This window comes from Mauremys mutica, chromosome 2 (genome assembly GCF_020497125.1).
Source record: "Mauremys mutica isolate MM-2020 ecotype Southern chromosome 2, ASM2049712v1, whole genome shotgun sequence".
Lineage (NCBI taxonomy): Eukaryota > Metazoa > Chordata > Testudines > Geoemydidae > Mauremys > Mauremys mutica.
In genome coordinates, this window is record NC_059073.1 from 8,289,128 (window position 1) to 8,350,075 (window position 60,948).

The 60,948-nt window shown below is 49.4% G+C and overlaps 3 protein-coding genes across 3 annotated transcripts; all 3 read left to right on the forward strand.

The window, feature by feature from the left end:
* The first annotated feature begins 1,008 nt into the window (after positions 1-1,008).
* LOC123362669 (lymphocyte antigen 6E-like) lies at positions 1,009-9,557 on the forward strand. Its single transcript, XM_045003089.1, has 3 exons — positions 1,009-1,188; positions 7,599-7,718; positions 8,748-9,557. The coding sequence occupies exons 1-3, from the start codon at positions 1,137-1,139 to the stop codon at positions 8,951-8,953; spliced, it is 378 nt and encodes a 125-aa protein (XP_044859024.1). The 5' UTR covers positions 1,009-1,136; the 3' UTR covers positions 8,954-9,557.
* Positions 9,558-22,687: 13,130 nt separating this feature from the next.
* On the forward strand, positions 22,688-34,456 carry LOC123365019 (lymphocyte antigen 6E-like). The gene is made up of 5 exons (XM_045007613.1): positions 22,688-22,725; positions 27,160-27,173; positions 32,667-32,786; positions 33,671-33,724; positions 34,160-34,456. Exons 1-5 carry the CDS (start codon positions 22,688-22,690, stop codon positions 34,321-34,323), a joined length of 390 nt encoding a protein of 129 aa, XP_044863548.1. The 3' UTR covers positions 34,324-34,456.
* A 6,234-nt stretch (positions 34,457-40,690) lies between these two features.
* Positions 40,691-52,107, forward strand: LOC123365018 (lymphocyte antigen 6E-like). Its single transcript, XM_045007612.1, has 3 exons — positions 40,691-40,912; positions 49,593-49,712; positions 51,219-52,107. Exons 1-3 carry the CDS (start codon positions 40,861-40,863, stop codon positions 51,422-51,424), a joined length of 378 nt encoding a protein of 125 aa, XP_044863547.1. The 5' UTR covers positions 40,691-40,860; the 3' UTR covers positions 51,425-52,107.
* Positions 52,108-60,948: the final 8,841 nt, after the last annotated feature.

The window sequence follows — 60,948 nt, forward strand, 5'->3', positions numbered from 1 at the left end:
CTAATGAAGGCATTTATATTCAGTCCTTAAGTGAAGAGGACAAGAAGTGTTTGTTAAGACAACTGAAAAAGTACAGACTTGATTCTTAAAAATCTACAACAGCAACTTCTAGATTCTTCTCAACCTCTACGTAGGTTTTACAGATCCCTGTCCTACAAAACACCGACAGCTGAGTGGAGTGAGGCACTAGCAGTACTTGTCTCAGTATGTGTGACTCGGGCAGACTGTCAAGCAAAACACCTGTCCCCACACTCTCTCTTGATGCCCTCAATCAGCACAGGTTAAGTACAGTTCTACTGCCTTTTACTCATACAACAAGAATAACAACACCCCCCCCCCCGCATTCAAGTGATTTGTAACCCAACCCCAGCCAAAATCTATCACTTGGGCAACACAGCTCTGTTTGCTGGATACCTAGGTAGATTAGGTGTGAATGTAAATTCAATCTGGTCCTGAAGCCTTTCTCCCCAGCTCATCACTAGCTGTCAGGGAGAGCTCATTTAGACTTTGCTTACAAATCATCATTTGAAATTATTAGGTTGGCCAACATCACCGAAATGAAAGCACTGACATTGTCATAAAAAACAACAGTTGTATAAGGAAGCTAGTCTATGTTCAGACTTTTCAAATCTATTATACTTTCAGATACACATATTTTATCAGTTACTTTATATGTTTTTAAAGTGTGTATTAATGTTTCAATTTCAATTCAAATGTCCAAACAATCACTAAATTGGCAACTCGTAACTAGTTCACAAAACTGGTGGGGAGGGAGAGGTGATGGGGAAATTCAGGGGGGTGTACACCGGGTGTAGGGAAATCCCTGGGTTCTTCTCCCTCCAGACTGCAGCGGGGAAACGAAACCAAACAAAATTACATTTCCTGCAGTACTGGATTCTGTTAGGACTCTGAGCCTTGTTGCCTCTGGCTACTCTTGAACTAAAATAAAAACCTACATGAGCAAACTCCCCTGCCCATTCCACACCCAGCCCAGCCATCAATCTCCTATCTCCGCCCCTTTAACTCACAGTCTTTGCGTGAGCTGCCTTCACAGACAACCACCAAGATCCTCATTTATAACCAGCCCACCAAGAAGCAGCTGCCTGATCTGCCCAGGCTGTGACAGCAGGCCGAAGATGAAGGCTTTTCTTCTCACCCTGCTGGTGGCGGTTCTGTGTGTGGAGCAAGGTGAGATGGTGCTAATGATTCCTCTGTGCCTGAGAGAGAGCCAGGGAAGCAGCTAGAAATGGCAGGGGCAGAGGGGGATTTTTGCAGCACCGTTGGCAAAGATTCTACCTTTCAGTGGGAGCTGGCACTTCTGCAAAGCTCCCTTTGCAGCCAGCCACTTGGGAGTGCGAAGCAATGGCTGGTGCATTGGTTGTCTTTCCAGCACTAGCTTGTGTGGCTGTAATAAAAATAGCTCAGTGCAGGCACAGGCACAGCAAGTTATCTCCATTTCATGATGCTTAGAGGGATGCAGTGCTCTGGATGCAAGAGGGAGCACAGCTCTGTGGATCTGAGCTCTTTCCAACAGCAGCTGTCTTGAGAGGCCTAGAGGGGGCTAAGGGGGGCTGACTAGCTCTAGAGACCTGTCTAATCATCTCTTAAAGAAACCTTTTATACGGTTATCCTCGGAGCCAGGCTCTTTCACTCAGGGCGATCGGTGCTTCTCAGCATTGCTTTCTTGCAACCATAACTTTTGCAAGTTCTTCTACTGTAATCAGCTAAAAACATAAGGGTCTGATCATGATCCCAGATACAGTGGAGTAAATCAGGAGTAACTGCACTGAATTCAGATAAGCCGGCGCAGTGGAACATTGGCACAAATGAGATCAGACTCAGGCCCGGCGTTCTTACAATGCTGCAGTGGAATCCCAGTAATATTGGAGAGGGAGGGGGGCTCAGAGCAGTAGGTTCTGGTTGGAGGAGCCATGGGTTGATTCTTAATGGAGGATAATTTTACTTCTCCAGCTCTTCCTGAGCTCATCTGCTTTTAAAAAAATATAAGGAGGTCTGAGGCAGTTTGATACTTGGTTTGGAACAGGCATTTGTGGAACAGGCTTTTATTTGATTATTTATTTGCCACTAAGCCTAGGAAGAACAGGCTCGGTTATTAACCAATGAATGTTCACTTGTTCGAAGATTTCCCCACTTATCGTCTCCCAGATGCTGTTGTTTTTTTGATTGTCTATACAAATCCATTAACCCCCTCTCTTACTGTTTACTCACATTAACGTACATAAATAAATCACCCCAAGACCTGCACCAGGTGCCAGGATAAACTGCAGCCTGAGCCCAAGGAAACTGACCAGCTCCAGCCACCTGGATTTCTTATTCTGTGGGGTCCATAGTGAGAAAGAAGGAGTTGGTTTCTTGCTGCACTTAAGAGGATCTTAGCTGCTCCCTCTACATACTCACTCTGGATCCCACACCGCAGAAATCTGCTGGCCCCTGTGCCTGGACAGTAGACGCCCTTCGCCAGGCAAATGGGGTTATTGCAGGTAGCTTTGTCCCTAGAGCAACAGGAATATTCCTTTTACCATGCAAGGAGCCTCTCCTGAGGAATTCCCTTTGCTTTAGCTGCCTACTCACTAACCTGCCTTGAAGACATAACGTGGAGTTTAAGTGCCAAGAACTGGGCGGTTGAAGGAGAGCAGTGGCTGCGCGGAGAACACAGACAGAGCTGGCGTGGGCAGTAACGGTTTGATGCAAAGCCCAGTGATGTCAGCGGGAGTCTTTCCACTGAGTGAGAGCAGCAAAGAATCCTGTGGCACCTTATAGACTAACAGACGTTTTGCAGCATGAGCTTTCGTGGGTGAATACCCACTTCTTCAGATGCAAGGAAAAGGATAAATGGACACAAATCAGATATTAGGAATGGCAATATACAAAAACCTGTAGGAGAACACTTCAACCTCCCTGGCCACACAATAGCAGATCTTAAGGTGGCCGTCCTGCAGCAAAAAAACTTCAGAACCAGACTTCAAAGAGAAACTGCTGAGCTCCAGTTCATCTGCAAATTTGACACCATCAGCTCAGGATTAAACAAAGACTGTGAATGGCTTGCCAACTACAGAACCAGTTTCTCCTCTCTTGGTTTTCACTCAACTGCTAGAAGAGGACCTCATCCTCCCTGATTGAACTAACCTCGTTATCTCTAGCTTACTTCTTGCTTGCATATATATACCTGCCCCTGGAAATTTCCACCACTTGCATCTGAAGAAGTGGGTATTCACCCACGAAAGCTCATGCTGCAAAACGTCTGTTAGTCTATAAGGTGCCACAGGATTATTTGCTGCTTTTACAGATCCAGACTAACACGGCTATCCCTCTGATACTTTCCACTGAGTGCGGTGGGCATTGGGTGGGGTGTGAGAGCCTTGGCCGAGCTGTGCTCTTTGCAAGGTCAGATTCCACAGGTCTTATCTAAGGCATTTCCTAAGGGCTGTGTTGTTTCTCATGAGTTCTTCAGTATCTCTAGTAGCTGAGCACCAAAAGCTTCTTCCCCTGGCAAATTGTCTCATTATCTGCTTGATGGCAATTGGTTTTTGCTCTTGCATTGCTTAGGTTCCTTGTTCTGTAGTTTCAGTCACAGATTCCTTAAATAATTCCTCCCTCTTCATTGCATTTTCTATTTTTAGACATTTTTCATGAGCCCGCGGTTTCTGTTTTTCCTCTGTAATGTACTCGTTAGTACTGGCATTTGACTTCGTGCCGTGTGACATTTTGATGAAAAAACTAGAATGACAGAACATTAGCCTGGCACACATTGACTACGGCCACGTCTACCCTAGCGCGCTTACAGCGGCAGAACTGTACCAATGAAGCTACACCTCTGTAAGATCTCTCGTGTGGCTGCTGTATGCCGACCGGATAGAGCTCTGCCCTTGACAGAATTAAACCACCCCCAGTGAGTGGTTGTAGCTGTGTTGGTGGGTGAGCGACATAGCTCTGTCCACACTAGCAGTTAGGTCAGTGTAACTTATGTCACTCAGGCATGCTCACTCTCTTATCTAGTGTCATAGAATCATAGAAATGTTGGGCTGGATGAAACCTCAAGTGGTCATCAAATCCAGCCCCCTATGCTGAGGCAGGACTTAGTAAACCTAGACCATCCCTGACAGGTGTTTGTCCAACTTGTTCTTAAAAACCTCCAATGACTGGGATTCCACAACTTCCCTTGGAAGCCTCACAGTTCAGGTTTTCTAAACCTTTTATCATTTTTGTTGGACTCTCTCCAATTTGTCCACCTCTTTGGGTGCCCAGAATTGGACACAGTACTCCAGCTGAGGCCTCACCAGCAGGGGCGGTGAGTTATATGGGCCTGTGGTGCCCGGGCTCCAGCAATATTCAGGGGTCGGGGGCCCAGCTCCACCAGTGTTTGGAGCCGGGTCTCTCCCCTGGCTCCTCGCGCCACACCCAAGTGTCCCCCAGCCCCCACTTGCTGCTCCCGCCTGCCTTCCCTGGGTCCCAGAGCCTCCCTGCCTCTCCCCTGCTGCTCGGCATCAACTGCCACTGCAGGGTCCTAGCACCCCCAATCCCCACTGGTGCCAGGGCAGGCTGGCCCTGCCCTTCCTCCTCGGACCCTTCCCTTCTCCAGCGGGACCCTCCACCAGCACAAGGGGACCCTCCTGCCTGCAGTCACCGCTCCTACCCCACGCTGGGCAAGGGGCAGCCCCACCCACCACCCCCAGTGAGGCTACAGTGAGGGGCAGCAGCAGGGGAATGTGCTGTCGGGTGAGGGGAAGGGAGGCCCTTCCCCCAGGGCTCGCTCCTGCCGGCAGGGAAAGGGTTGGGGGGAGTCCTCCTCTCTGGCCCCAGCCCTGGGGCAGCCTGCCGGCACCCCAAACTCCTCATCCCTGGCTCCACCCCACCCCAGAAGCCCGCACCCCCGGCCAGAACCCTCACCCCTCACCCCAATCCTCTTCCTGAGCCCCTCCCACACCCCTAACCCCTCATCCCCAGCCCCACCCCACAGCCCTCACCCCTCACCCCAACCTGCTGCCTGAGCCCCTCTCACACCCCAAACCCCTCATCCCTGGCCCCACCCCCGAGCCCGCACCCCCAGCCAGAGCCCTCACCCCTCACCCCAATCCTCTTCCTGAGCCCCTCCCACACCCCAAACCCCTCATCCCCAGCCCCACCCCACAGCCCTCACCCCTCACCCCAACCCGCTGCCTGAGCCCCTCCCACACCCCAAACCCCTCATCCCCAGCCCCACCCCACAGCCCTCACCCCTCACCCCAACCTGCTGCCTGAGCCCCTCTCACACCCCAAACCCCTCATCCCTGGCCCCACCCCCGAGCCTGCACCCCCAGCCAGAGCCCTCACCCCTCACCCCAATCCTCTTCCTGAGCCCCTCCCACACGCCAAACCCCTCATCCCCAGCCCCACCCCACAGCCCTCACCCCTCACCCCAACCCGCTGCCTGAGCCCCTCCCACACCCCAAACCCCTCATCCCCAGCCCCACCCCACAGCCCTCACCCCTCACCCCAAACCGCTGCCTGAGCCCCTCCCACACCCCAAACCCCTCATCCCCAGCCCCACCCCACAGCCCTCACCCCTCACCCCAACCTGCTGCCTGAGCCCCTCTTACACCCCAAACCCCTCATCCCTGGCCCCACACCACAGCCCTCACCCCCAGCCAGAGCCGTCACCCCTCACCCCAACCTGCTGCCTGAGCCCCTCTCACACCCCAAACCCCTCATCCCTGGCCCACACCACAGCCCTCACCCCTCACCCCAACCTGCTGCCTGAGCCCCTCCCAAACCCCTCATACCAGCCCCACCTGAGAGCCCTCACATTTTAAAATTATTTTTAAAAATATATATCGGCTTACAAGGCAGGTGTGTGTGGTGGTGGGGTTGGGGGGTGGGATTGGACCCGTTCTGGGCACCACCAAAAATTATACAAACCTGCCACCCCTGCTCACCAGTGCCAAATAGAACAGGACAATTTCCTCCTCTGTCTGACATTCAAGACTCCTGTTACTACACTTGAGAATGATATTAGCCTTTTTTTTAAACTGCATCACATTGTTGACTCATATTCAATGTGTGATCCACTATAACCCTCAGCTCCTTTCCAGCAGTGCCACCACCTAGCCAGTTGGTCCCTGTTTTGTAGCTGTGCATTTGATTTTTCCTTCCAAACTGTAGTACTTTGCACTTAACTTCCTTGAATTTCACTTTGTGGATTTCAGACCAATTGTCGAATTTGTCAAGGTCATTTTGAATTCTAACCCTGCCCTCCAAAGTGCTTGCAACCCCTCCCAGCTTGGCATCATCTGCAAATGTAATAAGCATACTCAGTACTGGCCTCTGCAGGACCCCACAGGATTCGCCTTCCCAGTTTGACACCGAACAGTGTTTCAATCAGTTGTGCACCCGCCTTATAGGAATTTAATTTAGAACACCTGGCTTTGCTTTGCTTATGGGAATGTCATATAGGACTGTGTCAAAATCGAGCTATATCACACCTACTGCTTTCCCCCTATCCACTAGGCTAGTTGTCAAAGAAGGAAATGAGGTGGGTATGGCATGATGGTTTCTTGAGAAGCCCATGCTTATTTTTTCTTATAACCCTATTACCCTGTCTGTAACATTATGGCTTTGGAAAGGAACGTGCTGAGAACTTATTTACAAATGGGTATCACAGAGGGCGTTGGGGGAACTTTTCAGAGGCATAAATAGCAGTTGGGTGCCCAGCTGCTATTTCTGCCTTTGAAAAATTCCTCCTCTGTGTTTTGGGTCCAATCCTGAAGTCCTTACTCAGTCGATGCACAGGGAAACCTATCACTGACTTCAATGAGAATTTAGCCTGAAATAGCGGCTGAGAACATCAGGATACGGTGCACTTTGATGCTCATTAGCAGCAGGTGACAGGGATGGGGATTAGAATAATAGAATCATAGAAGATTAGGGTTGGGAGAGACCTCAGGAGGTATCTAGTCCAACCCCCTGCTCAAGGAGGATCAATCGCCAACTAAATCATCCCAGCCAGGGCTTTGTCAAGCCGGGCCTTAAAAACCTCTAAGGAAGGAGATTCTACCACCTCCCTAGGGAACCCATTCCAGTGCTTCACCACCCTCCTAGTGAAATAGTGTTTCCTAATATCCAACCTAAACCTCCCCCACTGCAACTTGAGACCATTGCTCCTTGTTCTGTCATCTGCCACCACTGAGAACAGCCGAGCTCCATCCTCTTTGGAACCCCCCTTCAGGTAGTTGAATGCTGCTCTCGAATCCCCCCTCACCCTTCTCTTCTGCAGACTAAATAACCCCAGTTCCCTCAGCCTCTCCTCGTAAGTCATGTGCTCCAGCCCCCTAACCATTTTTGTTGCCCTCTGCTGGACTCTCTCCAATTTGTCCACATCCCTTCTGTAGTGCAGGGACCAAAACTGGATGCAATACTCCAGGTGTGGCCTCACTAGTGCTGAATAGTGGGGAATAATCACTTCCCTCGATCTGCCGGCAATGATCCTACTAATGCAGCCCAATATGTCATTGGCCTTCTTGGCAACAAAGGCACATTGTAAACCAGGAACAAATAACATGTCTCTGCAAGCCTCTAACATGGGGTGTGTTTTCCTTTTGCAGCTCACTCGCTGGTGTGCTTCACCTGTAAGGATGCGTCCTCCAACTGGGATTGTCTGGCATCAACTACATGTGCAAGTGATGAAAACTACTGTGTGACCACGTATCTTGGTGCAGGAATTGGTAAATTTGGGCATGATCTGCTTATTGTCTTTCCCTAGCGCTTTCCCAGATGACATCCTGCCCCAGCTCCAGATCCCTGGGTTTTCCTTCCTCCTTCTACTGGAAGGGTGGGACATCGCTGATGTGGAACTGGGAAATCACTCCTTGAAACCGAATGGCAGGAGAACTTTTCTGGGATGCGCTAAGTGCGGGAGCCCCTGTGCTCATTAGTGAGGTTTGCACATGAGTGAATGACTGATCTAAGGGCAGTGCAGGCAATGTCAGGCTTCCTGTATGCCAATGGAGGGGATCCATATCTACCCCTCCAGTGTTGGCTGAAGTCCTGAAATGAGGCTCTTTATAGCCCAGTCCTGCAGCCGCTCCCCAGCCATACAATGGTTTAAGCACCAAACATCGCACGTGCCGGTGCAAGGTTCCACTATCGGCATGTGCAAGTGAGAGAATTTGCACATTCCAATCCCAGTGCCTGGCTAGTTGTGCATGCACAGGAGGAGGCCGGGTTGAAGCCTTTTTGGATATATTGGTGTCTGCTGCTTAATAAGCTGTGCTGTGACCTAACTACTACGAGCTCTTTAAAGTTCTGAGGCTCAAGAGCAGGAGACAGGACTAGTCACTTCCGCGCTGCATCCCCGCAGCCCTCACTGAACTCCCAAAGCCCTGTCCCAGCATGCAGTGGGCAGAGTGTGACAATCTGGAATGGATTCTCAGAGTTCTTTGGCTGTTCCCACGTCCTGACCAGGAATCTGAAGGGGATGTTCCCAGATGGTTACAAATGGATCTGTAACTGCTAGGAAGAGACTAGTGCTGTTTTCAGGGTATATAATAGCAGTAGTGACTTAAATCGCTGGGCATTGAGTGGCAGAGCTAAGGCTCTGAGGCCATTAACTGCTGAGAAATGGCCTCCTCACCTCAGGATTGCTTAGCTACATCAGTACAATTATCTCCTTTGCAGAGCTAAGGAGCTCCTCTCCGAACTCTGGGAAACTTTTAATCTTGAGTCTCTTTCTCTTGTTTGTTTTTCCGGTTCAGGCGGACATTCCGGGCAGAGCATCTCCAAGGGATGTTCTTCAGTTTGCCCCAGCGGTGGGATAAACATAGGGATAGCAGCCACCTCTGTTTCCTGCTGCAGTTCTTTCTTGTGCAACACCAGTGGGACCAGCAGCGTCAAAGTCAGCTACTCCGTGCTGGCCATGGCAATCTTGGCCAGCTTCGTCTATATCAGAGCTGGACTGTGATCGGGCCAGGACAAAGAACTTGATGCCCTGAAGAACCTGCTCAGGCTTCTCCAACAAGACACCAACCTCCCCTCTGTGCAAAGCTATACTGGGGTTACCGATGGTGCCCTTTCTTCCAAACTCTCTCTAAGATCCCATTAGACAATACCTGCTCTCTTGCCATTCACAAGGAAATCTTGCTGCTTTCACTGGGTGCCCCTCTGTGCCTCTCAGCAGATCTGGATTGCTGCTCCCATGGTTTTGGGCACAGGAGGCCTGGGAAGCTCAATTGAACAGTGCAGCCCCACTGGGTAGATGCCTGCTTGCGCTCTTAACCCATCAGGAAATGGTGGATAATGTTGTCAGGGCGTCTGCTTTTATACCCGTAGTCCCAGTTGATGGGGCTGATTTAAAAAAACGGTCAGGGCTCACCAGGAAATGTTTTTCCCAAACCCCCTCCAAAGCAGAATACTTAAACACCCCTGCCTCTTGCTACCGCAGAGACATTTCCCATCCACGTCACGCTAGGGATCAGCGCCAGACTGACTGCTGGGAAGGCATGATCCAAAACCAAACCCCAGATACATTCACCCCCGATTGTCTGTTTTCTTTACATTGTTTTCTTTATTCTGCCGCTTGGCTGACTTTTCTTATGTAAAATGAATGCAGTGCTCACATTGTGAGCATCACACCTGAATAAACACCTTCCTGTTCTTGCCTGAGCCCAGATGTATTGTGTGTCTGCTTGCTTGCTGGAAAAACAGGGTGTGTGAGGTACCCTTAACTGAAAGCTCAACTCATGGGTGCAGCACAACGGCTCCTTGGGACAGCTGCTCTGTGGTTCTCATAGGCGCCATCTCTCTTCTCACTTTTCATCCTAACACAGACCTTTACCGCCCATGCCTGCCCCCATCCCCCCTCCACTACGGGGCCCTAAGGAACGAACACTTGAGTTGATTATTCCCCTGCTCTTCCCAGCTGTGGTTGCTGAGACTCGTCCCACAGACCAGATGCCGCCTTGCATCGCTTTACTCCCTAAAAGCTCTTTCAGATTCAGTCCGTATGACTGAGGCTGGACACGATGAATCGTGAGTCTGGTCTACCATAGATGTGTTGATGGGACTGGAGCAAACACTATGGGAGCAAAACCGCTGCGGGATCAGTCTGTATGTTAGATATTAGCATCTCTCCAATTCCTGCCCGGCATCGTCAGTGAGTGCTGACGGAAAACCCTGCGGCTATATTTAAAAACAGCCTTAATGAGCAAACTCCTTCAATCCCTTGTCGTCATTGCAGAGCGCCCCCATGCGGGCAGGTGTGGTGTTGCAGGCCAGCCCTTACTTTGTTTTCCCCTCACCCAGGGTAGTGGCAAGTCCAAACAGCCTGTTAAATGCTAAAGAGCACCCCCTGGTGGAGGGTGTCATTTATTAACAGAAAAGCCCAGGCAGAAAATCAACAAAATATTCACCCCAACATCCCGGCAGGTGACAAGTTCATCTTAGCCCATGTGCCCCACCTGAGTCCCATGTTCCCCTCTACCCAGGCTCTTCCCCCGGGGTTCCCTTGGTGCCACTCTCTGCCCTGGGTTGTGCCTCTTGCCCCTGCTGGAGTAACGTCCTCCTGTGGAGCCAGGGGGTTGGGGAAGTCCATCCGCTGTGACCCTTCTCCAAGGAAAACAGGTGATCCAGGTGAGACTGGGCTTCTAGCCTGTGGTGTGACTCTGTCCCTGCTGCTGTGACCTCACATGCACAGGGCATGCAAGATCATGCTGCATGGAGGACACCATTTTGCAGGGTGCGCCATTCCTCCTCCATTGACGTGACTTCACACACACGGTGCATGCAAGGTCATGTCGCAAGGATGATGACATTTTACAGAGTGATACTGGTGTGGTCTGAGGTCATGCTGGTGGGGACAGAACAGCACACTCTGTGAAGAGCCTCTTCTGTGCATCATAGGATCATAGAATATCAGGGTTGGAAGGGACCTCAGGAGGTATCTAGTCCCTGCTCAAAGCAGGACCAGCACCAACTAAATCATCCCAGCCAGGGCTTTGTCAAGCCTGACCTTAAAAACTTCTAAGGAAGGAGATTCCACCACCTCTCTAGGTAACCCATTCCAGTGCTTCATGATGACATTGGACAAAAAGGACATGGGCTTTTATATCAGTTCTACAGAGGGACAAACTTTACAGAAACAAGACTGTCTAGCTTCAAAGTGGCTGCATGGCTTGCCTTGGTTTCTGTTAAATTTAACATAAATTAATTTCCTGAGTTTCTAATATTTGGGGTTTTTTTTTTATAACTACAAAATTGTAGCAATAGTTTTTAACCCTTAAGATACTGAGATGCACTTTCAACCTTAACTCCAGATTAATGAAGACAGCTGCATGGAAATTCTAACTCACCCTGGCTTTCCTGACTACTCAGAAACAATGGCACAAGGCAGAGGGTCTTCCAGGCAGAGGCTCAGATAGGAGGAGTAAGGATATTTTTGTGGTTAAATCACTGGCGTGGGACTCAGAAAATCTGGTTTTAGTTTCTGGCTCTGCCCCAGTCTCCTTGTGTGACCTTGGGCAAGTCATTTAACCTCTCCATGCCTCGGTTTCCCCATTCAGATGATGATAGTGGTTGAGCAGAGGCCTGTTCTCTAAATTGTTCAAAGTAACACAAGTCCAGCTCACCTGGTTATGTAAAATTGTTTAGACAGGCAGTGAAAACTGGTACAAATTGGATCGTTTTGAGTTACAAGTTCAGGGGACGGGGGAGTCACTACATGAGAGGAGTGGGATGGGTGGACTGGAAAGAGTGAACATCACCTTCAAGGAGGCCATCCCCACCATCTCGTGATCCTCCAGGACCCACCAAGCCTCCTGATCAGACTGAGCCAGAGAGCCATCACCATCTCCACCAGCTTCAGCTAATTCCTGAACAACACCAGGGGTGTGAGACTCAAGCTCCTGCTGTCACCTTCCCCCTCCAGGGTTATTTTCCTGACCCTTCTTCTCTCTTCTGTTTTTTATTCCATGCTTTCTGCCTGCTGGCTGAGCTGGCCAAATCTACTCCACCTTTCGCAACACTACTGCGAGCCTGTGACCATTAAGACAAGCTAAAAGCAATGCACCCCGCCCCCAAACCTAAATCAGGCCTGGTCTACACTAGGATCTTAAATCGAATTTAGCAGCGTTAATTCGAACTAATCGCTCAACCGTCCACACCAGGAAGCCATTTAATTCGAACTAGGGGGCTCCTTAGTTCGAATTTGGTACTCCACCCCGACAGGTGGAGTAACGCTAAATTCGCACTTGCTAGCTCGAATTAGGCTAGGTGTGGATGCAAATCAAACTTAGTAGCTCCGGGAGCTATCCCACACTGCACCACTCTGTTGACGCTCTGGACAGCAGTCCGAGCTTGGATGTTCTGAGCAGCCACACAGGAAATGACCCGGGAAAATTTGAAATCCTTTTCCTGTCTGGACAGTTAGAATCTCATTTCTTGCTTTGACATCGGGGCGAGCTCCGCGGCACCTGCAACGATGCAGAGCTCTCCAGCAGAGGAGTCAGCCCAATGCAAGAATAGAAAGAGGTCCCCAGCATGGACAGACCGGGAAGTCCAGGATCTGATCGCTGTGTGGGGCGAGGAGTCTGTGCTGTCGGAGCTGCGCTCCAACAAGCGTAATGCAAAGACCTTCGAGAAGGTCTCCCAAGCCATGACACAGAAAGGATACAGCCGGGATGCGATGCAGTGCCGCGTGAAAGTCAAGGACCTGAGGCAAGGCTATCAAAAAGTCAGAGCGGCAAACGGACGCTCCGGAGCACAGCCCCAGACATGCCGCTTCTACGAGGCACTGCATGCCATTCTCGGTGGGTCTGCCACCACTGTCCCACCACTGACCGTGGACTCAGTGGATGGCATAGTGAGCCAGGACAGTTCCTACTCGATGTTCGCCGATGGGCAAGACGACGAAGGGTCCGTGGAGGAAGGCGCAGGCGACAGCGAACACAATGCCGCTTTCCCTGACAGCCAGGATCTCTTCATCACCCTCACAGAGATCCCCTACCAACCCTCACCGGCCGTGAACCCGGACTCAGAGTCAGGGGAAGGATCAGGCGGTAAGTCGTATAAACAAGAAAATATTTATTTGCTCGAAAACATGTATACCAAAAATATAAATTCTATCTATAAATACTATATCTAAAAGTTTTTAAAGGGAAACTAAACGAACAGTAGGTCTACACAGATTGGGATGGAACAATAGTCCTCCATGGACAATTCCACAAATGCTTCAAACAGTTCCTCAAATACCCTCCGCAGGAGGTTTCGAGGAAGAGGTGCCTTATTTGGTCCTCCGGTGAAGCTCACTCTTCCACGCCACGACATCCTCAGATACAGGGGAACCATCGCCTCTACCAGCATGGCCGCGTAGGGTCCCGGTCGGTGAAGTGCTTCCCTTAACATCCTTTCTTTCTGCACTCGAGAGACACGCCTCAGGGTAATCTCGTTACTGAAGTGCTGCATCTAATTAGGGCAATTAGCGAATAGTTACTGTTCTTAATGGTTTACTTATACTTTGCATAACAAAGCCCCGCGCTTAGCAGCCACGTGCTGTAGGCCACACAGGAAAAGCATACATTGATCTTTCCCCTGCAGTGTCGGGAGTGGCTGCAAAAGGGTCATAGTATCTGATTTCCAGATTGCCTTTAGCACGACGGCACAGCTATCCGTTAACTGATAAGCATAATGTACTGTAAGGCTTACCAGGACTCTCTGCTAGAGGGATTCTGCTATCTCTCCCGACTTCTCCGCTCTCCTGTTCAATGGCGCAGCCAATCAGAGCGTAGGCCAAAATGTTGTGCTTCTCTGGAGACCACGTGACACTTGTTGTCCGGTACGGTCTTCTTCATAGAAATTGACTAGACGGTGTTCACTGTTCGCCAAAATGTATCTGTACAAGGAAATCACTAACTTTCCCCATCACACAGCTTCGGCTCCTTCCCGGACTGCCCCGGCATCCCCCTCGCAGAGACTGGCAATGATTAGACGGCGAAAGAAGAAGACTAGGGACGACATGTTCGCTGAACTGATGGCCTGCTCCCGAGCAGAGGCTGCAGAGCAGAAACACTGGAGGGAGACCCTATGTGAGCAGCCTCGCACACTCATGGAACGTGAGGATAGGTGGCGGCAGGAAGACCAGCAGACCACCCAAACGCTGCTTGGTCTCATGAAGGAACAAACGGACACGCTTCGTCGCCTTGTTGATGTCCTGCAGGACCGCAGGCTGGAGGACAGGGCCCCCCTGCAGTGTCTCTGCAATCGCCCTCCCCAGCCAAGAAGTCCTGGCCCCCCCTCACCCAAAAGTACAAGACGGAGGGGTGGTAGAGGCCGTGAGAACTGTCACTGAACCAGAGCAGAGCGGCCGTGTACCCCGCACTTCTCACGTTAGAAATTTGTAGAAGTGCTTCCCGTATAGGCTCAGCCAGTCCCAAATCCAAGGTTCATCCCCCCCACTGTTTATTAGATTAATAAAAGATGTTTGCTGTTAATCACTGTTTCCGTCATGTCTTTCCTGTCAGAGGATTTTTCGGTGTATGGGGTGGACAGGGGTTTCATACTTGCACGGTATAGCCTACAGTACCAGGGTACAGACTTGGGGAAAGGATCAACTGCGGGGCACACACACACTGCAGTCAGTAGGCACCAGGGTCATTCTGTGTTGTGTATGCTGCCCCTGATCATTTCGTAATGTGTATGCTTGTCCAGGGTCCTAGCGCCTGCCACGCCATTACTGTGAAGGCAGGCTGCCCTTACGATGCACTTGCAACGGATCCACGAGCCTATCCGCTGCCCTGAGCCCCAACAAGAGCCCTCATCCACGGACAGATAGTCACCCTTCTCCCACACCCATCACCCCTTCCCACGCAGAAACCCGCAGCCCACTGCCGTCATCCAAACCCCTATGCAAAGAAGGCACCACTCGCCCCTTCCTGCAAACCCTCCCCTTCATGCAGAACCACTGTCATCCGTCCCCCACCCCAGGGACCTATGTAGGAGCAGGAGGATGTCAGTCCTCTATGGAGGAAGCGGTCTGTACGTCAGTGCACACCGTGCCCAGCACAGTATGCGTCCATGTCTCAACACCAGAACAGAAATGCAAAGTAAAAGAAAGATTTATTAATAATGAGTGTAACAATTAATTTGCTTAAAAACGTGCTTTGGAAGTGGGGGAAACTTGGAGAACGCGGCATGTAGCCGCAGATCCAAATCGACACAAACTGACACAGGCCCAGGGTCAGTTTCTCTTGAAAGCAAGTGGAGAGTCATAGGTTACCCTGATCTCCGAGGAAACTTGCTTTCAAAGCCTCCCGGATACAGAGCGCTTCCCGCTGGGATATTCTCTCGGCACGGGTGTCTGGCTGAGCATAAACTGCAGCCAGGCGATTTGCCTCAACCTCCCATCCGGACAAAAAGGCCTCGCCCTTGCTCTCACACAGATTGTGCAGCACACAGCATGCAGCAATAACTACGGGGATATTCTTTTCGCTGATGTCCGAGCGAGTGAGTAAGCTCCGCCATCTCCCCTTGAGACGTCCGATAGCACACTCCACCACCATTCTGCACTTGCTCAGCCGGTAGTTGAAGAGTTCCTTCTCTCTGTCCAGGGCGCCTGTATAGGGCTTCATTAGCCAGGGCATTAGCGGGTAGGCTGGGTCCCCGAGGATCACTGTAGGCATCTGCACATCCCCAACCGTTATTTTGTGGTCCGGGAAGAAAGTACCTGCCTGGAGGAGTCTAAAGAGACCAGAGCTCCTGAACACACGTGCGTCATGAACCTTGCCCGCCCACCCGACGTTGATGTTGGTAAAACGTCCCCTATGGTCCACCAGTCCTTGCAGCACCATGGAAAAGTAGCCCTTTCGGTTAATGTAATCGCTGGCCTGGTGGGCCGGTGCCAGGATAGGGATGTGAGTCCCATCTATAGCCCCACCGCAGTTTGGGAATCCCATCGCGGCGAAGCCGTCTATGACAACCTGGACGTTTCCCAGGGTCACCACCTTTGAGAGCAGTTGCTCAACGATTGCGTGGGCTACTTGCATCACAGCAACCCCCACGGTAGATTTGCCCACGCCAAAGTGGTTCGCTACTGACCGGTAGCTGTCTGGCGTGGCAAGTTTCCAGAGGGCTATGGCCACTCGCTTCTGCACACTCAGGGCTGCTCGCATCCGGGTGTCCTGGCGCTTCAGGGCAGGGGCCAGCAAGTCACAGAGTTCAAGGAAAGTGCCCTTACGCATCCTGAAGTTTCGCAGCCACTCTGTGTCATCCCAGACCTGCAGCACTATGCGGTCCCACCAGTCCGTGCTTGTTTCCCGGGCCCAGAATCTCCGTTCCACACCATGAACGTGACCCATTGCCACCATGATCTCCACTGCCCGGCGTACCCTGCTTTCTGAGAGGTCTGCGCCACTCTCCTCACCGCGCTGCCGGAGCCTCCTCGCCCGATTTCTCAGCAGCTGACTGTTGCAGAGGTGGACGATAAGGTGCGAGGAGTTGACAACGGCCATAAGTGCAGCGATGATCGCAGCGGGCTCCATGCTCGCAGTGCTGTGGCGTCCGCGCTGTCACTGACCAGAAAAGTGCGCGAACAGATTTCCCGCCGGCGCTTTCAGGGAGGGAGGGCGTTTGTGAGTGACGGTTGAATGATGACAGTTACCCAAAACCACCCTCGACACATTTTTCCCCCAGCAGGCATTGTGAGCTCTACCCAGCATTCCAATGGGCAGCGGGGACTGCGGGAACTGTGGGATAGCTTCCCACAGTGCACCGCTTCCAAAGTCGACGCTGGCCCCGTGAATGTGGACTCAGAAATTCGAATTAGTGTATTTAGTATGGATACACAAATTCGACTTCATAAGGTCGAATCCACAAATTCGAACTAAGTTGATTCGAAATAGTCTTGTAGTGTAGACAAGGCCTCAGACTCTGATTGCATCAGTAGCTCCAGACTATCTACACTAACCTTTACTCTTTTCCCCAAGAAGAACAGATACCACACCCCACACACACAAACGACTTCCAAGCAGAGGCCTCTCTCTGTATAAAAGGCTCCATATAGCTAAAGGAAAAGGGAATAAGGGATATTGGTTGTTCCCAGTATTGCCAACCCCAAATGCTCAAAAATCATAATTGAGGCTCACCAAAAATCATGAGACTGGCTTTAAAAGCATGAGATGATGTAAATATAACAGATCTGGGGTTCTTTTTATTTGTTTTACACTTTTGGAGACTTTAGGGTGCACTGGGGTCACGTTTTGAAGCTTTCTCCACAGCCACCAGGGCTAGAAACTTGCTTTTTCTTTAAGGATGTAGGCTGAAATTATCACATACCCACCTCACTCCAGGAGCTGGGACTTTAAGGAAAACAATAATTATCATGAAACTCATGAGAGTTGGCAACGCTGAGTTTCATAGAGTCCCAGGCCAAAAAGGGACAGTATGAACCCCTCTCTAAAACACACCCCAGAGAACTCCCTGGAAAAAAATCCTAAGGATTATTTTTTAGAAAAACATTGAACCTTGATTTAAAAATGGCCAGTGATGGAGAATTCACTACAGCCCTTGGTCCGTTGTCCCAATGGTTAACTCCCTTCACTGTTAAGTATTTACATCTTATCTCCAGTACAATGAAAGCCTTTACATGTAACACTTTATATCTCAAATGCTTTAACTGTCTCCTCCCTCCCCTCCCATTTTTTCTGTCTTTAGTAAAAGGTTGAATAGATGTGAATGACGGTGGTTACAATCGCAGCCAGCGGTGGTAGCTTGATGTGGACATTCCAACGGTGCCTTGTGGAGGCACCTTTAAAAACTGGCTGTAAGTAACTTGCCAAGAGTCACCCAGGAAATCGGTGGTGGAGAAGACAATCAAACGATGGTCTCCCAAGTTCCAGACCAGCATTCTAGCCACTGGCTCACACCAAAGCGTGTATGTGCCTAGCTACAGAGGAAGGACTGAGGAGGTAGCATCTACAAATAATGCATAATCCAAAGGGATAGCCCTAGGACTAGACATGAAGATCAGTTATCTCTATACTCCCTTGCCCTCCAGAGGACTTTGCTAGTAATCACATTGCTTATGACCCTTCTTATATACAGGAAAGGGAGGCTAGTTGCAACCTTTCCGTTCTAACTGCTCTAGTAAATGCCTGCTTGTCTGCTAATAGATTTCTTTGCAACGAACGGGGCTAGAAACATGCTAAATGGTAGAGTCCTAGCTATAAACTCTCACCAGACATCAAGCAAACAGGGTCTCCCATCCAAGCACTAAGCACCCCCAACTCCACGTAGCTTCTGAACGCAGGCACCTTCAGGGTGGCATGGCCACAGATAGAAAATGGGTGAAAAATAAGAAATCTTAATGTAGTTACAAGAATCATAGAATCATAGAATTCAAGATCAGAAGGGACCATTATGATCATCTAGTCTGACCTCCTGCAAGATGCAGGCCACAGAAGCCGATCCACCCACTCCTTAAGCAAGCGACCCCTGCCCCATGCTTCGGAGGAAGGCGAAAAACCTCCAGGGCCACTGCCAATCTACCCTGGAGGAAAATTCCTTCCCGACCCCAAATATGGCGGTCAGCTGAACCCCGAGCATGCGGGCAAGACTCTCCAGCCAGACCCTCTGGAAAAAGGCTAACAATATCCTATCATTGACCCATTGTACTAATTACCAGTGTGGCACTTAATTGACCTATTGACTAAGCCCGTTATCCTATCATACCATCTCCTCCATAAACTTATCTAGCTTAATCTTAAAGTCATGGAGGTCCTTTGCCCCCACTGTTTCCTTTGGTAGGCTGTTCCAGAATTGCACTCCTCTGATGGTTAGAAACCTTCGTCTAATTTCAAGCCTAAATTTCCTGACTGACAATTTATATCCGTTTGTCCTCGTGTCCACATTAGCACTGAGAGGGCGTCAGAAAGGGCTTTATTAACCATTGCCCTGCACAGGGTGTAATCCTTCCTCTCTGTGCAAAATGGGTGTTAAATGGTACCAAATAACAATGGTAGCATTTTACACTCATTTTGCACTTTAGCAAATGATTTCATAAGATGCAAAGTCCGGAGCACAGGATCTGGTCCAAGAGGTGACTATAGTTGGACCACCATGGTAATAGTGACCATAATATAATTAAATTTAACATCCCTGTGGTGGGGAAAAAACCAGAGCAGCCCAACATTGTAGCATTTAAACCCCCATGACTTTTTAACTTTTCATCCGGATTTGGGACCAAAAGATTTATCGCCACCTGGAACTTTTTCACAGGATGGAGCTTCTCTGTCCTGGCCAGCTCCACTGGTGACCCCCGTCTCTCTCTCTGCACCTAGAAGGCAGGGAGCAGGGTCCCCACCCTCTTTGCTGTTGGAACCCGGTATGTAAAAGGTTAAGAATCACCAGATTCGACAATAAAGTAGGGATTTTCCACCGTGGTGTCTGGCTTATGCAGTGTATTAACCATCTCCTTGTGCAAAAGCTTTTGGCACAAGAATGCTGTAGTCCTTCTTAGGCATAAATAAGTAAAGAATGTTGTTACTGTTTAATGTGTTCAATTAGCTGTTTTAATAAGGTATTTATGAGGTTATATTATGTGAATCACTGGCTTTAATGACAGGTTTCAGAGTAGCAGCCGTGTTAGTCTGTATCCGCAAAAAGAACAGGAGTACTTGTGGCACCTTCGAGACTAACAAATTTATTTCAGCATGAGCTTTCGTGAGCTACAGCTCACTTCTTCGGATGCATAGAATGGAACACACAGACAGGAGATATTTATATATACAGAGAACATGAAAAGGTGGAAGTATGCATACCAACAGGAAGAGTCTAATCAATTGAGATGAGCTCAAACCGTACAGAACCAGTTTTTCCTGCCAGAGCCAGCCCCCAACACTCTGTTCCCTCAGAACTTTTCCCGCCATAAAGACGATACAATATCTTGTTCAGCACCAGCGCAGGGCTGCGGGGCTGTCCGTTCCAGTGGCAGCGCCTGTACGGTTGGGTCTTCCCACTGCTCCAGAGCCAGTGAGAAGAACCCCACCTCTGGAGGAAGGAGAGGCCTACCATCGCCACCCCCTCCTGCCCCCACAGCAAATCCACCTTCCCTCTGAAGGGCCCTGCTGCTTCCCTGGTGCTCAGCATCCCAGAGGGTCTCCCCGCCCGCGACGGAGCCCATCCGTCGTCGGGACTCCCCAGTGGTCCTCCTCGAAGGCTCCCAGTCAGCTGGAGAGTCCAAGGTCCTGGGCCTCGCATCCATACTTCGTGTCCACTGCACCTACAAATAACAGGGAAAGGTTTCTGTGCTGGGGCATCGTTTGTTGCTTTCTCGAACACCAAGGGAGGTTTTGTGGGTCTGAGCTTCAAGCTCCTGAACCAGTCACTGGTTCACTGTTTGTTTATGCTTGTGTTTCGCCCCCGTTTTACCCAGTTTCTGTACCTTCACCCTTAGTACTCTTACCTTTGTTTGTACCATAGTACCTCATTGATAGATAGGATGCTTTAGAGCAGGCCCGAAGGCCCACAAGATAGGCTGAGCAGGTGATCACACGCTTGATGCATGAACAAGGGGGGCTCAGAAGGTGGGTGAATGAAGTCAGCAAGCAGGAGCTGGGTGGATAAACCCCCGCTTGCACTTAAGCTTGGGAAGTGCCGATAAAAAAGTTCTCAGTACTGATAAGGAAGATGCTTGTGCGCCAGGAACTGCTCAAGGCCATGAATTTTGTAATCAAATGCTTCACCAGGTGCAGTTAATTAACCGCAGGCAATTAAATGCTTTAACTGTGATGTAAACTTGCTTATATATGTAACCCCTCTGCCAGGCTGAAACGATAGCAGCAAGGGCCAGGTTCAATACCTAGGGGTCCCTTCCCCACAACGTAATGCAAACCAGCTCGAGCCCCCACCCAGTGACCTGGGAAAATCTTACACACACCCCTGGGCACCTCAAGGAGGCAATACTTCCCCTCTCGCAAGCACAGACTCTTGGTGTAGCAGAAAAGGTTTAATTACATAAGATAAACAACAACAAGCATTAAATTTGAAAAATACCTCAACTAGAGTTCATAGGTCAAACCGTGAGCAAAGACCCACCCCAACAACTTGGGCCGTGTCCTTCTCTCTGGGCCCTTGAGTCCAGCAACCCCCCAAATCACCCACAGTCCCAAAAGTCCCACAATTCAAAAGTCTCTGTCCCGGGTCAGGCAGCCCAGAGTTCAAGAGTCTCTTTGCAGAGGTCCCCCTCCCCAGCCTAGGTAGAAAGGGGCACCTTACGTGGTTCGGGGCCAACTGCCCTGCCTCTTCATGGGGTTCTGCTTCCACTAGTCGTCCCCGCAAACAGCTGAGCTCCGCTTACTCTGTGGGCTGCTCCACTCTGCCAGCTGCTCTGGTCCACCAGCTGTCCTGTGAGCCACTCCAGCCGTCCTCGCGAGCTGCTTGGCTCCACTCACCCAGTGGCTGCACAAACTGCTCCACTCCACTCTCCCAGTATTGCTTCAGGCTCCCCCACTCATCAGCACAGTGCTCTCAGCTCAGCAAGTCCAGCTCTTCAGTGATTTCAGCTCCACTCATTAGCACAGTGCTCTCAGCTCAGCAAGTCCAGCTCTTCAGTGATTTCAGCTCATAGTAGGGGAGCCCCAGTACCAGTGAATTCAGCTCAGTAACCTGCATCTAGATTCTTAAGGGAATCAAAAATTAACTCTGACATTCCACAGTGGAGAGAAGCACAGGTGGAACTGGTGCTTCTAGCTCACACAAGGCACCTGCACCACCAAGTACAGATACCTGTCCCCAGCCTGCCTCTCTCTCTCTCTTTCCATTGGGTTTTGGAACCCATGTCCCCCGTCTAGCAAGCGCTATCCTGCTAACAATGAAACCCCCCATCACAAGACAATTTTGTAGTTCCCCATTTACCCAATCAGGGTGACAACATTTCATTGCTCCTGCCCCAATAACAACGAAATTGGGGGTCCCACAGCTGTGAAAATAATCATCCCATGCTGCTTTGCGGTATGCTAAGTGGGGTGGGAGTGCCAATGCAAATAACCGAAACTTCTTTCTGCACTCCCCATAATTTACCACCAGATGTCAGGGTGGGGCTCATCCTGACTCTGCTTACATATAAATTTGTGTTGTATTGAAGAAAGGGTGGGGGGCTGGTTCTGGTTCTCTGTGGAGAACGGGCTTGTTCTTTGTTGCTTGTGTGCATGCATCAATAAAGAACTTGGTTTTGGACTTTGCTGGGTTGCGTGTCTCTCTTGCGGTCAGACAATGAACCTGAAAAGTCTGGGATAAAGATAACCCCGACATCATCTTCTCTTATTTTCACTACACCACACAGGGAGGGATGGGCGCATCTATTGTCAGCTAATCTAACCGGTGGCAGACACGGAAGAGAGTCGAGTCTGCCCTTCTGAGGAAAGAGGCTTCCCTTTTCCATTTCCGCCCTCCCCCCACCATTTCTAGAGGTTTCCGTTCTGAAGCGTTACCTTACTCCTCTTGAGGTAACATCCTGCATTTCCTCCTCCCTCCAGACTGCAGTGGGGAAGCGAAACCAAACACAATTACATTTCATGGAGCACTGGATTCCATTAACCATCTATGTCCTGTCTCCTCACTCAGTCTTTCCATGTGCTGCCTTCACAGGTAAACACCAAGATCATTTTTAACCAGCCGCCTGATCTGCCCAGGCTGTGACGGCAGGCCAAAGATGAAGGCTTTTCTTCTCACGCTGCTGGTGGCGGTTCTGTGAGATGCTGCTAATGATTCCTCTGTGCCTGAGAAAGAGCCAGGGAAGCAGCTAGAAATAGCAGGGGCAGAGGGGGATTTTTGCAGCACTGTTTCTACCTTTCAGTGGGAGCTGGCCCTTCTGCAAACCTCCTTTTGCAGCCAGCCGCTTGGGAGTGCGAAGCAAGGGCCAGGGCCGGTGCAACCACTAGGCGAACTAGGCAGTTGCCTAGGGCGGCAAGTGGTTGGGGATGCCCAGAACCGTCCTCAGGCACAGGCAGCTGAGTAGGGCACCTGAAAATTTGGGGCACCACTGGGTCTTAGTGTCCACCCCACTAGCTTTTCCTGTCCCTGTTCTGACCCTTCCTGCAGGCTCTGAGTCTTCCTGGGGAGGGGATCTAGTAGTTAAAGGAGAAAAAGTCTCCAGCCTGCCAGACCTATTAGCACAACATTGAAACTGCTAAAGAGCCATTCAAGGGGTAATGAAAACATTTAACAGGCATTTGCCAACTCCCAGGTATCTACTGTCCGTTTCTGAATGTACTGACAAAAACCGTTGTGCATGACTGTAATACTCTGTACCGTTCACTTTTTCTTAACATCATCTTAATAAGTTTTTTAAATCTGTTTACTCAGAACATGTCAGTCTACAGGACCTTAGTTTAAAATTTGCTTTAAAAATATTTCATTGGTGAGTTGGTGAAGATTATAAAATCACATCTCTAAAAAATCCTTGCATAGATTTTTAGATGCACAATCATCTTTAGCCTTGAATGCTTGGATCTTCAGACATATGTTTTTTTAAATAAATTCTTCAAAAGACCCCCCTTATCTAAAATACACATTTTAATTACTATAATAAAAAAAACTTACTTCCAAAGTCTTCCTGTCCTTTCTGTCCATTCATTTCTCCATTCACCCCCTCCCCCCCTCCCCACCCCCCCCCCCCATGGACGGCAGCAAAAGCCCTGTGCTTCCACAGAGCTGGACAAAGAGTTTCCCTTTCTTTACTTCTGACTATCTGATGAACTAGTTTTAAGCATAGTCGGTACCTTAGTAAAATATAAAATCCTTTGTTATGCCTAAAATCTTTGGAAACATTTTTTAAAGTTGGTGACATTTCATAAACATGTCTATTGTTATGGAGATCACACACAGTAAATTAGTGTTCCCTTTTTCTAAAAGCAATGAACATTGTTATGAACACACTAAACCTCTGTCACTGATTAATTTAAAATGATGTCTGTTTCAGTGAGTTAAATATGTAGTAATCTGGAATGAGTACATTTAAGAGTCATTTAAAATATAAAACTAGCTTAGAAATACTGATTAAGAAAAGGGAAAACAGAGAAGAGCTGCATCATGTATTCCATAATATTTAATGTTGTATTCAGCAGGACAGCTGACTCACCCTTACTACAAAGTATCAGAGAGGTAGCCGTGTTAGTCTGGTTCTGTAAAAGCAGCAAAGAATCCTGTGGCTGTTAGTCTATAAGGTGCCACAGGATTCTTTGCTGCCCTTACTACAAAGTTTTTGCAAATAAATGTCTGACCAACTTCAGGGCATATCAAAAAACCCGTGACTGACATTTTTTATTCCCAAGTTTAGTGCTTTTAATTAGGTACCTTCTGCAGGTCCATTCTGCATGAGGGAGAGGGTACAGGGGTCTCTGCGGGGAACTGTGACTCTCTGTCGCTGTGAGGCGGGCCGGGGCGTCTTGTTATTCTCTCTGCCTTGTCCCTCCACCCCCGCCCCCACCAGGCTGCAAGCTCAGGATGCCGTCGGGCATAGGGGTACCAGTTTAATATTACTGCATAGGGCCCCATAAATCCTAAGGACGGCCCTGAGGGCACAAAATGCGGTGCCCTGGCTCGGCAGGGAGGAGCCGCCTTCTGGTGGCACCGGAGAGCCAGAGTGTCGGCTGGTGGCGGCGCGAGCCCCAGCCATGGAGGAGCCGGCGCGATGCAGGGGAGCAGGAGCCCTGCAAAGGCGGCGGCGCTGCTAGCAGGGAGCAGCCATGCCCCCCAACCCTCCTGCCCAGGCTGCAGCCTGGCGCCTCCCTGGGGGGCTCCTGCAGACTGCAGCAGATGCATGTGGGAAGAGGTCCCCATGCGGCCCCAAGCTCCCCCATCACCATGCTCGGGCTCTGCAGCTCCCGGGCATGTGAGCCGCAGCCGGAGCGAAGGGCCCTGAGCCTGCTCCGGGAGGAGCAGTGGCAACAGCGGCGGCTCACACTCCCAGGAGCCACAGAGCCCAAGCGTGGTGAGGGGGGACCCTGAGGGGCGCACGGGGACCTCTGCCCACATGCATCTGCTGCAGGAGCCCCCGGGAGCCCCCAGAAGGCAGCTCCTCCCTGCCGAGCTGTTGCAGTGGCCCAAGCCTGGCAAACCCAGTGAGTGGACTCGGGGTGAGGGCTGCCGGGATGGGGTGAGGAGGGCTCACGGCGGGGCTCTGCACCCTCCAGGGGAGTTCAGGGGATGGGGAGGGGGGAACCTGGTCTGGGGAGCAGCCCCTGGGCATGCCTGGCCACTGGGGTCTGTAAAGGCTCGTTGGGATTTGCCCCTCAATGAACCGATGTTATGGGGGCAAATCCCATATTGGAGAGAGTCCAGCGGAGGGCAACAAAAATGATTAGGGGGCTGGAGCACATGACTTATGAGGAGAGGCTGAGGGAACTGGGATTGTTTAGTCTGCAGAAGAGAAGAATGAGGGGGGATTTGATAGCTGCTTTCAACTACCTGAAAGGGGGTTCCAAAGAGGATGGATCTAGACTGTTCTCAGTGGTAGAAGATGACAGAACAAGGAGTAATGGTCTCAAGTTGCAGAGGGGGAGGTTTAGGTTGGATATTAGGAAAAACTTTTTCACTAGTAGGGTGGTGAAGAACTGGAATGGGTTACCTAGGGAGGTAGTGGAATCTCCTTCCTTAGAGGCTTTTAAGGTCAGGCTTGACAAAGCCCTGGCTGGGATGATTTAGTTGGGTTTGGTCCTGCTTTGAGCAGGGGGTTGGACTAGATACCTCCTGAGGTCCCTTCCAACCCTGAGATTCTATGATTCTATGATTCTATGGGGCGGGACGGGGGAGTGGGGCACAAGGTGGAAGTCTCGCCTAGAGCGCAAAATATCCTTGCACCAGCCCTGGCAACAGCTGGTGCGTTGGCTGTCTTTTGAGCACTAGCTTGTGTGGATGTAATAAAAATAGCTTAGTGCAGGCACAGGCACAGCAAGTTATCTCCGTTTCATGATGCTTAGGGGGCTGCAGTGCTCTCGATGCAGGAAGGAGCACAGCAGCAGCTGTCTTGAGAGGCCTAGAGGGGGCTAAGGGGGGCTGACTAGCCCTAGAGACCTGTCTAGTCATCTCTTAAAGAAATCTTTTATACCGTTATCCTCGGAGCCAGGCTCTTTCACTCAGGGCGATCGGTGCTTCTCAGCATTGCATTCTTGCAACCATAACTTTTGCAAGTTCTTCTACTGTAATCAGCTAAAACCATAAGGGTCAGATCATGATCCCAGACACAGTGGAGTAAATCAGGAGTAACTGCACTGAATTCCGTTAAGCGGCGCAGTGGAACATCGGCACAAGTGAGATCAGACTCAGGCCCTGCGTTCTTACAATGCTGCAGTGGAATCCCAGTAATATTGAAGTGGGGTCAGAGCAGTAGGTTCCGGTTGGAAGAGCCATGGGTTGATTCTTAATGGAGGATAATTTTACTCCTCCAACTCTTTGCGAGCTCATCTGGTTTTAAAAGATAAGGAGGTCTGCGGCAGTTTGATACTTGGATGGGAGACCTCCAGGGATAAAAGGTATTTGTGGAACAGGGTTTTAATCATTTATTTATTTTACCGCTAAACCTAGGAAGAACAGGCTCGGTTATTAACCAGTGAATGTTCACTTGTTCGAAGATTTCCCCATTTATAGTCTCCCACATGCTGTTGGTTTTTGATCATCTATTCAAATGTATTAACCCCCTCTCTTACTCTTTACTCACATTAACGTACATAAATAAATCACCCCAAGACCTGCACCAGGTGCCAGAATAAACTGCAGCCTGAGACCAAGGAAACTGACCAGCTCCAGCCACCTGGGTTTCTGGCTCAGAAATCAACGACACTTCCAATTCCATGGGGTCCATAGTGAGAAATGACTAGTTGGTTTCTCGCTGCTCTTAGCAGCCCCCTCTAGATACTCACTCTGGATCCCACGCCTCAGTATCTAAGCACATTGTGATATCAACCAAGTGGACATAGAGGGTGTGTTATTTTCCCAGTCCCAGTCTGTATGTGGTCAAATCCAGCCCAGAGCATGCTAGACCCTGTGCCTGGACAGTAAACACCCTTCGCCAGGCCAGAGGCAGCTCTAGGCACCAGCAAAACAAGCACGTGCTTGGAGCAGCCCATTTGCAGGGGCGGTAGATATCCAGAATGGGAACTGAGAACCAACAGGGGTCCCTGGGAGCTGTAGTTCCTTGGGTAGCTCCCTGCCTATAGCGCCAGCTCTGGAGCAGGGAAAGAACTACATTTCCCAGCATTCCCTTGGCCACTACCAACAGGAAAGGAAGGGGGAGGGAGTGAGGTAGCTGAGACCTCATGCTGCAGCTTGCTGTGAATGGAGAGCTGCACTGTGAAGGGGAGGGATACCATATTTTAACACTCAAAAATAGGATGCTCCACAGGGAGGGAGGGCAGCCCTACCCTACCACTATCCACGCCCACTGACTGCCCCCCACAGTCCAACCCCCCCTGCTCCTTGTCCCCTGATCACCCCCTCCTGGGACCCCTGCCCCTAACTGCCCCCCAGGACCCCACCCCCTATCTAAGCGCCACTGGTCCTTGTCCCCTGATTGCCCCCTCCCAGGACCCCTGCCCCTAACTTCCCCCTGGGATCCCACCCCCTATCTAAGCCTCCCTTCTCCTGTCCCCAACTGCCCCCTCCTGAGACCCCCCCAACTTTAACCCTAGGACCCCACCCCCTACCTGTCCCCTGACAAACCCCTGGGACTCCCATGCCTATCCAATCGCTGCCTGTCCCCTGACTGCCCCCCCAAACCCCTGACCCATCTAACTCCACCTTCTCCCTGCCCCTGACTGCCCCCCCGAACCTCCACCCCATCCAACCCCCCCTGCTCCCTGTCCCTTGACTGCCCAGCCCCCTTACCCCTTCTCCAACCCCCTAGCCCCCTTACCGTGCCACTCAGACCAGCGTGTCTGGCTCCGCACAGCGGCAGACACACTGCTGCATACATGCTGCCATGCTCCCCTGCGGAGCCACATCCCTCCCCCCCCCAGCACCTGCCTTCCAGATTTGAACACCTCAAAATTCAGGAGTGCTCAAGCTCAGTTTGGGCAGCTGTTACTTCATTTCTCCCAAATCAAATACACTGATCCACTGTAACTTGCTGTAGAAAAAGTAGGATAAAATTGAGGAAAAAATGCTTCCCAGTGGTTATTAGGACTGGAATTGCTATTTTCAACAGCCATTGCCTTTTTTTTGTTTGTTTGTTTAGAAGGAAGACAGTGATATTGCATTGGCAAATTCCCCATAGAAAGAAAGAGTGGAACAAAAGAATAATAAAGGCACATCAACTTTTCCTCATTTATGTAGGACAATCTTATAATATGCATCCAGATATCCTCCAGTCACACAAGCTGAAAATGTTCCACTTTACTGCAGTTCTGTAACCATATGGGAACCAATCCTGTCTGTGTTCTGTGCACATCTAAAATTCCTGCTGAATGACCTGCCCTGGGAGCAAGTTACCAGTGACCCAGGGCTGCAGCGGAAGGAGGGTGCAGGTGTGTATGTGGGGGAGAGCCCAGGGCTGGGGTGGCAGGAGGTGTGGGGGGGGGCACTGGCTGCGGGGGAAGGGAGAGCCCAGAGCTGGAGCAGCAGGGTGTGTGTGTGTGTGGGAAAGCCCAGGGCTGGGGCAGCAGGGGGGTGCGGCAAGGAGCCCAGGGCTGGGGTGGGGGGCAGCCAACATTTTTTTTGCTTGAGGCGGCAAAAAACCTAGAGCCGGCCCTGCGCCAGGCAAATGGGGTTATTGCAGGTAGGCGGTAGCTGTGTCCCCAGAGCAACAGGAATATTCCTTTTACTATGCAAGGAGCCTCTCCTGAGGAATTCCCTTTGCTTTAGCTGGCTCCTCACTAACCTGCCTTAAGACATAACGTGGAGTTTAAGTGCCAAGTACTGGGCGGTTGAAGGAGAGCAGTGGCTGCGCGGAGAACACAGACAGAGCTGGCGTGGGCAGTAACGGTTTGATGCAAAGCCCAGTGATGTCAGCGGGAGTCTTTCCACTCAGTGCGTTGGGTCGGGGTTTGAGAGCCTTGGCCGAGCTGTGCTCTTTGCAAGGTCAGATTCCACAGGTCTTATCTAAGACATTTCCTAAGGGCTGTGTTGTATCTCACGAGTTCTTCAGCATCTCTAATAGCTGAGCACCAAAAGCTTCTTTCCCTGGCAAATTGTCTCATTATCTGCTTGATGGCAATTGGTTTTTGCTCTTGCATTGCTTAGGTTCCTTGTTCTGTAGTTTCAGTCACTGACTCCTTAAATAATTCCTCCCTCATTACATTTTCTATTTTTAGACCTTTTTCATGAGCCCGCTGTTTCTGTTTTTCCTCTGTAATGTACTCGTTAGTACTGGCGTTTGACTTGGTGCCGTGTGACATTTTGATGTAAAACTAGAATGATAGAACATTAGCCTGGCACACATTGACTACGGCCACGTCTACCCTAGCGCGCTTACAGCGGCAGAGCTGTACCGATGCAGCTGCACCTCTGTAAGATCTCTGGTGTGGCTGCTGTATGCCGACCGGATAGAGCTCTCCCCTTGACAGGATTAAACCACCCCCAGTGAGTGGTTGTAGCTGTGTTGGCGGGTGAGTGACATAGCCCTGTCCACACTAGCAGTTAGGTTGGTATAAGTTATGTCGCTACAGGGTGTGTTTTTTCACAACCGTGAGCAGCGTAAATTTTGCCGACATAAGTGGTAGTGTTTAGATCTGGCCTAAAAGCTGATTCACTGATAGGTGTCACAATGTAATTATCAATGGGGAATCATCAATGAGTGGGTGTGTCTCCAGTGGGGTCATGCAGGGATCAGTTCTTGGTCCTACGCTATTGAACATTTTTATCAATGGCCTGGAAGAAAACATAACATCATCACTGATAAATGTAGAGGGGACAGAAAAAGTAGGGGAGTGGTGAATAATGAAGAGCTCAGTCACTGACAGAGAGCAATCTGGGTCGCTTGGTAAGCTGGGCACAAGCAAACAATATGTGTTTTAATATGGCTGTTGCCGGCACAGAGGACGCGAGGGGGCAACAGTGGGGTTCGTTGCCTGGTGTGCTTCGTGCCAATGAACACACCAGGGTGGAGAAGCAGACAAAGTTTATTTGAGATCTCAAAGCGGTGGAAGGAGACTGGCACGTCTCAAATCAAGCGCGCAGATACAAGCCGCTTTCCCTTTTTATATTCCAGTCGTTTGCTTCAGCTTAGATTCTCCCCCTTCTTCCCTCCCCCCTTCCTCCCTCCCCCTTAGCAGCAACATTCGCAGCTTGTTAGCAAACTCTCCCAGACCTGTTATCTTGTCCGTCACAGAGGCATGTAGGCTTCCCTTATCACTACCGCTTCAGACTGCCTCCAGCTGTTAGCTGACTGTTACACATTTTGTTTTGCAGCTACTTAGGTTGGTTAAAGTTCATCATGGAGGAGCCTTGGTTCACTTAGGCCTAGAGCAGGGGGGCTTCATCGACACTCGTGGTCTTCCACCCCCACCCTGAGTTACCTAGAGTTATGCCTAGTGACACCAACACGGCTAAATGTAAAGGTATACATCTAGGGACAAAGAATGTCGGCCATATTTACAGGAGGGGGGACTCTACCCTGGGAAGCAGTGACTCTGGAAAAAATTGGGGGGCCGTGGTGGATAATCTGCTGAACATGAGCTCCCAGTGTGACACTGTGGCCAAAAGGGCTAATGTGATTCTTGGGTGTATAACGGGAATTTTGAGTAGGAGTACAGATGTTATTTTACCTCTATATCTGGCACTGGTGCCACCGCTGCTGAAATCCTGTGTCCAGTTGTGATGTCCACAATTGAAGAAGAATGTTGGTAAATTCCAGAGGGTTCAGAGAAGAGCCATGAGAATGATTAGAAAACCTGCCTTATAGCAGTAGATTCAAGGACCTCAATGTATTTAGCATAACAAAGCGAAGGTTAAGGGGTGATTTGATCACAGTCTATATGTGCCTATGTAATGCTGGCAGACCCCAGTTCTTGGCAGGTGGGATCGAAACGGGGACCTCTGTGGCTTAGTGCTTGAGCCTCTACCAAATGAGCCAGGTGCTTGTTAGCTAAGGCTGTAAAGCAGACTCATTTTATCTCTCTCTTTAAGTGGTATCAGTGACACTAGATGGGACAGACCACCACACCCAGGAGGTGTGTGGGTTACACCTAAACAGAGAACAAATACTAAATAATGGGCTCTTCAATCTTCAAAAGAAACCAATAACAAGATCCATTGTCTAGAAGTTGAAGCTAGACAAATTCAGACTGGAAATAAGGCATACATTTGTGACAGTGAAGGTCATTAAGCATTGGAACAATTTACCAAGAGTCATGGTGGAGTCTCAATGGCCTGTGTTTTATAGGAAGCCAGCCTAGATGGTTTTTAATATGGAGACATACCTATCTCATAGAGCTGGAAAGGACTCTGAAAGGTCATCAAGTCCAGCCCTCTGCCTTTTACTAAGCAGGGCCAAGTCCTCATTTTGCCCAGATCCCTAAATGGGTCCCTCAGGGCTTGAACTCACAGCCCTGGGTTTAAGCAGGCAAATGCTCAAACCACTGAGCTATCCCTCCCCCCGGTGTTGAAAGTGATCTTATGAATCTGTTAATCTAGTACAGACTTGATTATTGTACATATTACAGGAGAAGGCAGAAGCCACAGTTATGGTTCAGGGCCCGTTTTGCCAGCTTACAAACACATTAAAAACCAGTCCCTGCCCTGGAGAGTTTACAGTCTAAAGTAAGACATAGTGTAATAAGTAGGTTGAACACACGATTGGATGGGGGCTGGGTTAGGGTTACTGTGCTAGGAACACAGATTAGCCACAGAGCAATTGGACAGTTTCAAATCAAAGGACATTTAAAAAATGCACCTATAAATATATCAGAAACATTGAGATCAGTAATTGCTATGGGCAGAAACACAACAGTGTTGTAAATTGCACCTAGCTACTCAACATGAGTATTTGGAATTATGAATCCAGCAGGTGACAGGAATGGGGATTAGAATCACAGAATATTAGGGTTGGAAGAGACTTCAGGAGGTATCTAGTCCAACCCCCTGCTCAAAGCAGGACGAACACCAACTAAATCATCCCAGCCAGGGCTTTGTCAAGCCAGGCCTTAAAAACCTCTAAGGATGGAGATTCTACAACCTCCCTAGGTAACCCTTTCCAGTGCTTCACCACCCTCCTAGTGAAATAGTATTTCCTAATATTCAACCTAAACCTCCCCCACTGCAAATTGAGACCATTGCTCCTTGTTCTGTCATCTGAGAACAGCCAAGCTCCACCCTCTTTGGAACCCCACTTCAGGTAGTTGAAAGCTGCTATCAAATATTCCTCACCCTTCTTTTCTGCAGACTAAATTACCCCAGTTCCCTCAGCCTCTCCTTGTAAGTCATGTACTCCTGTCCCCTAATCATTTTTGTTTCCCTCTGCTGGACTCTCTCCAATTTGTCCACATCCCTTCTGTAGTGGAGGGACCAAAACTGGATGCAATACTACAGGTGTGGCCTCACTAGTGCTGAATAGTGGGGAATAATCACTTCCCTCGATCTGCTGGCAACGATACAGCCCAATATGTCATTGGCCTTCTTGGCAACAAAGGCACATTGTAAGCCAGGAACAAATAACATTCCTGCAAGCCTCTAACATGGGGTGTGTTTTCCTTTTGCAGCTCACTCGCTGGTGTGCTTCACCTGTAAGGATGCATCCTCCAACTGGGATTGTCTGGCATCAACTACATGTGCAAGTGATGAAAACTACTGTGTGACCATGTATCTTGGTGCAGGAATTGGTAAGTTTGGGCATATTCTGCTTATTGTCTTTCCATAGCGCTTTCCCAGGTGACATCCTGCCCCAGCTCCAGATCACTAGGTTTTCCTTCCTCCTTCTACTGGAAGGGTGGGACATCGCTGATGTGGAACTGAGAAATCACTCCTTGAAACCGAATGGCAGGAGAACTTTGCTGGGACGCACTAAGGTGGTGGGAGCTCCGGTGCTCATTAGTGAGGTTTGCACATGAGTGAATGACTGATCTAAGGGCAGTGCAGGCAATGGGGGCTCCATATCCACCTCTTCATCATTGGCTGAAGTTCTGAAATGAGGCTCTGTATAGCCCAGTCCTGCAGCTGCTCCCCAGCCATGCGATGGTTTAAGCACCAAACATCTCACGTGCTGGTGCAAGGTTCCACTATTGGCATGTGCAAGTGAGAGAATTTGCACATTCCAATCCCAGTGCCTGGCTGGTTGTGCATGCACAAAAGGAGGCTGGGTTGAAGCCTTTCGGGGTCTATTTGTGTCTGCTGCTTAATGAGCTGTGCTGTGACCTAACTACTACCAGCTCTTTAAAGCTCTGAGGCTCAACAGCAGGAGATAGGACAGTGTGACAATCTGGAATGAATTCTCAGGGTTCTCTTTGGCTGTTCCTAAATCCTGGCCAGAAATCTGAAGGGGATGTTCCCAGATGGTTACAAACGGGTCTGTAACTGCGAGGAAGAGACTAGTGCTGTTTTCAGGTTATATAATAGCAGTAGTGACTTCTAATCGCGGGGCATTGACTGGCAGAGCTAAGCTACATCAGTGCGATTATCTCCTTTGCAGAACTAAGGAGCGCCTGTCCGAACTCTGGGAAACATTTTAATCTTGAATCTCTTTCTCTTATTTCTTTTTCCAGTTCAGGCGGACATTCCGGGCAGAGCATCTCTAAGGGATGTGCTTCAGTTTGCCCCAGCGGTGGGCAGGGCCGGCTCCAGAGCCCAGCGGGGCAAGCACCCGCCTGGGGCGGCCCTTTCCCGGGGGGGCGGCAGGCTGGGCCAGCGGACCTGCCACAGTCATGCCTGCGGGAGGTCCACCGGAGCCCCGGGAGCAGCGGACCTGCCGCAGGCATGACTGCGGAGGGGACGCTCGGCCGGCGGCTCCAGTGGACCTCCCGCAGGCATGACTGCGGACGGTTCGCAGGTCCCGCGGCTTGGCTGGACCTCCCGCAGGCATGCCTGCGGCAGCTCAACCGGAGCCGCCGGACCTGCGAACCGCCCGCAGCTGCGGGAGGTCCAGCCGAGCCGCGCGACCAGTGGACCCTCTGCAGTCATGCCCGCGGGAGGTCCGCTGCTCCCGCGGCTCGGGGGCGCCTCCCGGGCATGACTGCTTGGGGCGGCCAAAAACCTAGAGCCGCCCCTGGCGGTGGGATAAACATAGGGATAGCAGCCGCCTCTGTTTCCTGCTGCAGTTCTTTCTTGTGCAACACCAGTGGGGCCAGCAGCGTCAAAGTCACCTACTTGGTGCTGGCCATGGCGATCTTGGCCACCTTCATCTATATCAGGGCTGGACTGTGATCAGGCCAGAAAAAAAGAACTTGATGACCTGAAGAACCTGCTCAGGCTTCTCCAATGAGACACCAGACCCCGCTCTGTGCAAAGCTATACTGGGGTTATCGATGGTGCCCTTTCTTCATATCTCATTAGACAATACCTGCCCTCTTCCCGTACACAAGGACACCCTGCTGCTGTCACTGGGTGCCCCTCTGTGCCTCTTAGCAAATCTGGATTGCTGCTGTTATACAGACAAAACTACACAGGATCTTTTCAGGGGGCAAGACAAAGATGCCACATTTATTATGATAACAATTTGATTTATGACCAATAACTAATATCTTAATCCTTATACACACACATTATATCTAATACCTATACACACACATACACAGACACACACATTATCAGATGTTCTGCAGCAGCTGCATAGTTACCAGTCCTGAACATTGCTTGAGTTCGTGGCTTGATTTTGCAGCTTGGGTTCATAGCTTGTGGAGGCTAACTGGCCAGGAAAGCCGGGCACAAGGAAGGGCGGGGTCTCTGTTGGGCATGCACCAATGCCCTTCCACGTTGGCAGCAGAAAGTTACCCTCCAAAGTCTTTCATCTTACCCATCCTTTTTGTAGGCTTTAGTTTGAATCCAGAGTTTATGGGTCTTGCTGTGTCCTCTGGGTTTGGTGATTGATCACCCGTCAATTGCAGGCGTGACTTTCAGCCTCGGACCTGGCTTTGATCTTCCTTCTATTGTACCTTTTCTTTTTAGGGTGGACTCTTCTTATTTTTTTAGGGCTTTTGTCTGCATCTTCAGCCGTTGGTGTTTGAACTCTATTTCATCAGGACAGGCTGGGGCTGGAGACTGATTCCATCATCCATACATACCTCATTCACACATCTAAACTAAACTAATAAGATTACAGCAGGGTTTGCAAAAATGAAGGTTGGAGCAAGCTTTTACAAAATGGAGTGAGTGTTTTAAAATGGGGTTTGAATTACAATATGGCAAACAGTGAACAGAAATTACAATATAGACAAGTGTATGAATGGTGAACAGAAGTTACAGTATTGAGATACTAAAACATTGAAAGTCTCAGTGACAAAGGCTTTGGCTATACTTGCATTTCAAAGCGCTGCCGCGGCAGCGCTGCCGCGGCAGCGCTTTGAAGCGCTAAGTGTAATCAAAGCGCCAGCGCTGGGAGAAAACTCTCCCAGCGCTGTCCGTACTCCACTTCCCTGTGGGGAATAACGGACAGCGCTGGGAGCGCGGCTCCCAGCGCTGGGGCTTTGACTACACTGGCGCTTTGTAGCGCCGCAATTTGCAGCGCTGCAGAGGGTGTGTTTTCACACCCTGCTGCAGCGCTGCAAATTTGTAAGTGTAGCCAAGCCCTTAAGCAGGAATTGGACTGATAGTGGAACTTACAAAGGCAGCCGGCTGAACAACTGTGGCTCTTAACAAGCATTGTAATTGTTAATTAGCCAGTTATTGGGGTAACTGGTTTTATGAATTAATGTTGTTTCATTCATAAAACTTTACTTATGAAGTTACATTAATAAAGTGAACAATTAAAAACAATTTCATTCATCAGTTCTACACAGCACAGTGTGAGAGGAAACCCAGGCTGGTGGGTCAGAGGTTCAGTAGTACCCCCAGTCCCAGGTGGCACCCTGGGGGGAACTTGCCACAGAATGATTTTGAAAACTTTTGCTCCTATGAACAATTACCTTCCAAAGGAGCTAACGTACCTTGCTAAAGGAGTCGAACTGATTAGTTGCCTTTGAAGAACTTCAACAAAATAGAGAGACATTTGAAGGATTTGTCCTCAGAAATGTCATGCAAGCCCTCTGTTTTGAAAGATGCATGTGATGAAGCATCAACATTCAATAGTGCCAGCAAAATAGCCAAGATACTGCCCCCAAAATGTCAAGGTTCGATAGTCATGGAGCACTTTGGAATGCTGGTCCCAATCAGTGGTCTCAGATTCATCTAGGGTGACCAGATGTCCCGATTTCATAGGGACAGTCCCGATTTTTGGGTCTTTTTCTTATAGAGGCTCCTTCTACCCCCCACCACCATCCTAATTTTTCACATTTGCTGTCTGGTCACCATAGATTCATCATGAACTGATTGATGAAACCAGGCGTGAACTGCAAAGGAGATTCTCTGAGAGGAACTCCAAGCTTTACAAAAGCTTGCCAGCAATCTATTCCATCAGCTCTCCAGATGTCTTGACATTGAAATCACTGTGTGCTTTGATTGACTTGCGTGGATTAGATATAGAGAAAGTGTAAATTGAAATGGCTGGATTTAAGCCACTGATAAATAAGAAGTATCAGAGGGGTAGCCGTGTTAGTCTGGTTATGTAGAAGCAGCAAAGAATCCTGTGGCACTTATAGACTAACAGACGTTTTGCAGCATGAGCTTTCGTGGGTGAATACCCACTTCTTCGGATGCAAGAAGAAGAAGTGGGTATTCACCCACGAAAGCTCATGCTGCAAAACGTCTGTTAGTCTATAAGGTGCCACAGGATTCTTTGCTGCTTCTGATAAATAAGAGACATTGCAAAGAATGTGATGAAGGTCTAGGTGCTGGCAAGGAATTAAAGGAGGCGTTCCCGTGTAGGTGTGAAATGTTTATAGTGGTCTTATTGTTTGGAGCATTAACTGCAGCATGTGAGAATTCCTTGTCTTATCACAGGTCCTTATGCATGGCAGACTCTTCCCTGAACTGATTTGTGAGGCTGCAGCATCTCCACCTTCCAGACCCATTGCTGCCACAGCACCTAAAATACACTAGCCAGCTTGCAATGGCTTGGCTGAGAGGTGGCTGGCAGCTCCGGCAGGGAGAACAGCTCTCAATCCCCAAGCCTGCCCATGCGTCACTCCAAGCCAACATCACTTGTGACCAGCCACCGAAATGTGGGACATCTGGTTTTTGTTGCATGTTGTGCTGTGATTGGTTATTAACTATGAACCCTATTGTTAGGGATGTTTACTCACTCTGTCAAACAAATAGGTCAGCAGGAGTCATGCCCAATGGTGAAATCAGGAGTCAGGACCAAGACTTAGAGCAGTAACCAGGAATTGGAGCCAAGGCTCAAAGACGGGTTAATTGGAGTGACACAAAAGGAAGGAGAAGCTGCTGGGCGTAATAGCCAGTCTGCTGACTCTTGCCTCCAGTGGGGCGGGGTAGCCAGTCAGGCAGCCGACTACCAGCCAGCTCATGTGCTCGTTGTGTTGCCCAGAGAATGGCCCTGCTGCAGGCCTGAGTCGGTCAGTTACAGAAAAGAGGAAGGTCCAAACCGAGAGGCTTGGGGATTTCGGGAGAGGGTCCCTGCCAGGGGTATCAAGTGGAGGGAGGTGCAGAGAAAGAGGAGTGGTCCCTGCTTCTTCTGCCCCCAAACTGTACTAATGCCTCCCCTGCCCTGCCCCCCATGCAATGAGTGCTGCTGCCCCCACCCCCAAGTCAATTCAGTGGGATGAGGCAGACCCTACCCGAGGGCTCTTCTATTGCTGCGGCTGCCCTTGCCCCCAGTAGCAGCTCCTCCAGCATCATCCCTGTGCCCTGACTGGGGTCCCTGGGTGCTACCGTAATTTAAATCTTAAATAGCTCACCCAAGAAGCTACATTGAAGTTTCAAAGTCAAGCACTCGAAAACTAGCAAATGCCAGGTAGGGTTTGGTTGCACTAGCAACTTAATTCTGCCCCCTGTGTGTCCATCCTTGGATGTACTGAATGAGGCACTTGTGCTGTGGGGAAAAGCCCCGGGGTGCCAGCTGCATGCCAGGTGGGCTGTGACTTGGAGGCAAGCAGTGTAGGTGCCGCAGCTGCTGGGCTGTATAGGGACTAGCCCTGGTGGGCATAGGCGCTGACTCCGTGGGTGCTCCGGGGCTGGAGCACCCACGGAAAAATATTGGTGGGTGCTCAGCATCCACCGGCAGCTCCCCATGGCCCCACCCCACCCCCGCTCACCTCTGCCTCCTCCACGAGCGCGCCCCCGCATCCTGCTTCTCCCCCCTCCCTTCCACCCTCCCAGCGCTTGTGCCAGAAAACAGCTGGTTCGCGGGGCAGGGAGGGAGGGGGAAGGAGGGGGAACACAGTGCGCTAGGGGAAGAGGCGGGGCTGGGGCGGGGATTTGGGGAAGGGATCCAATAGGGGCAGGGAGGGGGCGGAGTTAGGGCGGGGACTGTGAGGATGGGTTTGGAATGGGGTGGGGCCAGGGGCGGGGACGGGGTGGAGGTGGGGCGGGGCCAGGGGCAGGGAAAGGGGTCGGGGGCACGGGCACCCACCGGCAAAGTTGGCGCCTATGCTGGTGGGTCCAAATAACTGCTCTGAGGGATGTTTAAGGGAAAGGGGATTTTACCAGGCCTGGCAGGAAAGGGAAGGTTGCAAATACCCTTTGTGATGTTACAGTTCACAGTGAGCAAGAGCAGTTCTTGTTTGAGTCCCTGGGCCAGTCCACTTGAGTCAGGTCTCTTCAAACCTAGTGCATAATAAAAATAATATATGGAGATCTACCCATCTATTAGAACTGGAAGGGACCCTGAAAGGTCATTGAGTCCAGCCCCCTGCCTTCACTAGCAGGACCAAGTACTGATTTTGGCCTAGCTCCCTAAGTGGCCCCCTCAAGAACTGAACTCATAACCCTGGGTTCAGCAGGCCAATGCTCAAACCACTGAGCTATCCCTGCCCCTATACAGGTGCTCCCAGGTTTCCAGGGTGGGCTCAGTGTCTCTCATTGGGGCCCCTCTGCACTGGCTCCTTGCCCAGCTGCTGCTGGTCCCCCGTAAGCCCCCCAGAGACCAGCACACGTCTGCAATGCCCAGCACACACTTAGCTCTGCAGACAGTTCTTTGCATCCCGCTTCTCTGCAGCTCCTGGCTAGCCATGCGGCTGCTCCCTCCCAAAGGTGTCCCATCATTTTCTGCTCAGGGTCCTTCCTCCTACCTGGCCTGGAGAAAGGGAAGTGCCGTGGGGAAGGGACTGATGGGAGTTGTAGTCCCCTGACTTTGCCGGTTCATCATACCTAGCTTTTGAGTGCTTGACTTTGCAAGGAAAGGTCACAGGAACCCATTTTAATGGACAAGCCTTAGGCAACAGAATTACAGAGGCCAGTACCACCACCCCCGATAATTCAGCACTAAATAATGATAAATGATGAGAGAACTGTGGAAACCTCATATTCTGAGACATTTTAAACCAGACTGGAGAAAGCCGAGAGAAGTACGCAGTGTCTTGGGAAGGAAATGGGTTTAAATTAGGGGTTCTCACCCTGGCTGGGGTTTGACAATATCAGAATGTTCTGCGGGAACATGTCGATTTGGCTGAAACTTCGGAGAGAAACCGGCCTGACTTCCTGCCAGCTCACCCCCAGCTCATCAGCAGCACGCCTGGAGGGAAGTGTGGGAACTGGGATTCCTCAAATCCCCGGGCAGCCATCTCCCCAGGCTGCCTGCTCTCCCGTCCCCCCGTCAGCTGGCTGGCTCGTTGGTTCTCCTGACTCCCTACCTGGTGGGCTGCCCTGCTCCCTGGAGCCCCATAGAAGCTGGCTGGAGACTGCCAGGCTGCCTGACCCTCCTCACAGCTGACACCCTGGTCTGCCCAACCACTCCCACCTGCCCTGCTCCTTGGAACCACTTGCTGCCTGTCTTCCCATCCGCCTGCCTGGCAGGCTGCCCCACTCCTTGAGCTCCCCATTACCAGTGCTGCCTGCCTGCCTCCCCCTCTGTGGGGCTGCCCCGCTCCTTGGTGTCTTGGGCTGCACACCCAGCTGGGCCGATGGGGAGTCAGGCAGCTGGAGGCATCCAGGAGCCAGGGCAGCCAGGCCGGGAGGTAGGTGGCCTGGGCGCTGGGAGATCAGGGTGCTGAAGAGCGGGCGAGCCAGGCATTCTGGGAACCTGTTTTGTTTTCTAAAAACCATGTTTAAAAGTCTGAAACACGTTTGACTTTCCAATCCCCTCCCCGCCACCCCCAGGAGGTTTTAACTTTTCATCCGGTTTTGGGACAGAAAGATTTATCGCCAACTGGAACTTTTTCACAGGATGCAGCTTCTCTGTCCTGGCCGGCTCCACTGGTGACCCCCGTCCCTCTCTCTGCACCCAGAAGGCAGGGAGCAGGGTCCCCACCCTCTTTGCTGTTGGAACCAGTATGGAAAAGGTTAAGAATCACCGGATTAGACAATAAAGTAGGGATTTTCCACCGTGGTGTCTGGCTTAGGCAGTGTATTAACCCTCTCCTTGTGCAGAATGCCCTAGTCCTGGATTTCCTCCTCCCTCCAGGCTGCGGCGGGGAAACGAAACCTAACACAAACACGTTTCCTACAGCACCGGATTCCGTTAAGCCTCTGAGCCCTGTTCCCTCTGGCTGCTCTTGAGCTAAAACAAAAAAACCACGTGAGCAAACTCCCCTGCACACCCAGCCCAGCCATCAATCTCCTGTCCCCGCCCCTCTAACTCCCAGTCTTCGCGGGAGCTGCCTTCACAGACCAGCACCAAGATCCTCCTTTATAACCAGCCCCCCAAGAAGCAGCTGCCTGATCTGCCCAGGCTGTGACGGCAGGCCGAAGATGAAGGCTTTTCTTCTCACCCTGCTGGTGGCGGTTCTGTGTGTGGAGCAAGGTGAGATGCTGCTAATGATTCCTCTGTGCCTGAGAGAGAGCCAGGGAAGCAGCTAGAAATGGCAGGGGCAGAGGGGGGTTTTTGCAGCACCCTTGGCAAAGATTCTACCTTTCAGTGGGAGCTGGCCCTTCTGCAAAGCTCCCTTTGCAGCCAGCCGCTTGGGAGTGCGAAGCAATGGCTGGTGCCTTGGCTGTCTTTCCAGCACTAGCTTGTGTGGATGTAATAAAAATAGCTCAGTGCAGGCACAGGCACAGCAAGTTATCTCCGTTTCAAGATGTTTAGGGGGATGCAGTGCTCTGGATAGGGTGATCAGATGTCCCGATTTTATAGAGACAGTCCCGATTGTTGGGGTCTTTTTCTTATAGAGGCTCCTATTACCTCCCCACCCCCTGTCCCGATTTTTCACATTTGCTGTCTGGTCACCCTAGCTCTGGATGCAAGGGGGAGCACAGCTCGGTGGATCTGAGCTCCTTCCAACAGCAGCGTGTCTTGAGAGGCCTAGAGGGAGAGGGAGAGGGAGAGGGAGAGGGAGAGGGGGTGGGGGGGCGACTAGCTCTAGAGACCTGTCTAGTCATCTCTTAAATAAATCTTTTATACGGTTATCCTCGGAGCCAGGCTCTTTCACTCAGGGCGATCGGTGCTTCTCAACATTGCATTCTTGCAACCATAACTTTTGCAAGTTCTTCTACTGTAATCAGCTAAAACCATAAGGGTCTGATCATGATCCCAGATACAGTGGAGTAAATCAGGAGTAACTGCACTGAATTCAGATAAGCCGGCGCAGTGGAACATCGGCACAAGTGAGATCAGACTCAGGCCCGGCGTTCTTACAATGTTGTAGTGGAATCCCAGTAATATTGAAGTGGGGTCACAGCAGTAGGTTCCGGTTGGAAGAGCCACTGATTGATTCTTAATGGAGAATAATTTTACTCCTCCAACTCTTCCTGAGCTCCTCTGGTTTTAAAAATGAGGTCTGGGGCGGTTTGATAATTGGATGGGAGACCTCCAGGGATGAAAGGTGTTTGTGGAACAGGCTTTTATCTATTTGTTTGCCACTAAGCCTAGGAAGAACAGGCTCGGTTATTAACCAATGAATGTTCACTTGTTTGAAGATTTCCCCATTTATAGTCTCCCAGATGCTGCTTTTTTTTATCATCTATACAAATGCATTAACCCCCTCTCTTACTGTTTACTCACATTAACATGTCACCCCAAGACCTGCACCAGGTGTCAGGATAAACTACAGCCTGAGCCCAAGGAAACTGATCAGCTCCAGCCACCTGGGTTTCTGGCTCAGAAATCAAGGACACTTCCAGTTCCATGGGGTCCATATTGAGAAACAACTAGCTGGTTTCTCGCTGCTCTTAAGATGATCTTAGCTGCCCCCTCTAGACACTCACTCTGGATCCCACACCGCAGTGTCTAAGCCCATTGTGATATCAACCAAGTGGACACAGAGAATGTGTTATTTTCCCAGTCTCGGTCTGTATGTGATCAAATCTAGCCCAGGGCGTGGGAGAAATCTGCTGGCCCCTGTGCCTGGACAGTAAACACCCGTTGCCAGGCAAATGGGGTTATTGCAGGTAGCTTTGTCCCCAGAACAACAGGAATATTCCTTTTGCCATGCAAGGAACTTCTCCTGAGGAACTTCCTGTGCTTTAGCTGGCTACTCACTAACCTGCCTTGAAGACATAACATGGAGTTTAAGTGCCAAGTACTGTGCGGTTGAAGGAGAGCAGTGGCTGCGCAGAGAACACAGACAGAGCTGGCGTGGGCAGTAACGGTTTGATGCAAAGCCCAGTGATGTCAGCGGGAGTCTTTCCACTGAGTGCATTGGGTCGGGGTTTGAGAGCCTTGGCCGAGCTGTGCTCTTTGCAAGGTCAGATTCCACAGGTCTTATCTAAGGCATTTCCTAAGGGCTGTGTTGTTTCTCATGAGTTCTTCAGCATCTCTAGTAGCTTGAGCACCAAAAGCTTCTTCCCCTGGCAAATTGTCCCATTATCAGATTGGTGGCAATTGGTTTTTGCTCTTGCATTGCTTAGGTTCTTTGTTTTGTAGTTTCAGTCACAGCCTCCTGAAATAATCCCTCCCTCTTCATTACATTTTCTATTTTTAGACATTTTTCATGAGCCCATTGTTTCTGTTTTTCCTCTGTAATGTACTCATTAGTACTGGCATTTGACTTGGCGCCATGTGACATTTTGATGTAAAACTATAATGATAGAACATTAGCCTGGCACACATTGACTACGGCCACATCTACCCTAGCGTGCTTACAGCGGCAGAGCTGTACCGATGCAGCTGCACCTCTGTAAGATCTCTGGTGTGGCTGCTGTATGCCGACCGGATAGAGCTCTCCCCTTGACAGGATTAAACCACCCCCAGTGAGTGGTTGTAGCTGTGTTGGCGGGTGAGTGACATAGCTCTGTCCACACTAGCAGTTAGGTTGGTATAACTTATGTCGCTACAGGGTGTGTTTTTTCACACCCCTGAGCAGCATAAATTTTGCCGACATAAGCGGTAGTGTAGACCTGGCCTAAAAGCTGGCTAACTGCTAGATGTCACAATGTAATTGTAAATGGGGAATCATCAACGAGTGGGTGAATCTCCAGCGTGGTCATGCAGGGATCAGTTCTTGGTCCTACGCTATTTAACATATTTATCAATGACTTGGAAGAAAACAACATCATTACTGATAAATTTACAGGTGACAGAAAAAGTAGGGGAGTGGTGAATAATGAAGCGCTCAGGTCACTGACAGAGAGCAATCTGGATCACTTGGTAAGCTGGGCACAAGCAAACAATATGTGTTTTAATACGGCTAATTGTAAAGGTATACATCGAGGGACAAAGAACGTCGGCCATATTTACAGGAGGGGGGACTCTACCCTGGGAAGCAGTGACTCTGAAAAACTTTGGGGGGCCGTGGTGGATAATCTGCTGAACATGAGCTCCCAGTGTGACACTGCGGCCAAAAGGGCTAATGTGATTCTTGGATGTATAACAGGAATTTTGAGTAGGAGTACAGAGGTTATTTTACCTCTGTATCTGGCACTGGTGCCACCGCTGATGGAATCCTGTGTCCAGTTGTGATGTCCACAATTCAAGAAAGATGTTGGTAAATTGGAAAAGATTCAGGGAAGAGCCACTAGAATGTTTAGGATTAGAAAACATGGCTTATAGGCAGGGGCGGCTCTAGGCATTTTGCCGCCCCAAGCAGGGCAGGCAGGCTGCCTTGGGCGGCGTGCCTGTGGGAGGTCCGCCGAAGCCGCAGGACCAGCGGACCCTCCGCAGGCACGCCGCCGAAGGCAACCTGCCTGCCGCCCTCGCGGCGACTGGCAGAGCGCCCCCCGTGGCTTGCCGCCCCAAGCACGCGCTTGGCGTGCTGGTGCCTGGAGCCGCCCTTTCTTATAGCAGTAGACTCAAGGAGCTCTATTTATTTAGCATAACAAAGAGAAGGTTAAGGGGTGATTTGATCACAGTCTGTAAGTGCCTATGCAGAGAACAAATACTTAATAATGGGCTCTTCAATCTAGCAGAGAAAGCAATAACTATATCCAATGGCTGGAAGTTGAAGCTGGACAAATTCAGACTGGAAATAAAACATAAATTTGTAACAGTGTGAGGCTCATTAACCACTGGAATAATTTACCAAGGGTTATCGTGGAGTCTCCATCACTGGCAAATTTTAAATCAAAATAGGGTGTTTTTCTAAAAGCTCTGCTTTAGGAATTATTTTGGGGGCAGTTCTCTGGCCTGTGTTTTATAGGAGGTCAGCCTGGATGTTGACAATGATCTTATGAATCTGTGAATCTAGTACAGACATTGTTTATTGTACCTATTACAGGAGGAGGCAGAAGCCACAGTTATGATTCAGGGCCCGTTTTTCCTGCTTACAAACACATTAAAAAGCAGTCTCTGCCCTGGAGAGTTTATAATCTAAAGTAAGACACAGTGTAATAAGGGAGTTGAACACACAATTTGATGGGGGCTGGGTTAGGGTTACTGTGCTAGGAACACAGATTAGCCACAGAGCAATTGGACAGTTTCAAATCAAAGGACATTTAAAAAATGCACCTATAAATATATCAGAAACATAGAGATCAGTAATTGCTATGGGCAGAAATACAACAGTATTGTAAATTGTACCTAGCTACTCAACATGAGTATTTGGAATTATGGAAAAAAAAAATCATTTTCACTCCTCTTTAACCGTGTTTGCCAGGGTAGCTCTGGGAGAGGGAGTGGAACTGGATTTTATCGTGGCTCACATAAGAACCTGAGCTAGATTAGTGGTGATGAATAAACAGGAGTGATCCAGGTTAAATTTGTGGCACCGACGGTTAAAAATGCAAACGGAGCTAAGATCATCTGCCTTAGAGTCACTGAGGGACAATCAATGTGGAATCTCTGCGATGCCATTTGTACTGACTCAGAATTGAACCATCAAATTAATCCACTGATTCCTGGGCTCCTCGGAGGACTGTGCTGTCTGAGGCTGTGTCAATGGGAGGCTTTCCTCTGGCTTCCGTGGGATCTGAATCAGACCTGTGGCTCTGTAATCCTGCCAGGTAGCTGCTGTTTACACTGCTCTGCAGACTTGCTACAAAACCAGCCCCTTCCTTCAGGATCAGGCAGTGACATTCTTTGCTGATGATGCACTGCTTGTAACTATATATTCTTGCTAGGAAGTGATGGGGGTGGAGCTTTTTGAAAACTGGTCTCGGCTTGTTCTAGCTGCATTCTCCAGACCTCCAACTCATGTAGTTCAATTAGTCTCTCTTAATAAAGCATCTGTTGATTGTTCTGCTTCGACCCTGGACTCTTAGGAGCCCTAGTCCTGAACCAGACTGCGTTACGCTAGGTGCTGTATAAACACAGCACAAAGATCTTACACTCTGGGTGCTCAGTAATAATAAACAGTGACCTCCAAAGTGCACGTAGCCGTTCGAGTGCAGCTGGGCCAATAAGCCAATAATCACAATGTCTGTATTAAAAAAACTACGGAACCATCAAGAAACACCCGCGCCTGTGTTCAGCTGCTAATCAGAGCCCAGCTTTCCTGCCTTTGCTCACTTTACTGAGGAGCATTTCAAAATCTTGCTCGTCTTTTCATCAGGTGGAGGAGAACTAGAAGAGAAGGTGCTGGCTTCCTGGAGGGTCCTGGAGCCACTTGGGGGTAGGGCTAGATCAGTAGTTCCCAAACTGGGGTTTGCAAAATGTTACAGAGAATTCTCAGAGGAGGAGGGGAAATTTCCCTAATGGTGGACAGAGCTGTCCCTAGGGACCCCGGGCAGCACGGGGCCACTAGCCTGGAACCCCTGGACTTCCAAAAGCTAGGCAGATCAAAGCAAGCATCTCTATCACACTGAGGGGATTTCAACTTCAGGACTCCTTATAAGAAACGGAAAGGGAGGCGGATATTTCTTCCTGTTTTTTAAATTAAATAGGCAGCTAGTATTGTTTTAAAATTATGATGAAGAACAAGTTTAAGCTTTGTTGTAACGTGCGTTGTTTGCCTGGACTGCTCAAGATCTGAACGCTTGTGTAGGAGGAACTCTTTTGAGTTGGCTTCTTAAATACCTTCCTGCTGTTTCACATCTGATACTCCTTGATGAAACGTAGGAGCCTTGTCTTATAAAAGGCTTATTCAAAGTGATACAAGGTACGAAAGCGAGATCTTGGAAGAGTGTTGCCGTTTTCATAATGTAATAAAAATACTGTAATGATCAATAATAATAAATAGCGTATAATAAGCATGTCATAAAAACACATTTTATATTTCCAGGATCACTGCTTTTATAATTTCTACTCAGGTAAAGGAGAAAATCCCTGCAAATATTCATTGTTAGAAGGGGGTTGGCGAGACTTGACATTTTAGTGAAAGGGGTTCACAGGTTGTTAAAGTTTGGGACCCAGTGGGCTAGATCAGGGTGATTGGTGAGGGAGAGGCCAGTGGCCTAATCGTGCCCCCACTCTTACTGGAACTGTGGGGTGTTAGTGGACGTTATAGCCAAGGCCAAGATCAGAGTGTGCCCTGCCCACTGCTAGGTGGTTGTGCTGGGAGAGCTGGAGAAGAGGTTCTCTGCTCCCCACCTTTGCTAGGTTAGCTGTCAACTTTAAAAAACGATGAGCAGTTGAAAGAGCACTTGACTCCCCGCCTGGCTCCACTGGAGCTGTGTGAGTAAGGCACTCCCCAGTACAAGTGGAGCATGTGCTTGTAAAATCCGTGTTGCATCCTCTTCTAGTGTCTAGGCCGCAGAAGATAACAGCCCACTACTGCTTCTAGTTGGAGTTATTCCTTCCCTGCCAGTGGTCAAGGTCTGTGTTGTGCTGCTGAAAGGCCTGGCTTCAAACTGCTGGTGACCCATGGAGGTGGAGGGATGTTACATAAAGGTGGCAAAATCAAGCCCTGGGATGAACTTAATGCTTCAGAGCTTGTTCTTCCTTAACCCATCCCCTCCTTCTCTTTGTCACCCTCATGAATCACTTCCTGTCCAATTTGCACTATAAACTCTCTAGGAAATGCACCGTGCTTCTCTGTTTGTTTCTATAAAGCATCTAGCATGTTTATGGCATTGTAATAATAATAACCAAGCTACTTTGGCAAGTCAGAATGAATTCTCTGGTCTTCCATGTGATACCCATCAATAAATAACACATCATGTCATTCCCACTTCATTTGTCAGAGCCAGTGTGAGCTCATATCTCGATGGCCACCCACCATCCATTGGCACCTGTCTCTTTGCAAATTAGTCCTTATAAAATACTGGACCATCTCTAGCCAGGAAGGAGTTGTTTCCCCCATGCATATTAGCCCAGGTGCACTGGATTTTTGTGCCTTCCTATGAAGCAGCAGGCAATGATCACTGCAGAAGGTTGGATGCTGAAGAACTTGAACGTGTGGTCTGATCTGGGATGGCACATCTTCTGTATGTAACAGTGACTACGTAATACAGACATGGTCATCAGAGGGGACTGAACCTAGGGTCTTGAGCCCCAAATTGCAGGCCTGTATCACTCAAACTAAAGGAGAACACTTGTAGCTATAAGAAGGAGGTTGTTGAAATTGCTTGGACCAACCCGCAGAGGGAGGGAGGCATGCTCACTCTCTTAGCCAGTGTCATAGAATCATAGAAATGTTGGGTTGGATGAGACCTCAAGTGGTCATCAAGTCCAGCCCCCTACGCTGAGGCAGGACCTAGTAAACCTAGACCATCCCTGACAGGTGTTTGTCCAACTTGTTCTTAAAAACCTCCAATAATTGGGATTCCACCACCTCCCTTGGAAGCCTGCTCCGGAGCTTAACTACCTTTGTAGTTAGAAAGTTTTTCCTAATATCTAACCTAAATCTCCCTTGCAGTAGATTAAGCCCATTACTTCCTGTCCTACCTTCAGCGGATATGGAGAACAATTCATCACTGTCCTCTTTATAGCAGATCTTAACATGTTTGAAGACTGTGATCCCTCCCCCTCAGTCTTCTTTTCTCAAGCCTAAACATGCCCAGTTTGTCAAAAGTGCAGGTTTTCTAAGCCTTTTATCATTTTTGCTGCACTCCTCTGGACTCTCTCTAATTTGTCCATGTCGTTTGGTGCCCAGAATTGAACACAATACACCATCTGAGGCCTCACCAGTGCCAAGTACAACAGGACAATTACCTCCTCTGTCTTATATACAACACTCCTGCTAATCCACCCCAGAATGATGTCAGCCTTTTTTGGAACTGAGTCACATTGTTGACTCTTCAATTTGTGATCCACTATAACCCCCAGCTCCTTTTCAGCAGTGCTTCCACCTAGCCAGTTGTTCCCCATTGTGTTTCTGTGCATTTGATTTTTCCTTCAGCACTGTAGTACGTTGCACTTAAGCTCATTGAATTTCACTTTGTGGATGCCAGACCAATTCTCGAATTTGGCAAGGTTGTTTTGAATTCTAATCCTGCTCTCCAATGTGCTTGCAACCCCTCCCAGCTTCGCGTCGTCTGGAAATGCAATAAGCATACTCTCCACTCCATTACCCAAATCATTAATGAATATTGGACAATACCGGACTCAGTACTGGCCTCTGTGGTACCCCACAAAATTTGCCTTCCCAGTTTGACAGTGAACCATTGATAACCAGTTGTGCATCCACCTTATAGCACCTTTCTTTACTTTCATTATGAGAATGTCATATAGGACTGTGTCAAAATCAAGATATATTATGCGTACTGCTTTCCCCTTATCCACTCAGCTGGTGACCTTGTCAAAGAAGGAAATTAGGTTGGTTTGGCATGATTTGTTCTTGAGAAAGTCCATGCTGATTTTTCCTTATTATCCTGTATGTAACATTATGGCTTTGGAAAGGAATGTGCTGAGAAAGTATTTACAAATTGGTATCACAGAGGGCGTTGGGGGAACTTTTCAGAGGCATAAATAGCAGTTGGGTGCCCAGCTGCCATTTCTGCCTTTGAAAATTCCCCTCTCTGTGTTTGGGTTTAATCCTGAATCCTTAATCGATGCAGAGGAAAAACTACATTGGGTTCAATGAGAGTTTGGCCTGAAATAGCGGCTGAGAACATCAGGATATGGTCCATTTTGATGCTCATTAGCAGCAGGAGACAGGGACAGGGACTGTAGACCAGGAACAAATAACATATTCCTTCAAGCCTGTAACATGGGGTGTGTTTTCCTTTTGCAGCTCACTCGCTGGTGTGCTTCACCTGTAACGAAGAGTCCTCCAACTGGGCTTGTCTTTTACCAGCTACATGTCCCAGTGATGCAAACTACTGTGTGACCACGTATTTTGGTGCAGGAATTGGTAAGTTTGGGCATGTTCTGGCTATTGTCTTTCCCTAGCGCTTTCCCAGACGACGTGCTGCTCCCGTTCCAGATCAGTGGTTTTTCTTTCCTCCATCTGCTGGAAGGGTGGGACATCGCTGATGTGGAATTGGGGAATCACTCCTTGAAACTGAATGGCAGGAGAACTTTGCTGGGACGCACTAAGGGGGTGGGAGCCGGATCCCCCATGCTCATTAGTGAGGTTTGCAGCTGAGTGAGTGACTTAGAGGAGGGCACTGAAGGCAATGTCAGGCTTCCTGGGGGGGCTCCATATTTACCCCTCCAGCATTGGCCGAAGTCCTGAAATGAGGCTCTTTATAGCCCAGTCCAGCAGCCGCTCCCCAGCAGTGGGTGCAGCTACTGCTGAGGTGAGCGAGGGCTGGGACTGAGTTCCCACCCGCTCCTCAGCGGCTCTGCCCTGGACGTGAAAGGGAAGGAGGCTGCCTGCCTGAGTGGCTGCCAGCCTTGAACGCAGAAAGGGCTCAGTGGATCCTCTGCTTCTCAGCAGTGGTTCTCAGGGATGCAGCCTCCTCTGCTCTGCTGCATTCTTGTTGCATCGAGGCCACGCCCCTTTCCCTCCGGTTTGTTGGAAAAGCTGGCTGCCTTTGTCCCTGGACCGCAGGGGAAAGGACGTCTACTGCATGTGCCCGATTGCACCCAGCAGCATTTATACTGCACGTGTAAATGCCATTGCCAACTTCTGCATTTTGAGCGGACTGTAAGTAGCCGGTTCATGGGGAGGCGCACTGATATTACTTGCGATGTGGTTCAGTTAACAAAAGTAGTGCCCCAAATTTCCTGGTGCCCTACGCAGCTGTGTACTTTGCGTATGGGTAAGGATGGCCCTGATCTCATGGGCTAGTGCAAGGTTCCATTATTGGCATGTGCAAGTGAGAGAATTTGCACGCGCCAATCCCAGTGCCTGGCTGGTTGTGCATGCACAGGAGGAGGCCGGGTTGAAGCCCTTTTGAGTATATTGGTGTCTGCTGCTTAATGAGCTGTACTGTGACCTAACTACTACGAGCTCTTTAAAGCTCTGAGGCTCAAGAGGAGGAGACAGGACTCAGTCACCTCTGTGCTGCATCCCCGCAGCCCTCACTGAACTCCCAAAGCCCTGTCCCAGCATGCAGTGGGCAGTGTGAGACAATCTGGAACGGATTCTCAGGGTTCTTTGGCTGTTCCCACATCCTGGCCAGGAATCTGAAGGGGGTGTTCCCAGATGGTTACAAACGGGTCTGTAACTGCTAGGAAGAGACTAGTGCTGTTTTCAGGGTATATAATAGCAGTAGTGACTTAAATCGCTGGGCATTGACTGGCAGAGCTAAGGCTCTGAGGCCATTAACTGCTGAGAAATGGCCTCCTCACCTCAGGATTGCTTAGCTACATCAGTACAATGATCTCCTTTGCAGAGCTAAGGAGCTCCTCTCCGAACTCTGGGAAACTTTTAATCTTGAATCTCTTTCTCTTATTTCTTTTTCTGATTCAGGTGGACATTCCGGGCAAAGCATCTCCAAGGGGTGTTCTTCAATTTGCCCCAGTGTTGGGATCAACATTGGGATACTATCTGCCTCTGTTTCCTGCTGCAGTTCTTTTTTGTGCAACATCAGCGGGGCCACCAGTGTCAAAGTCAGCTACTCCGTGCTGGCCATGGCGATCTTGGCCAGCTTTGTCTATATCAGGGCTGGACTGTGATCAGGCCAGGAAAAAAGAACTTGATGCCCTGAAGAACCTGCTCAGGCTTCTCCAACAAGACACCAACCTCCTCTCTGTGCAAAGCTATACTGGGGTTACCGATGGTGCCCTTTCTTCCAAACTCTCTCTAAGATCCCATTAGACAATACCTGCTCTCTTGCCATTCACAAGGAAATCCCCCTGCTGTCACTGGGTGCCCCTCTGTGCCTCTCAGCAGATCTGGATTGCTGCTCCCATGGTTTTGTGCACAGGAGGCCTGTGAAGCTCAACTGAACAGTGCAGCCCCACTTGCACTCTTAACCCATCAGGAAATGGTGGATAATGTTGTCAGGGCGTCTGCTTTTATACCCATAGTCCCAGTTGATGGGGCTGATTAAAAAAACGGTCAGGGCTCACCAGGAAATGTTTATCCCAAACCACCTCCAAAGCAGAATACTTAAACACCCCTGCCTCTTGCTACTGCAGAGACATTTCCCATACACGTCACGCTAGGGATCAGCGCCAGACTGACTGCTGGGAAGGCATGATCCAGAACCAAACCTCAGATACATTCACCCCTGGATTCTGTTTTTTTTACATTTTTTTAAATTCTGCTTCTTGGCTGACTTTTCTTATGTAAAACGAATGCAGTGTGAGGCATGTGAGCATCACACCTGAATAAACACATTCCTGTTCTTGCCTGAGCCCAGATGTATTGTGTGTCTGTTTGCTTGCTGGAAAAGCAGGATGTCTGAGGTGCCTGTTAGCCAAAAGATCTCAACTCATGGGTGCAGCACAACTGCTCCCTGGGACAGCTGCTCTGTGCTTCTCGTCAGCGCCGTCTCGCTTGTCACTTTTCTTCCTAACACAGACCTTTACCGCCCATGCCTGCCCCCATCTCCCCAGCCAGTACGGGCCCTGAGGAACGAACACTTGAGTCGATTGTTCCCCTGCTCTTCCCAGCTGTGGTTGCTGTGACTCTCCCAGAGACCAGATGCCGCCTTGTATCACTTTACTCCCTAAAAGCCCTTTCGGATTCAGTCCGTATGACTGAGGCTGGACAGGATGAAGCGTGAGTCTGGTCTACCATAGATGTGTCGATGGGACTGGAGCAAACACTATGGGAGCAAAACCGCTGCGGGATCAGTCTGTACGTTAGATATTAGCATCTCTCCAATTCCTGCCCGGCATCGTCAGTGAGTGGTGACGGAAAACCCTGCGGCTATATTTAAAAACAGCCTTAATGAGCAAACTCCTTTAACCCCTTGTCATTGCAGAGCGCCCCCATGCGGGCAGGTGTGGTGTTGCAGGCCAGCCCTTACTTTGTTTTCCCCTCACCCAGGGTAGTGGCAAGTCCAAACAGCCTGTTAAATGCTAACGAGCACCCCCTGGTGGAGGGTGTCATTTATTAACAGAAAAACCCAGGCAGAAAATCAACAAAACATTCACCCCAACATCCCGGCAGGTGACGAGTTCATCTTAGCCCATGTCCCCCACCTGAGTCCCATGTTCCCCTATACCCAGGCTCTTCCCCCTGGGTTCCCTTGGTGCCACTCTCTGCCCTGGGGTTGTGCTTCTTGCCCCTGCTGGAGTAACATCCTCCTCTGGAGCCAGGGGGTCGGGGAAGTCTGTCCGCTGTGACCCTTCTCCAGGGAAAGCAGGTGATCCAGGTGAGGCTGGGCGTCCAGCCAGTGTCTGGGTGACCACGGGCTGAGACCAGGTCCCTTTGGGTGCCTGCAGACTGCAGTCCTTTATCTACGAGGTGCCCGTCTCTATGAGCTACTCTGAGAGGCTCGCTGTCCTGATGGGTTCCCCAGAGAGCCCTGCTCAGCCCTCTGGCTCAAGTTTCTCCTGCAAGCTGCCCTCCGCTCTACACGAGCCTCCCATCTCCCTTTGGTGCTGCCCTCTAACTGCGCATGGGTAACCTTTATTAATCAGCCACCCGGGGCAGCAACTTACCCCCGGCGGGGCCTTCATCAGGCAGTCAGGGGTAGACTGGGCCCTGGTTCCCCAAAAAGAGCAGCTAACCCCATGACACCCTTTGATCCAATTCCCCTTGCATCTTACAATGTAGTGGGCTTGATCCTTCCTCGAATGATTCAGGGTATTCAGGATTGAGCCCTGGGTAGGAAAGGAACAAAGAAGGGATAAATGGAGGCTGGTGTCAGGCAGTTTGTGCACTGCTGTCATTTCAGACTTTGGGGTTTCTGGAAGTTGGCCACTGAGGCACCCCCAGAATACAGGCCCTTGGTTGCATGGGCCCACCCCCACTGGTGTGACTCTGTTCTGCTGCTGTGACCTCACATGCACAGGGCATGCAAGGTCATGCCGCATGGAGGACACCATTTTGCAGGGTGCGCCACCCTGGCTCCATTGGCGTGACTTCGCTCACACGGTGCATGCAAGGTCATGCCACATGGAAGATGCCATTTTACAGAGTGATACTGGGGTGACCTCGCAAACGCGGTGTCTCTGAGGTCATGCTGGTGGGGACAGAACAGGACACTTTGCAAACAGCTTCTTCTGTGCATCCATGATGATACTGGACAAAAAGGACATGGGATTTTATATCAGTACTAGAGAGGGACAAAGCTTACAGAAACAAGACTGTCCAGCTTCAAACTGGCTGAATGGCTTGCTTAGGTTTCTGTTAAATTTAATATAAATGAAGTTCCTAATATTTGGGTTTTTTAAAATAACTACAAAATTGTAACCATGTTTTTAACCCTTAAGTTACTGAGATGCACTTTCAACCTTAACTCCAGCTTAATGAAGATAGTTGCCTGGAAATTCTAACTCACCCTGGCTTGCCTGACTCCTTGGAAACAATGGTATAAGGTAGAGGGTTTCCAGGGTGGAGGCTCAGATGGGAGGAGTAAGGATAATGTTGTGGTTAAAGCACTGGTGTGGGGCTCGGAAGATCTGGGTTCAGTTCCTGGCTCTGCCCCAGACTCCCTGTGTGACCTTTGGCAAGTAATTTAACCTCTTTGTGCCTCAGTTTCCCCATACAGATGATGATACTCGTTGAGCAGAGGCCTGTTCTTTAAGTTGTTCAAGGTAACACAAGTGCAGCTCTACCGGTTATGTAAAATTGTTTAGGAAAGTCAGTAAAGACTGGTACAAATTGGATCATTTTGAGTTATAAGTTGGGGGGCGGAGTCACTACATGAGAAGAGGGGGATGGGTGAACATAAGAACGGCCATACTGGGTCAGACCAAAGGTCCATCTAGCCCAGTATCTGTCTACCGACAGTGGCCAATGCCTGGTGTCCCAGAGGGAGTGAACCTAACAGGTAATGATCAAGTGATCTCTCTCCTGCCATCCAGCTCCACCCTCTGACGAACAGAGGCTAGGGACACCATTCCTTACCCATCCTGGCTAATAGCCATTAATGGACTTAACCTCCATGAATTTATCCAGTTCTCTTTTAAAAGAGTGGACTGGAAAGAGTGAATTTCACCTTCAAGGCGGCCACCCCTACCATCTCATGATGCTCCAGGACCCACCAAGACACTTAGTCATCCTGATCCTGAATGGCCTCCTGATCAGTCAGAGAGTCATCACCATCTCCACCAGCTTCAGCTAATTCCCGAACAACACCAGGGACGTGAGACTCAGCCTCCTGCTGTCACCTTCCCCGTTTAGGGTTATTTTCCTGACGCTCCCCTTGGGCCACTTCCCAGCGCTCCCTCCAGGGGTGCCTGGATCTGGAGAGGGTCATCCTGGTCGTCGGGGAAGAAGGCCTCTGTCAGCACTTGCAGCTCCTCCGTGCTCGGGTCTGTAAGTGACCCTGACCAGTCCTCGTCTCCCTCGGGGTCTGCAGCAGCCTCCCTGCTCGGGAGCTCACAGGAGATGTCTAGCTCCTCCGACGGCTGCCTCCCAAATGAGTTCTCCGGCCCGCCTTTTATACTTCCAGTCCCGCCCACTGACTTCCAGCCCAACGGTTGAGTGTGGCATGGCTCCGCCCACCAGGGTTCAATGAGGGGCCCCTCCCCCTCTGGGCAGCCAATCTGCCCCACTACACAGTCCTATGCACTTTACTGAGTGGCAGTAGTTTGGATGAGACCTTAAAAAGCAGGTCAGGTCTGCTCTGTATGAACATTAGAGATTTTAGCACATTTTTCATAAGAGAGGAAGAAAATCTTTAACCAGAATTTCCTCTCTTTCGAGAGTACTTTGAACTGGTTGGTTCCTGCCTTCCACCGCAGAAGTGGCTGCAGTTCATTGGTGGCCACATGATTTAACAGTTGTTGCAGGTACTTAAATAAGATCACAAGAGTTTCTGTTCCAATACGCTGTTTGCACATGCTCATAATTTGCCAAAATTTTCATTTTGGGGACTGAAATTTTCCATGCTGGCTGGCTGCCTGCTGGAAGGTCACTTTTTTGCAAAGTTTGGACAAAATCCCTTCAGCAGCTGTTGAATTATTTGGGAGGGGGAAAACACTTTTCTGTATGTGTGTGTGTATATATATACACACTATCTTTATAGGACAGGACCACAGCCAAAACAATTGTAGTTTGATATTTGCCATGGATGTCGCCTAGAAAGGACCAGTGCTTTTGCTCTGTTTTGATTTACCAAAGTTCTGGAGAGCCTGGAGATGTTTTCCATTTGCAAGGCTTTCTTTGCAACGAAACAAAGGGCAAGAAACATGCTAAATGAGACCTGAACCCACGTTAACCTTGGTATTTCTAGGCCCCCCTAATCAGTGGCTGGATCACAGCTAAGGGCTTCAGCACAGATGATCAGCTGTGAGCTTTAGCTATAAACTCTCACCAGAGATCAGTACGGAAACAAGGTCTGCCATCCAAGCCCTAAGCAGCCCCCACCCTTCTGAAAGCAGGCACGTTCCGGGTGGCATGGCCAGAGATAGAAAATGAGGTGAAAAGCTACAAATCTTAACGTAGTTACAAGAATCCAGGCATGTCTACGCTTGCCATTTAAAGCAGAAAAAAGTCTCTTTTTTGCGCAAAAACCGTGGGACCGTCTACACTTGCCAATGACTTTTTGCAGTGAAAGTCAGAAGTTTCACCGCAAAAAGAAAAGCACTTCCACGAGATGCTTTTGTGGTGATGTGCAAGTGAAGACACGCTCTTCCTGTTTACACAGCTTTTAGCCTCCGGAGCCAGCAGCTCTGCTGCCAGGTAAACAGACATCCACCCCTCCCCCTGTAAAGCTCCGGGAACTTTGAAACTCCCCTTCCTGTTTACAGAGCAAAGGATCCCCTGCTTGGAGCAATGCTGAGCTGCTGGAGCTGATCAGTGTTTGGGGAGAGGAGGCTGTGCAGGGACTCAGGATGCCTCGCAAACACCCCCCCCCCCCCCACTTCCCACAAGACCCATTGTCAAAATGGAGAGAGCTGCACTTTGGGATAGCTGCCCTCAGTGCGCTGCTCTCATTGGCAATGGAAGTGCTGCAAATCTAAACACTCTCCGACACCTGAGGATTTAAGTGAGTACACAAACCAGTGCTTTTCTTTCACTGGTTCCCTATCACCAGTGAAACTGACAGTGCAAAAACTCTGCAAGTGTAGACATACCCTCCCTGATAGAGGCCATCACGAGGGGCTTTATTCGCCATTGCGCTGCACAGGGTGCAATCATTCCTCCCTGTGCAAAGTGGGTGTCAAACGATATCAAATAACAATGGTAGCATTTTACACTCTCTTTGCACTTTAGCAAATGACTTCATAAGGTGCAAAGGGCAACCCATGAATCAGGCCCTAGAATCTCCTGCCATCTAGTGGTCATTAGAGAGCCAAGGTGGGTGAGGTAATATCTTTCATGGAACCACCTTCTGGTGGTGAGCGAGACAAGCTTTTGAGTGACACAGAGCTCTTCTTTATAGCAGAAACAGGATGATCTTTTTCAAGTTCTAACATTACAGAATGAGAACTTGCAAGGTTTCCACACCTCTAAGTGTCAGGCATGCCAAGGAGCACAACTTTTACCCAAATAATTACGTGCAGGCTAAAGAATCATAAAAAATAGAGGTGGAAAAGATGTATTAATTCATCCAAGCTTGTCCCTTTGCTGTTGACAAGAGGAATAAAATACAAGCACACACAATAGCTACACTTCATAGAATCATAGAATCATAGAATTCAAGATCAGAAGGGACCATTATGATCATCTAGTCTGACCTCCTGCAAGATGCAGGCCACATTAGCCGATCTACCCACTCTTTTAGCAAGCGACCCCTGCCCCATGCTTCGGAGGAAGGCGAAAAACCTCCAGGGACACTGCCAATCTGCCCTGGAGGAAAATTCCTTCCCGACCCCAAATATGGCGGTCAGCTGAACCCCGAGCATGCGGGCAAGACTCTCCAGCCATACCCTCTGAAAGAGGTTAAGAATATCATATCATTGACCCAATTTGACCCAATTAAGTACCAGTTTGGCACTTAATTGACCTATTGACTAAGCCCGTTATCCTATTATACCATCTCCTCCATAAACTTATCTAGCTTAATCTTAAAGTCATGGAAGTCCTTCGCCCCTACTGTTTCCCTCGGTAGGCTGTTCCAGTATTGCACTCCCCTGATGGTTAGAAACCTTCGTCTAATTTCAAGCCTAAATTTCCTGACTGACAATTTATATCCGTTTGTCCTCGTGTCTACATTAGCACTGAGCTGAAATAATTCCTCTCCTTCCCTGGTATTTATCCCTCTGATATATTTAAAGAGTGCAATCATATCTCCCCTTATCCTTCTTTTGGTTAAGGAAAACAAACCGAGCTCCTCAAGTCTCCTGTCATACGACAGGCCTTCCATTCCTCGGATCATTCTAGTGGCCCTTCTTTGTACCCGTTCCAGTTTTAACTCATCCTTCTTAAACATGGGAGACCAAAACTGCACACAATACTCCAAATGAGGTCTCACCAACGCCTTATATAACGGGACTAGCACTTCCTTATCCCTACTAGAAATACCCCGCCTAATGCAACCCAAGACCGCATTAGCTTTTTTAACGGCCACATCACATTGCCTACTCATAGTCATCCTACGATCAACCAGGACTCCCAGGTCCTTCTCCTCCTCCGTTACTTCCAACTGGTGCGTCCCTAGCTTATAACTAAAATTCTTGTTAGTCATCCCTAAATGCATAACCTTACACTTCTCACTATTGAATTTCATCCTGTTACTAATACTCCAGTTTACAAGGTCATCCAAATCTCCCTGGAGGATATCCCGATCCTTCTCCGAATTGGCAATACCTCCCAACTTGGTGTCGTCCGCAAACTTTATCAGCCCACTCCTACTCTTGGTTCCCAGGTCAGCAATAAATAGATTGAATAAAATAGGACCCAAAACCGAACCTTGAGGAACTCCACTGGTAACCCCCCTCCAACCCGACAGTTCCCCTTTCAGTACTACCCTCTGCAGTCTCCCCTTTAACCAACTCCTTATCCACCTCTGGATTTTCATTTCGATCCCCATCTTTTCCAATTTAACCAATAATTCCTCATGCGGTACCGTATCAAACGCCTTACTGAAATCCAGATATATTAGATCCACCGCATTTCCCTTGTCTAAGAAATCTGTTACTTTCTCAAAGAAGGAGATCAGATTGGTTTGGCACGATCTACCTTTCGTAAATCCATGCTGTAATCTATCCCAGTTGTCATCGGCCTCCTGCTCCTTAACCACTCTCTCTTTCAAAAATTTTTCCATTACTTTGCATACTACAGATGTTAAACTAACAGGCCTGTAGTTACCCGGGTCACTTTTTTTCCCCTTCTTGAATATAGGAACTACATTAGCTAATCTCCAGTCCAACGGTACAATCCCCGAATTTAGAGATTTATTAAAAATCATCGCTAACGGGCTAGCAATATCACTCGCCAATTCCCTTAATATTCTAGGATGAAGATTATCCGGGCCCCCCGATTTACTTCCGTTAAGCTGTTCAAGTTTGGCCTCCACCTCAGATACCGTAATGTCTACCCCCATTACTTCATTCCCATCGGTCCCTCTATCACTATTCCTTAGCCCTTCATTAGCCTCATTAAAGACCGTGGCAAAATATTCATTCAGATATTGTGCCATTCCAAGGTTATCCCTAATCTCCACTCCGTTTAAAGTTTTAAGCGGTCCCACTTCTTCCTTCTTGGTTTTCTTCCTATTTATATGGCTAAAAAACCTTTTGCTATTGGTTTTAATCCCCTTCGCTAGGTCCATCTCCACCCGTCGCTTTGCCTTTCTCACTGCATCCCTACACCCTCTGACCTCAATAAGGTAGGTTTCTTTGCAAATGTTTCAAGGGATCAGTTTCCATCAAAAAATGCAGTTTCATTGCAATGATTTGCAGGTATGTCAACTTTGATGAACTTTTTGAAAGGAAAGGAAAGGTTTAAATGTTTCATTATACAGTGTTGAAACATTTAATTTCATTTCAGCTTTTATATTATAGTAAAATATTACTTTTAATATCATACTTATAATAAATAGAATATATAATAGATATAGTATTTAATATTTTAGTGCACTATATAAGTCTAAATGAAATTAATCAAAAGGATAAAGTAAAAATGAACTGTTTTGATGATACTGAATCTTTTTTTTTCCAGAATTTTCATTTTGCAGGAAATTGATAAATTTTAGCTTTTTGTTCTGCTTCAGAACAATTTTTTTTTCTGAAACGCTGGAATTTCCAGTGGAACAGCAACCCCAGGTCCCAACCAGCTCCAAAATAAACCTCAGTTTTAGTAGGAAGAGAACCATAAACAACATTGCTTCAGGCACTCGAGGTCAAGGGCAGTACAGCAGTTATTTCAAGTTTCAGCCACAAATGAAACTGAAGAGGGGAATAATGAATTTATATCCCCATATAGTTTTTTGGTAAGCAGTTGACTTTACATCCTATCCTGCCAGCCTTTCTACTTCCTCCACATATAGATTTCTAGGACTCACTGGGTGAAATTCTGACTTCATTGAAATCAATGACAAAACACACCTCGATGTCATTGGGCCCAGAATTTCACCCATTGTGCCCGGCATTTGTGTTTCACTTCCAAAGGTCATCCTGAGATGCAAAGGAAAAGGCAGGGCACAGTCCTGGTAAGGGCCAGGTACGGTTATGAAGGGCACCGATCTATAAGGACAATAGGAAGTCTGCCATTTAAATCACTGGTCTGGAGTTCAAGAGAGCAGCGTTCGGTTCCCTGCACCCGATTCCCTAGGTAACCTTGGACAAGCCATTTAATTTCCTCGGTTAAATGAGGATGATGGCCCTTAACTGCCTCACGGGGAAGCCTGTGACTGAGGCCAAGTTCGTTTGTGTCTGGACACTGTTTTGACGTCAGGAGGTGAGCAAAAGACTGTGATGAGTCTGGAAAGGGAAGCGAAAGTCAGCTTGGTCTGGGAAAGGACTCCGCGATTAGAAGGCCAGAGAGTGTTGCTGGCGACCACTTGGCCGGCTGCTCAGGACTCCAGGTAGAGCAGGTCGGGTCGGCTGCTCCTTATCATGGCTGCAAATTGACATGGGGTCAGCAGGGCTTGAATTAGGATTGCCACCTGTCCAGGTTTTCCCTTTTCTGAGGT

Bases quoted from the DNA above. Each gene is read 5' to 3' on its own strand.
- LOC123365019 (XM_045007613.1), top strand. From the start codon at position 22,688: ATGAAGGCTTTTCTTCTCACGCTGCTGGTGGCGGTTCT. The intron at 32,787-33,670 runs GTAAGTTTGGGC...TTTCCAGTTCAG, and splicing joins GTATCTTGGTGCAGGAATTG to GCGGACATTCCGGGCAGAGC. The intron at 33,725-34,159 runs GTGGGCAGGGCC...AAAAACCTAGAG, and splicing joins TGCTTCAGTTTGCCCCAGCG to CCGCCCCTGGCGGTGGGATA.
- LOC123362669 (XM_045003089.1), top strand. From the start codon at position 1,137: ATGAAGGCTTTTCTTCTCACCCTGCTGGTGGCGGTTCTGTGTGTGGAG. The intron at 1,189-7,598 runs GTGAGATGGTGC...TTCCTTTTGCAG, and splicing joins GGTTCTGTGTGTGGAGCAAG to CTCACTCGCTGGTGTGCTTC. The intron at 7,719-8,747 runs GTAAATTTGGGC...TTTCCGGTTCAG, and splicing joins GTATCTTGGTGCAGGAATTG to GCGGACATTCCGGGCAGAGC.
- LOC123365018 (XM_045007612.1), top strand. From the start codon at position 40,861: ATGAAGGCTTTTCTTCTCACCCTGCTGGTGGCGGTTCTGTGTGTGGAG. The intron at 40,913-49,592 runs GTGAGATGCTGC...TTCCTTTTGCAG, and splicing joins GGTTCTGTGTGTGGAGCAAG to CTCACTCGCTGGTGTGCTTC. The intron at 49,713-51,218 runs GTAAGTTTGGGC...TTTCTGATTCAG, and splicing joins GTATTTTGGTGCAGGAATTG to GTGGACATTCCGGGCAAAGC.